General features: G+C 33.4%; 6 protein-coding genes across 18 annotated transcripts; 3 read left to right on the top strand and 3 right to left on the bottom strand.

Moving 5' to 3' along the window:
* Nucleotides 1–8,094: 8,094 nt before the first annotated feature.
* Nucleotides 8,095–11,752, top strand: LOC124821246 (reticulon-like protein B18). 2 transcript variants are annotated; one of them, XM_088092536.1, is made up of 8 exons: nt 8,095–8,851; nt 9,650–9,800; nt 9,893–9,967; nt 10,056–10,197; nt 10,298–10,367; nt 10,460–10,525; nt 10,603–10,725; nt 11,256–11,752. In XM_088092536.1, the coding sequence occupies exons 1-8, from the start codon at nt 8,362–8,364 to the stop codon at nt 11,426–11,428; spliced, it is 1,290 nt and encodes a 429-aa protein (XP_087948662.1). In that variant the 5' UTR covers nt 8,095–8,361; the 3' UTR covers nt 11,429–11,752. The 2 variants fall into 2 exon arrangements, with proteins under 2 accessions (XP_087948662.1, XP_047149064.2); XM_047293108.2 differs by having other exon boundaries at nt 8,100–8,851; nt 9,647–9,800; nt 11,256–11,751.
* Nucleotides 11,753–18,768: 7,016 nt separating this feature from the next.
* LOC124821247 (Tetratricopeptide repeat (TPR)-like superfamily protein) lies at nt 18,769–20,785 on the bottom strand. The gene has a single exon (XM_047293109.2). The coding sequence runs from the start codon at nt 20,396–20,398 to the stop codon at nt 18,992–18,994; it is 1,407 nt and encodes a 468-aa protein (XP_047149065.2). The 5' UTR covers nt 20,399–20,785; the 3' UTR covers nt 18,769–18,991.
* Nucleotides 20,786–20,909: 124 nt separating this feature from the next.
* Nucleotides 20,910–33,577, top strand: LOC148197047 (Peroxisomal membrane 22 kDa (Mpv17/PMP22) family protein). Of its 4 annotated transcripts, XM_088092235.1 has the most exons (7): nt 20,910–21,171; nt 22,273–22,428; nt 22,537–22,669; nt 22,761–22,812; nt 23,076–23,142; nt 25,210–25,370; nt 33,080–33,218. In XM_088092235.1, the coding sequence occupies exons 1-5, from the start codon at nt 20,935–20,937 to the stop codon at nt 23,125–23,127; spliced, it is 630 nt and encodes a 209-aa protein (XP_087948361.1). In that variant the 5' UTR covers nt 20,910–20,934; the 3' UTR covers nt 23,128–23,142; nt 25,210–25,370; nt 33,080–33,218. The 4 variants fall into 4 exon arrangements, with proteins under 4 accessions (XP_087948361.1, XP_087948360.1, XP_087948359.1 ...); XM_088092234.1 differs by lacking the exon at nt 25,210–25,370; XM_088092233.1 differs by lacking the exons at nt 23,076–23,142; nt 25,210–25,370 and adding an exon at nt 33,301–33,577 and having other exon boundaries at nt 20,911–21,171; nt 22,761–22,800.
* Nucleotides 33,578–34,544: 967 nt separating this feature from the next.
* LOC148197046 (mitochondrial metalloendopeptidase OMA1-like) lies at nt 34,545–37,932 on the top strand. Of its 4 annotated transcripts, none has more exons than XM_088092400.1 (4): nt 34,545–34,655; nt 35,488–36,410; nt 36,515–36,663; nt 37,503–37,932. In XM_088092400.1, exons 2-4 carry the CDS (start codon nt 35,508–35,510, stop codon nt 37,750–37,752), a joined length of 1,302 nt encoding a protein of 433 aa, XP_087948526.1. In that variant the 5' UTR covers nt 34,545–34,655; nt 35,488–35,507; the 3' UTR covers nt 37,753–37,932. The 4 variants fall into 4 exon arrangements, with proteins under 4 accessions (XP_087948526.1, XP_087948527.1, XP_087948524.1 ...); XM_088092399.1 differs by having other exon boundaries at nt 34,586–34,655; nt 35,243–36,410; XM_088092401.1 differs by having other exon boundaries at nt 34,554–36,410; nt 37,553–37,690.
* Nucleotides 37,933–38,650: 718 nt separating this feature from the next.
* LOC148197045 (protein NUCLEAR FUSION DEFECTIVE 6, mitochondrial-like) lies at nt 38,651–41,681 on the bottom strand. Of its 6 annotated transcripts, none has more exons than XM_088093735.1 (4): nt 41,468–41,681; nt 41,251–41,372; nt 40,366–40,417; nt 38,651–39,024 (listed from the first exon to the last, which is right to left on the bottom strand). In XM_088093735.1, the coding sequence occupies exons 1-3, from the start codon at nt 41,605–41,607 to the stop codon at nt 40,410–40,412; spliced, it is 270 nt and encodes an 89-aa protein (XP_087949861.1). In that variant the 5' UTR covers nt 41,608–41,681; the 3' UTR covers nt 38,651–39,024; nt 40,366–40,409. The 6 variants fall into 6 exon arrangements, with proteins under 6 accessions (XP_087949861.1, XP_087949859.1, XP_087949862.1 ...); XM_088093736.1 differs by lacking the exon at nt 38,651–39,024 and adding an exon at nt 39,101–39,569; XM_088093734.1 differs by lacking the exon at nt 38,651–39,024 and adding an exon at nt 39,874–40,115.
* Nucleotides 41,682–51,276: 9,595 nt separating this feature from the next.
* Nucleotides 51,277–59,840, bottom strand: RPN1A (26S proteasome regulatory subunit S2 1A). Its single transcript, XM_088092862.1, has 25 exons — nt 59,624–59,840; nt 59,415–59,515; nt 59,175–59,295; nt 59,022–59,081; nt 58,801–58,868; nt 58,631–58,673; nt 58,321–58,386; nt 58,152–58,190; nt 57,979–58,061; nt 56,088–56,202; nt 55,724–55,798; nt 55,352–55,507; nt 54,462–54,569; nt 54,244–54,348; nt 54,024–54,164; nt 53,829–53,933; nt 53,502–53,723; nt 53,201–53,314; nt 52,884–53,099; nt 52,661–52,720; nt 52,466–52,579; nt 52,301–52,386; nt 52,093–52,201; nt 51,821–51,999; nt 51,277–51,740 (listed from the first exon to the last, which is right to left on the bottom strand). The coding sequence occupies exons 1-25, from the start codon at nt 59,717–59,719 to the stop codon at nt 51,668–51,670; spliced, it is 2,655 nt and encodes an 884-aa protein (XP_087948988.1). The 5' UTR covers nt 59,720–59,840; the 3' UTR covers nt 51,277–51,667.
* Nucleotides 59,841–71,333: the final 11,493 nt, after the last annotated feature.

Raw genomic sequence — 71,333 nt, 5'->3', positions numbered from 1 at the left:
TCTTATAAATGAAGTATTAATAAATTGTTTATTTCAAACAAGATAAACAAAAATACACTTCAATGAATGAGGTTGTTGAACAAAGTGATGTTTTTTTTTCTACAATGATGATCTTCTAAAGGCGAATTTAGAAGAATTAGAGCACATACTTAAAAAGTATGACATTTTAAGTTACATTACTAAGTAAATTAAATAAATGTATAGTTGGTAGATTGAGAAACAATTACGTTACGATATTTTCTTGGATGAAAATTGATGAAAATTTTCTAGTATTGATAAGTATTTAAGAAAGACAAACTTTGAAGAAGGATAGTCTCAAGGTGAAAATTGATGAAGTGATTACATGTATCTTTGCATAATTTCTTTATGATTTTATGATTTTTGTTTTCTATCTTTTATGATTTTTTTTAGATTAAAATTTTCTAGTATTGATAAGTATTTAAGAAAGACAAACATTAAAGAAGAATAATCTAAAGGTGAAAATTGATGAAGTGATTACATGTATCTTTGCATAATTTCTTTATGTTTTTATGATTTGTGTTTTCTATCTTTTATGATTTTTTTTAGATTATCATTTGTCTTAAGTTGTGATGTTGATTATCATTTTATCGTGTTTTTTTTTTCTAATTCATTGGATTCAACATTCTTATCAATCAATGAGAATAATTTCTATTTCATATCTTTGTTTTTTATTCTATTATTTTTACTAAAGCCGGAAAGGGAGAAAAAATATACTAAAGCCTAAAAGGGAGAAAAAAAATATATGGTTCTTTGTGCATATCACACTATACAAAAACTATAAACTATATGGTGTTTTTGAAATGTTGGTTATCATAAAAAAATTAAAAAAAAATGAGAAAATGAGATATTGTTGATCGAGATAATAAAAATTCTGAAAAAAATCAATTTAACCTAATGTATTTTTATGATGAGCATAAATGTATCGAGTATGAATCATGAATTAATGATTAAGCTAGAGTTTGCATCACATTCATCATGAGCATCGGTTCAAACTTAAACATATTTTAAAAAAGTTTTTACAACAAATTATTTTATTATAACTTAACATAATCAATTATCATAAGTTATATAATTTATTATCTTTCAAACTGTTTGAAAAAACCATATGTGAGATTAATATATTATCTATGAAATAATCAATTAAGCTTGGATTTATGAAATCTATTAATAGTAAAATAATCAACTAACTGAAGATATAATTAATCATCTCATAACTCACATTAAATTGATTAAATGATGAAATAATTAATTAATTTGTTTAAGTTTTTTTCTAGTTATACATGTAATCAATTATGTTTAAATATAATCAATTAAGTTTTCTCATCAATGGTTTTCTATGAACTTTTTACAGTACTTTCTTTAGTTTATCAATTGATTTTTTTTTTAAAACGTTCTACTATATTAAAAAAGTTCGTAAAACCTAATAAACATTTATTTTACATCTGTTGTGAAAGTTTTTCATTTCAAGTCATTTTTTGCATTGTTGCTTAGTTCGTTGTGATCTTAATTTCTTGGATCTATGTTACTTTGAGTGATTTCTTTTCAAAAAATTTATGAAGATTTATATTTTTTGTATTGTGTAATAATTATATGCATTAGGTGATATCTCTTTATAGTGTTCAAGAGATTTAAATCATATTTTATGTTATTATAGGTTATATGAAAGTAGTCTATATTAGATTGAAGATATTGAAGTGGTTGTAACTAGATATAGAATTAGTAGATTTAAAGTAACTTGTAAATATCTTTGGATTCTTCTTATTCTCGTCTCTTTTTTACATCTTGATATATTTCTTTGTTTTGATTAATTCGAATTTTTTAACTTAGTAGATTCTATCAAAGTTTTTGAGGTTTATTAATAATATAAGAATTTTTAAAAAATACTAATTCATCCTCATTTTTAGTGATATACAATCTAATTTTTTTGTTTTTTTAATACAGCTAGTGAGCCTTAAGCTATGGAATATTGTTCTCAACTTCAAAATGTTACGTTGTCTAAGATCTTACATTTGTCATATTTATTACCTTTCTTTGAATAAATAACTCGTCAAATGAACTCCACATAATTATTTGACAAGGAGTCCATCAATTGTTCAATTCCTTCAAAGGTTCTTTAACGTGTTGTTGAATACCAAATAAATCATCTAATCTTGTAGATTTAAGTTTATTGGTCACAAACTCAGCCTTTGATAACTTATATACTTCATGTTCATAGGTGGTTATGGATTCATTGAGTAGGCCACTAAAAGCTCACTTTTGCCAATGTTCTTAAGAACCTTTTACATTGTACATTGTCTCAACCACCACTTATGAACATTTGAACTCAAAAGGTTTTGAAATGGTAAACTTGAAGTAGAAGCTTATAACGAGAACACTTACTTTATTTACTGATAACTCTATCTCTCTCTAGTTCTGGTTATTCTACACTATTATATATTTGTATTCAAAAGTCCCATGTTTAAAGGGAAGTACCCTTCCTTTATAGGAGACTGATATCCCCTTTCTCTACAATTGCAAAGCAGGGAGTGGTGTTAGTGGGACAAGTGCGCAATGTCACCTTCTATTTGGCTCCCCTATGACTTTTATGGCTGAGTATCATAATCGACTTACAAAACAACACCTCACCATATTACTAGCATGTAGGGTGGTATGTCTCCTTTATATATATATAAACCCATAAATGTTATATAAATGATGATTTGTTGGGTTTATGGAGGAGGAGATTCACTATCAATGAGACCAACCCAACCACACAAGGGATTGACATCACTCTTTACCCAAAACCTTAGGACAATAGGTTAATGAATCTTCAACCTTATATGATGTTCTGCTTTCTCATTTATACTCAATGTGGGACTTAGACTCACACTTGGAGTTCTAACAATCTCCCCTTCAAGGGTGAATCCCTTCCACATTGGTACACTCCCCCTCCAATAGAAGCATTTGAATATCCATTTTTGTACCGTTGTTCATTTTAACAGGACACACTTCGCCACGGGACCATTGTACTCATCTAAGCCTAACCTGGCTTTGATACAACATCAATGAGACTTGAGCCTAACCACATAACACCACTCTTTACCCAAAACCTTAAGACAATATGTTAATGGATCTTCAACCTTATATGATGCTCTATTTTCTCATTTCTATCCAATTATGTTGCTTAAGATCTTACATTTGTCATATTCAGAACCTTTCTTTGAATAAATAACTAGTCAAATGAAATTCCACATAGTTATTATTTTACAAGGAATCCATAAATATCCCTTTGTTCAATTTTAAAATTTTTACTATGTTTCTACAAAATTGACTAAATATTCCTTGAAAGGTTTTTTGACGTATTGTTGGATACCAAATAGATCATTTAATCTTAGAGGTTTAAGTTTATTAGTCACATGTCATTGATAACTTATATAACTCCTCTTCAGAGGTGGTTATGGATCCATTGAGCACTAGTACAAGATCGAGCACTAGTAAAAGAAAAATTATATAGATTCAACTTTTTCAATAATCTACATCTAGTTAAATCATTTTAACTTTAAAAATTGGTTATACTATCTTTGGTAAAATTTTGATTACAGCCACACTTCACATCACATGTAGTACATGAAATCGTTCAAGATATGAATACACTTCTTGAAAACTTAAAAAGAAAGATATAAGCTAAAACACAAACTTATTTTTAAAAAAATCACCAAACGTAGGTAGAAAAAGATCATAAAAAAGTTTGAAAGAGATCACTTCAAATGACCAACATTCCGAAATAATAAAGCACCATAGAATATTGTAACATCCCAAAAATATAGCATAATACTATATCATAGATTAATCACATATAACAATATGATAGATCAGTTCTCCAAGAGTTAGTAAAGTATTTAACAGTATAGTTATCCAAAAATAACCATAAAACTAAAACACTTTACAGAGTACCATAAGTTTGATACAAAACATAGACATAAATCGAACGGTTATACAACACCCTGTATAAACCGATCGGTTTACAAAAGATAAGCTAAGCCTATTGACCGAACGGTCCAATCTAAAACTATATACAACTAATGACCGAGCGGTCCTAACTTAAGCAGTAGGATCCTCGCCTTCCAACGCTTGCTCCACCGAACACTCATCGTCTTCTGCTCACATCCATAGGATGATCATTGCAAAAGAAAAGGTAACCGAACGGACAATACGAGACAAAACAAGAAAGTAGGGTAAGCTAATGTAATTTAATTATAAATACATCTATACATTTCATGCAAGTTCAAACCGTACGAAACCGAACGCTACATCATGCAAACACCGAATACAAACAATCATATACAAACCTAACACCACAAATCATGCATAGATCGAACACCTGACTTGACCATCCGGATCGTATGAATATGTAGCTACAGTCACCCTTGCACTTGTGGTAGTGTAACAGCTGACACCAATCAAGCTACTATCCAAGGTTAATCCCATAATACCTACCTCGGCACCCTAAGGTGGTAGGGCCTCCTGCTATTCTCACAAATGAAATATCTCTCTCTATGTGAGAATGATACTCATAGAATTTCAGGATGAACGCCAGCTTAGCAATATCCATATTCATACTTTACAATTCCATAACCATCCATGAGATATTCCTCCTTAGAATTCTCTTCCACAGTTTTGAAAGTATAATTCTCATAAATTAACATAAATAATCATTCATCAGTTATATTTTCACTCATCAGACAAAGAGACCCTGTGAACGTTGGAGACCGGACACCTTCACACTACCCAAAAGATAGGATCAAGCGTTCCCTAACAGATACAATTAAAGAAATTGCCTAACGTAATTACTGGCTTATCACTAGAGAAAAACCGACCACTAGGAGCTTAGCCCAACGTTAAGAGTTTAAAACGAATGCTTAAAAACTTAAACAGAATGCGTATAACTCAGACCGAGCGCTAGTATGAGACCGAGCACTACCAAGAACGAGCGCTAGTGCAAGACCGATCACTACCAAGAATGAGCGCTAGTACAAGACCGAGCACTATCGAGAACGAGCGCTAACACTAGCATTACTGCCAGTATAAGACCGAGCGCTTAACAAGAAACCATCCACACACCTAACGCCGAACGGTCAGGAATGGGTAAGACTAAAGAGACCAAACCCAGTTACTGACCGAGTACCTGAACATGCCCAAGCGGTCAATCAGCATATGACCGAGCGGGCTGATCGCTATGACTACCGAATACTAGTGTATGACCGAACGCTATAATCCAATCGAATATTACTAAAACCGAACATTAAACGTAGTACGACTAAGAACGAACGTTAATACCAACTCGAAGACTACCGAGATCGAAAACGAATACTTTTAAAACTGAACGTAAATATTAAACCGAACAACACTAAGTTATCACTACTAAACCCGATTACATGACCTAACCGAGCGTTCAACAACACGCGCTCTGTTTTCTACATAATTCTACAGAACTTCTTAACCAGTTTCACAGGTCTCGGCAACACACAGAAATCAAGCCAATATCAAATTATTCACACATGCACACGTTCAACCAATCATTTCAAACATAAACAAACATAATTAAATTACTAGCTTCCCTTACCTCGAATAAACCAGACACTTCCTATGCTTCCACAATGTTGACTAACCAACAAGCAACTTTTAAGGCAATCTACTAATTTCTGATCGGTGAAAAGGAACCGACCAGAGGATCAAAGGCAGAAAACAGATTCAGAGAAGTAGATGATGAACACATGCAAGCTGAACAGTGCTTGCATGTATCAGAAAAATGTAGAAACTTCAAAGAACGAATGAGTTTAACTTACCAACTCCAAACAACAACTTGATTGGTGAAAAGAGAAACTCTTGCCACCAGGGAAAAACTCAAGCGCAGCCTGGTTGATGATCAGAAGAAGAAAAATGTGAGAATTTGTAGAGAGAAGGAGGGAAATTTTAGAGAGAAGGAGGAGAAATAAAACTCAGAAATTTGGAGAGAAGAAATGCATGCAGAAGGTGGCTCAAAGTTTTGAAAAGTTTACTTATATACTACCATAAAAAACCGTTCGGCTCAATCAGCCATACACCTAGATTCCACTTTTATCTGAATTTAATGGTCCTGACAAGTAAAAACTATCATCAATCAATGTGCCTTCGAAAACAAACTTTTCACATAGAATTGGTAACAATTTCTTTGAAAGATTATTAGAGTTTTTCACGAAACTAGATAGTGTATATAATGTTGTAAAAAGATATAAGAATAATACTTTTAGAATACACTAAGAACAAATTTGTAGAAAACTCATTTTATATTGATTTAATAGATTATTTATAAAGATAATTGTTTATTCTTTATTATTTTCGAAAACGAAACCTAAAAAAGACAATTGATTACTCGAAGAGTTAATCCATTAAATGTAAATTTTGTGTTTTCACTAAGTTCTAGATCATTGATTATTATTTGTTATTGAGTTCGAAAATGCAACAAGAATCATCTAATTGATTGTTTGGGTGATAACTTTTTTTCTTGAAACAAGTTCTATTTAATAAATTATTATCAAAGACATATTTAATTATTTTGTTCTTAAATCCTTTTCATAAAGATTTTCAAAACTATAGTTGAGTTTAAAGGAAAGGTAATTGATGAGCATGATGCATAGTCTAATGTAAACTTATTAGAATACATGAATCACATTCAATCCCTTATGAAAACAATAACATACAGGATAACAATGAATTTGTTTTATCATGAAAACAAAACATCTAAGCAACGAAGCCTTTAATCTTTCTTTCCCTTGTCAACATCATTCTTTGCCTTGCTTCGTCAATTTCTTTTTATATTTTTTCTTAAGCCCTTCTTGTTTATCAAATCTACGTATAGCTTCCTCATTTTGTGTATAGCTTCAAAGACATGTTAGTATTAGTAATTTAAACAAAATTAAAATCAAGTTTAATTAAAAATATATAGTATCAATACATAGTTATTATACAAGATAACTTTCATTTTTATAGGAATATGGGATATTTATCCAAAATACATTTTTATAGGAATATGGGATATTTATCCAAAATACATTTTTATATTAAAGAAAACATGAGAACATTAGCCAGATCAACATTTTCATAACGCAACCCAAATTTTTTACTTATTTATATATAGATTTTTATTGAAAATAAAACGGACAGAAGTTGACAAAGAAATCCACGAAATAAAATGTAAATAATAATAATAATAACTAGTTTCCCAAAAATAAATAAATTTAAACTATAAAAAAGAAAGCTTCAACTCAACAATTATTTATGAAGAATTTTGATGTAAAATCTTTTAAGAGAAAAAAAAGCAAAAGATGAATTAAACTTTTCTAAAAATTAAAATTAGTTTATGGGGATTACCGTACAACACCGTTGGTACTTACTTAGCTTGTGTATAGAAATATTCCATCTAATTATCCTTTCCCTAACGTATCGGATATCTACGAAAAAAAAAACGAACAAATATTTTTATTCACAGAAAATTATAAAAATTCACAAATATTTCCTATTTATTTTTTTAGTTTGAATGGAACTATTTAAAAAAAAATCCTTATAAAATAAAACCCATTAAAAAATTAATTTTGAAATGTAACTATAATAAAATTACCTGATAAAATATTAATATAAAATAAATTTAATTAAAAAATTAAATAAATTAGACTATTAATTATAAATTTTAAAAATTATTTTAAATCTAACTAAATTACATATATTTGAAACAATTAATATTACTATAATACATAACACTCATATATGTGTCTATTAAAATACTCTTTTCTTACTTGTATCCATTAGAGAAAAAAAAAGAAGCTATTTCCTACATATTACAAGTTTTAGGAGGATTTTTTTTTTCCCAAATAATTGTCTGAATCTGCCTTAAAAGCTGCAATAAAGCAACTATTGGTAAGAACTTGGAAGAAGTACTCTGAAACATTTGCATCATTCAATTTTTGTAGTTTAATAATAAAGGAAACTCACTCACTCACTAACTCACTCACTCTCAAGAGGATCTCATCATCACTTTTTCAAGTCACACACTCCACTAAGAATCAAGTTCCAACGTTACCATAACCCACACACTCACGTTTTTGACTTTTGGCTCTTTTCTAACATTAACCGTTGAGCCTAACGGTCCCACCACACTACAACCGCACCGCCACATTTCAAAAACGTTACGGCTATAAACGCCGTCTTTTCCCAACGGCTCCAAGCACCACTCTACTACATTTACCATTTACACTTCACTCGTTAAACCATTCAATACTCACTTCTCTCAAATTCAAATTCACATTCAAATTCACATTCACGTTCATGGATTGTTTTTCTTCCCCTTATCACCACCACCACCACCACCACAACCACCGCTCTCGAACCAAGTCATCGTCGCGTTCGGTTCGCAGAGACGAGAACTCGGTTCCGGTCGAGCCTCTTCGAATTTCCATCGACTGTGTTCAGTCACCGCCGGCCACCACGGCCAATCCTTCGTCGCGGTCTCCGCTGTCTCTCCTCCGATCTCCGACGAGCTCTCTTCCGCTCAGGGAGCTTCTCCTTCTTTCCCCTTCTTCCGCGCGGAGATCCAAAGCGCGGTTCGACGATGAGGCGCCGGAGGCCGCAGGAATGCGGCGCCGGTGCAAGAACATGGCGGCGTCGCCTAGGAGCTCGAGGCGGTGGAGGCGCGAGGAGAAGGAGGGAGGTCCGGTGGAGGAGGCTGTGAAACAGAAGAAGAGGAGGCACAGCGGGAGACACAGGAAGGAGAGGCTTAGCTTGGTTCCTTTTCAACCACCTTCAACTTCATCTCTAAGTATGAATAAATGCAGTGTTCTTAATTATTAGGTTTTAAGGTTATAAATGTTAGTTAGGAATGCTCATAAATTCTATTTAGCTTATTTAGGTGATTAATCTGACAAATGTTTGATAGTAAAATCTACCTTGTGGTCACACATTCTATTAATGAGTAAGATAACAATATCAACTTTCATTAGATGTGTAAATATGTCCAATACAGATATTTTGTTTAATTTATGTAATTTTTCTTTTACTTCAGACTAATCATAGGTCAACTTAAAAAAGTAGTTGATATAATTATGATTGAATAATTATGGAAATGTTAAGTTTCATAAACTAAATTCCCTTTTATCTTTTGTTATTTAACATTTTGGATGAGGAGATAGATAGTGCTGCAGTAAAAGGCAGGAAATATTTCTGGCTCTAGTAGTTCATAAAGTAAATTCTAATTGTAACAAGTTTTGTAAATCTAATTAAATTTTTTATATTTTATTTCAGTAAATTCGGAGGGTAGTTTTATGAGATATGTATTTTTTTTTCCTGTAATTGGATGTTCTTTATGAGGAATGAGTTATTTAACTGAATTTTATGATTCTTTGAGACCTGAACAGATTTTTGCATTTTTGAAGGTAACATATACAGACACACGAAGCTAAATTTTTTGTTACAAAATTTGGTGGTTTGCTAGATTTGTGTAACAATTTAACTGAGTTTAACTCTTGTTTGTTGCTTTGTTTATTTGATTTCATTTAATGTTATCATGAAACATAGTATAAATGCATTGATGCGTTTACTTTGGTTTGATGTTTAGAAGCTGATGAAGAGAATGGGGCTGATCTAGATCGTGTTGGGGCGTTGATCACTGATTTGATTATGTGGAGAGATGTTTCGAAATCGACCCTTTGGTTTGGTTTCGGGTGTCTTTGTTTCTTGTCTTCTTGCTTCACTAAAGGAATCAACGTTAGGTCTGCAGCTTCTCTCTCTCTGAGTGCTTCTTCTCTTTTTGTGTGTCTCTCTAGTAGAAGAGTCTGACACGTTCCCGTGCTTCCCATTTCAGCATTTTCTCGGCCATATCGCGATTGGCAATTCTCTTGTTGGGTGTTTCCTTCTTCTCAAACTCAGTTTTCCAAAGGTAACACAAGTTTAGGTTAGCAATTCTCTTGTTTTTCTTTTGAATTTGGATGTACGTACTTAAGGAATTTGTGTGTGAATGTGTTCAGAAACCAGATTGAGAAAAGGAGTTTTGCCAAGCTGAAAGAAGATGACATTTTACATCTTGCAAAATTGATTCTTCCTGCATTAAATTTTGCATTTTCAAAGACTAGAGAGCTGTTTTCAGGAGAACCGTCCATGACCCTGAGAGTAATCTCTTAAACCAGAATCTTGGTTTCCTTATTATTTGCAAAATTTCTTTTTGAGCGTTAGTTTTTCATCAGATTGTATTTTAACTCTTTTGTTGCAGGTAGCTCCTTTCCTTCTACTTGGAGCGGAGTATGGTCATCTTATTACAATGTGGAGGCTCTGTGCCATTGGTGAGAACATCATGAACTCTATCCTATTCCGCATTATATTTGTGTTCTACTAATGCATATCTTACTAACTTGCTGTATACATACATGAGCAGGATTTTTTGTCAGCTTCAGTGTACCAAAGCTTTATTCTTGTTATTCGACTCAGATAAACCAGCGAGGTATAATTCCAGCTTCTTATTGACAACATTTTAGGTTGATCCAGATTTGGATTTTACACTAAGGTTTTGCTATGCAGTTGAGTGCTTGAAATTGCGATTGTTGGACACATGGAGTGTTTGTACTCACAAGAAGAAAGTGCTCGCTTCGGTGCTTGTTACCTTCTGGAATCTATCTACAATAAAGACTCGAATCTGCACAGGTAACTCTCCAGTAAGCTACTTGTTGATGTAATTTTAACTTATTAGATTTGTCTGACATGAGTTCACTGACTTTTGCAAAATGATGTCTTGCCGGAAATGTCTGGCAATTGACTTTTTAGGCATCAACAATCTCCAAAATTGTAACGCCTAATGCTAATCTCATCTAACTTGGAATATAAAAAAAGTGTTTACTGAATACAGACTTTTTCTCCTTACATATTTACAAATCCAGTTTGTCTATTGAGATTTTGGGTTTTACTCTGTTATGCCTTTAAAATATACTAATCTTAATACATTAAAAAAAAATAATATAATTTAAAACATTAAAATCAGTGTACATAAGTTTATATTAAAAGCACAATAGAAAAAACACAAAAAAAACTTGGTAAAAATCCAAATTCCATATTTACTTAGTGGAAAGTGACCTTAAAAGATTATTTCTATCTCAAAGTCTGGTGATGTAAAGTGACATGTACATATGGCAACATTGTACTGAGAGTTGATTCTTATGACGTAATTTTCTTTGCAGCATTTATATTGCTTGTAATACTCAGATATTTCCGGCAAAATATCATGGAAAATGTAGAAGCTGATGAAGTGGCAGAGAAGAAACAGCATCAGGCATTGGTGGTGGTGGCAGAGCCTGAGCAAGAGGAATCGCGGCATGCACTGGTGGTTGCTGAACAAAAGCACCAATGCTAGAAAGTTTCTTCATCCAGCCATTTCTTTGCAGTTTAAAATTAACAGTAAAAACGTGCTTTCAAAATCAGCCAATCGAAAGCCATTAATTGTCCTAGTCAGCCTGTTCAATAAATCACGTATCCATTCATATTTTTACACTTAGCACGAATGTATCCTGCACCGATAGACGGGGCATGTCTTTGTAGCTAGGTGAAAAATAATTAATGTACTTTTATTCCAGTAAATGACTCAAGTCAGTGCAGAAATGTATTAAATATTAACATTAATAATTCGGTGAAAAATAATTAATGTAATTTTATTGCAATAAATTACTCAAGTCAGTGCACAAATGTATTAAATATTAACATTAATAATTCATGTGCAAGTAAATCTGGCTGACGTCTCATGAATGTATAACGCAGCTGAGTTATTCAACATTGGGAAGTTTCATATTTGCTGCATTAAACATTCCATTTCTGATGACAGTAATCTTTTACTTCCAAAGGAGCAATCAAAACACTGTCAAGATCTTGCCACCTATCCGCAAAATATAGATCCGAATAAGATCAATAGGAATATAGTATAATATGAGATATGTACTAATAAATTATGTGTGAACTCATATATCTCTATTCAAAACAAACTAATGTTGTTTTTGTCTTCCATATATAACTCTTATTCCGTTTTTCCTTTATGAGAAATAAATTTTTCGATATGTTTTATGGAAAAGCGAAAACCTAGTACATTGAATTGAAATATTCTCTCAAAACTGCTAGGCTAGATATCTTTTCTGATATGATATTTGTGCGTTATGTATTTCAATATGTATATTATTGTTTATATTTTGTTCCATTATATAGAATGTTAATGCAAATATTTAGTTATTAATGTTGAGTGGTGGATATAATTTTACTATATTTATATTATATGTGATGTTATAAAATATATACATAATAATTTTATTATATTTATATTATTAAGGTTTAATTGTTTAGTTTACCCTTATTTTCATTGTTGTGTCCTTAGTTATATTAAAAACGAAAATATTCTTTTCTCTTTAGGTCAAAGAGAAAGAAAGAGTTGAGTCTGCTTTGCGCTATAAAATTAACGGAATAAATTTAATTATATACATTACACAAAATATGAATGACACTTTTTTAAACTTATTATTAATTAGGGGGTTAAATATGTTTTTAGTCCCTAAACTATTGACCGTTTCTGGTTTTCGTCCCTCTTCCAAAGTAAGGTACAATTTAGTCCTCAATCTTTAAAAAACGTTCGTTTTAGTCGAAAAAACGAACGTTTTGAGGACTAAAACGAGGACTAAAAACAAAATTTTGAGGACTAAAACGAACGTTTTTCTAAAGAATGAGGACCAAATTGTACCTTACTTTGAAAGAGGGACGAAAACCAGAAACGGCCAATAGTTTAGGGACTAAAAACATATTTAACCCTTAATTAGGATAGAATATTATATTATATTTCTTAAATTTCACACAAGAAAATGAACATAATATAATAGTTTTGTTTTATACTAGTTTAATTAAATACGAATTTAGTTCAAAGACAAGTTTTATGTCACTAGATTTATTAACTACGTGATATTCTTAAACTAAAAAGTGATAAGTATAAGATATAGAAGGGAATTTTTTTTTTGCCTATTTTGGTTGGATGAACATTAATTATACTATAATAAAATTATAACCACCAATTATTATTAAGTCTGCCACTCCAGATGTTGATCTTTATGAAAAATGGAATTGGTCAAAAATTCTATCTCTATAACATTCATAAAGACCAACATGTCTACTCATATATGAGGTTGTGTTGATGACAATGTAAGAAATTTACAAAATGTTATTGATGAATAATTTACCACATCTGATAAATCTCTTGTCGTCACTTATAATACAATTTTCACCTTTAAAATAAGAATAAGTGGTCTATTAATAAATTATTGGCCATATGGATTCAAGAAAAGGAAAGATTGTCAATGGAATAAGGTAAAATGGTAAATTTGATCACTTCTCTTAAGAATAAGAATCATGTTAATTAGAAGAGAAACAATTCTACTAAATTGATTATAAAGAAAGAGTAAGTGTTTCTTTTACAAAAAGAAGTAACACATGAAGGATTGTCCAGAGTTTAAGAATTGGCTAGAAAATAAATTCATTAACTTTTGTTTGTTATGAATCTAATATGACTAATATTAATCATAACACATGATAGATTGATTCTGAATCTACAATCCATGTTTGTAATACTATACAAGATATGCAAATCCTAAGGAAACCGGTGGAAAATGAGTAATGCATCTATTTAAGAAGCAAGATGAGCTCACATGTGGAGGCCATCAGAGATGAAAATAAGTTTTAATAATTCGTTTTATTTTATGTTCCTTGTTTTAGTAAGAACTTAATTTTCATTTTACACTTTCACTTTTAGGTTTGTATTTAATTTCATGGATTTTGGTTTTACTTTATTGAACAAATAAAAGTTTATTGGCTTTAGTGAACTAAGAAATGGTCTTTACCATGTTAATTTACAAAACAATGTTACTTCTAACTCTACGCATTTTTTCAGTAGGTTAAAACTGTGTTTTGAAAGAGAATTCTTCTATGTTGTGGCATCGAAGATTGAAAATTATTTCTATTAAGAGAATTAAACAATTAGTAAATGATGGAGTACTTAATACTTTATATTTTGTTGATTTTTTTTAGACTTTGGTAGATTAAATTAAGGGTAAGCCAACTAAGAAGTCCAAAAAAGATATTGAAAGGAGTTCAAACATATTAGAAAATATTCATACAAATAATTTGAGATACTTCATCACCTTTATATAGATGATTGCTAGTGATATATGTATATTTACTTTGTTCTAAGAATGAAACTTTAGATGACTTTAAAGTTTTTAAGGCTTCAATATATATTGTAGAAATCAAATTAAGATTGTGAGATTAGATAGTGGTGGAGAATATCATGATAGACACTCAGAATGGATAGACATTTAATCTATTTGCAAAATTTCTTTAAGCAAAGTTGTGTGAGACGTTTGTGTTAGGTGTGGGTGAGTGGAGATCTTGTGGTTGAGTGTGGACACTTTAGAGGCATGTGAGTGTGGAGAAGCCAACATGAGAAGAAAAAAAAAGCTAAGAATTGGTATTAATTAGCTAAGGGAGATGGTGACCAACCATGAATTAAAGATTTGTTTGAAACCTTTATAAAAAATCGTGGTACATTCTTAAGAAAATGTTGCAAGGATTACACAAGTATTGAAAGGTTAATCTCTTCTATGTCAGCCATGAGTATCGGAAACTAGATTGAGGCTCAACCTCCGGTTTATCAAGATTGTTAAGATTCATCTTCCATGATTCTTGACAGAACCCATTTGCAATTTCCATCTTTTTTTTATGGAACCAATTTCAGGGACTGGCATGCTAAAGCTTGACAATTTTTTGAACTGGAAGGTACACTAAGTCACCATAGAGCTCGGTTGTTATTGTTGTTTATGAAAGGTAAAACTTTTTGTGTGGAAATGTTACTATATCAAGACATGTTACTTCCAACGCAAATCGTAGATACATATCTTACAAGATGTGGGCCAAGTTTGATAATGGAGCCTCTAATGATCATGTGGCTAAATTGACATGTTTAAAATAGGAAAGTTCTTTAGTTGAATACTTAGAAAAGTTTGATAAACTTTTGGATAAAGTAATGTAAGTGGAGATATAATTTTAAGTTTTTTTTATTTCAAATTTAAAATTAGAACTTGAAAAACTTTTCCACTTACATGGACCTACTTCAATACAAGAGATTGTTTTGTTGGCAACATTGCAGGAGGAGGTGTTAGAAGAATTGACAAAGAAAATCAAAGGAACATCTAACAGTAATTTTAAGGACCACTTCCAAACTTTTTCCTTCTTGGTCAACATCAACTCGGTACAACAAAACTCCACCCATGTGTACACCCCAACCAAATTCAATACCTAATACTCAAAAACCTATGTTGGGGTCTAATTACAAGTCTTTTGAGTCTGGTTTAGTTTCTAAGATGTGTGATTCCACTTGTAAAAGTGTTGAGGCTTGTGACAATATTATACAATTTATAGGCCTTGGATTCTTCAATTAGTTCAAGGAAAAGACGCTTTACACCTTGCCTTCTAGTTTGGTTCGATTTTGGTATGGTATGTGTGCATATGCCAAACAACCAAAAATTTTGAAATAGTAAATAACTAGTTTGGTGCCACTCTAAACATTTTCAGGAGTCCTTTTAAAGTCACTAGATGGGCTCCTGCTAAGCAAACGATTGCTCCTTGCAACCTCTTCTAGCCAAAATGTTTTTGGTAGACAAGATTTCTTCAATAGGCTTCTCACAATGTTGAGTAGCGTGTTTTGTTCTTCCTATTGCTAACTCCATTCTATTGAGAAGTATAAAGGGCAGTAAGTTGTCTTGATTCCACTTTATTCACAAAATTTTATGAATTTAGCCCTCCTCAGTCAGATTGAAGCATCTTAATGGAGTTGTTTTTCTGTCAGTATCTTGAACAGTTTGCGTGCTTCAAATGCTTCTGATTAATTTTGCAGATAATAACACCCAGTATTTACACTAAAATCATCAATAAATGTTATAAATATTATTTAGCTCCACTAGATGTAGGAGTAATTGGTCCATAAAGGTTTGTGTGAACCAAGCTTTTCCCTTTGGAAATGCATCTCTATATTGTTTACTACGAATGCATTCTTCACAAACTCCTGAAGGCAATTCAAATTTAGGAAGTCCTCTAATCATTGTTGAAGTTGTTGTAAGCCTCCAAAGTCTAGATGACCATATCAGTTATGCCAAAGACATGCCATGTTGCTTGCTTTGGCTACTGAGCAATTCAACTTTAAATTTTGCAAGTAAACAGGAAAGTCTTGTTACCGGTCAGTTTTATTGTAGAATTAGTTCCAACTTAACATCTTTGATTCGACACACTATTTTTCCATCACAATTTCACAGCCATTCTCTTCTAATTAACCAACGCTCAACTAGTTTTCAAATCAAGCACATACAGAACATTTAAAGTGGTTTTACCTAACATAATTTTTGTTTGAACACTGACTTTATCTCTTCCTCCAACTTCGTATGATCAACAAACTTCATGGTGTCAATAAAAGATTCATCAAGCTCAATGAAAGCTTTCTTGTCCCCAAACATGTGATTACTGCAACCCATGTCTAAATACCATTAGTTATGGTATTTTTTTCTCCAAATTGATACACCATTAACAAAGAGATTCAACTTCTTTCTCTTCTTGATCAAGATAATTAGATCACTCTACCTTCATATACTCTGACTTGTAGAGACTAAATTTATGACATAACAAAACACTCAATATGTACTTTTCTTTTCCCTATGTTGTTTGTCCCTTGTTGCTTACATGATCATTTACTCTAGTTTTCATTAGCTTCTCTGCTTCATTTTTCTTTCAACGTACCCTTACTTTTATACAATGTATATGGATTTGACGAAACTTGTAAAGCCTACATTTGAGCCTGCAACGCTTGCTCTTCATTCTCCTACCTTTTTAATCTTGTGCTCATGAATCATCATCTCATCCAAATTATAAGACTCCTTTATGGTTGCAAGAACAAAATTGATTTTGTTAAGGATCCCAACACCCTCTCAATGATAGTGATATCTTCAATTTTATCACCATTAAGTTTGACTTGTTTGCAATCACCATCTTCTTGTTTCATCTGCAATGTATCAAGTTCAGCCTTGAGACTTTGTATTTGTTGCCTCTTGGTTTTAGCTTTCCCTTGGTACTACTTCAACGATCCCAAATCTTCTTTGATGTCTACTTGTGCAAGAAAGTCTCAAGCATAGCTCTGTCACTGTTGGAGATCCCACACCAATTAGAGATAAGACATGTTTGTAGTATATAAGTGAGTGCAAACCTCACCTTACAAGTTGATTTTGTAAGGTTGAGTTAGGCTTAAAATCCACTTCTTAACATGGTATCAGAGTCATGGGTTAAAGCGTATCCTAGCTAGACTTTTCATTTGTTTAGCTTATTGTGCCAATCGCTATGGGGATATTTATTGTTTGTTGGGCATATTATTCCACCCGCTATCAGACCACCCATTAATATTTAATCATGCTCGAGATGTAAAGTCAGTTTAGAATATATACCTCAGCATGAGATGGGTGTGTTAGAAGTGCCACATTGATTAGAGATAAGGTCAATTTATAGTATACATATGGATGTAAATCTCACCTTATAAGTCGGTTTTGTAGATCCATAAGTTTGAGCCTATCCTAGCGAGATTTGTCATTTCTTGGGTCTATCGTGCTACTTGCTATTGGGTTGTTGTCAGACCACCCATTAACGTGTCTAGTCCCACGCTCGAGATGTATATACCTCAGCGTGAAAGGATGTGTTGGAGACCTCACATCGACTAGAGATAAGGCAAGTTTATAGTATATAAGTGGGTGCAAACCTCACCTTACAAGTTGGTTTTGTGGGCTTGAGTTAGACTTAAAGTCTACTTAACATGGTACCAAAGTTGAGTTAAAGCCTATCCTAGCGAAATTTGTTAGTCATTGGGCATATTATTTCACCCGCTATCAAACCAATATCGGATCATCCATTAATGTCTAATCCCACACTCGAGTGTATATACCTTGGCATGGGGGGGGGGTGTTTGAAGTCCCATATCAACTAGAGATAAGGCTAATTTAGACTATATAAGTGGGAGCAAACCTCACCTTACAAGCCGATTTTGTGGGATTGAGTTAGACTTAAAGTCCACTTCTTAACAAGGTATCAGAGTCATGGTCTAGAGTCTATCTTAACGAAATTTGTTGTTTGATTGGCCTATTGTGCCACCCGCTATCAAGAAATTTGTTGTTTGTTGGGCATTTCATTTCACCCATTATCGGTCCACCCATAATGTGTAGTACATTAACTAATTATAAAGTCAGTTTAGAATATATAAATGGATGCAAACTTCACTTTACAAGTCCGTTTGTGAAGTTGAGTTAGACTTAAAAGTCCACTTCTTAACATGATATGAAAGTCATGAGTTTGGAAGAGGTAATTTTTAGCTTTTAAATCCTTTGGCTTCAAGTTTTTTGCTTCAATCTCTTGTGCACCAGTTGCACCCGCAGTTAGCTCAGTAATCCCTAACTTAACAACAACTGACATGAGGAAGATCTCCATCAACATATCTCAATAATCAAAATGATGCCCACCAAAGCAAGGAATTGAAGGCTGCACATAATTGTCATCTGTGACCACTTGAATGTGTTTTGAAAAGGACCTTTCGGAACGTGGCTCTAGATCCACAGTAAACTAAAGGGAAATGAATATGGAAAATAGAAGATAATGTATTTCTTATTAGATAAATAAAATATATATTGACTTTAAATAGTCTCCAATTAAACTACAACTCGTAAAAACATGCTGCCCGGATATGCACAGTTACAGCTCCAAAACTACTAAACTGGTTCCTAAAGATTAGGTAGACTAAAAGTAACCTATTAGAAAAGAAGGGAAACAAAAAAGAATAACTGAAAGAGGACAGAGAACAGAAATATAATTATGTCAAATGAACCATACTGTATGCTGGAATTTTCTGAATTCCAGCCTCCATTATTTCCCTCCTTAGATCAGCAGCATGATCCCATCTTTCCTTCTCCGCATTCATGCTCGACAATAGCACATATTGCCCACCCTGTTGTCTCTGCAATTTAAGCATTTTTTTTCCTATTTCTTCGCCTAGTTCTATAGCTCCATGAATCCTGCATGCACCCAAAAAGGCTCCCAAAACAGATACATCAGGCTTAAAAGGCATATTTCTTATGATCTCAGCTGCTTCTTCGACATGCCCTGCTCTACCCAAGAGATCAACCACACATCCATAGTGCTTCATTATTGGTTCTATTCCAAAGTCCTGCCACATTGATCGAAATAACTCCAATCCTTCCCTGACAAAATTTCCACGAGCACATGCTGTAAGAACAGCAACAAGAGTAATGCTACTTGGTTTCAACCCATGAAGCTTCATCTTCTCAAACATGTCCAGAGCCTCCTTCTCTCTACCATTGCAAGCCAACGAAGAAATCATTGCATTCCAAGTGCATACCTTTCTGACAACCATTACTCTGAAAACCTTCTCAGCATTACTCAAGCACCCCATCTTCCCATAAAGATTTATCAACGAAGTTTCCACATTTACTCCTAACTTGGCCTCATTCACCACTACATATCCATGAATTTGCTTTCCACAATCAAGAGCCACTTTACCGTCTAAATTGGCACAAGAAGAGAGCACACTAGCACAAGTAGCCTCGTTAGGCTTCACCAAACCAAGCACCACATCCTCATGACTCATCATCTTCCCGAAAAAACGAATTGAGGCACCAAAATTCCCATTCAAAGCAAAACCATTCACAACAGTTGTCCATGAGAAAACATCCCTTTGGGGCATGCGTTCAAAGAATTCCACAGCAGCCTCCATGTGCCCATTTATGGAAAAAGCATTGAGCATTGCATTGCACGCAACAATGCAAAACCTAGGAAATTCTTCAAACACCCTGTGTGCATGAGGAAGGAGGTGGTTTCTTGCATAAAGGGAAAGGAGAGCGGTGAGAATGAAGGGATCAGACAAAAGGCCACGCTTGACAGTTTGAGAGTGAAGGGTAGTGCCCAAAGGAAGAGGGGAAGATTTGAGAAGAGGAGGGAAAGTGTGACTGTTGGGTGGAGCTTGGTTTGCAAGCATATGAGTGAAAAGAAAAACCTTGCGTTTGTGTATAAGATAGGCACTGATGAGGGCGTTGTAGAGGAGAGTAGGCATCCATCGATCACTTAGTGATGATGATGGAGCATTTGAATGATGAAGAAGGTGGCCATTGGTGATTATAAGGGAATGAATTTGCTTCATTTGATTCGGAAGTTTCTTGCACCTTTGTGTTAGTTGCAACAAAAAACCACCTGAGTAACTCATAACACTAACTCTGACAAAAGTTGGAGACCTAATAAGAGAATTGGAGAAACAGTGTTGCCATCGGTCTTCAATGGCGTTTTGAAATCAAACAAATTCTAGAATTTTACTTTGGAAAGGTTACAACGTGAAATTCTTAGAGAATAAAACAATTGGCTATCATGCTCATGACCCAACTGAGAAATAGGAGAAAAGATTGTTGCTTTAGGCCTTCGATGGCGTTCTGAAATCAGATGCAAAAGTTTGAAACTATAACTCAATTCAACACCGTCATCTAAATAATTATATAATCCAATCCAATTTTACTGAAACCACTTTCTAATATCATTTGAGTTTCATGCATTTTGCCCAGAAGTGAAGAGAGTGTATTTATTGCACTAGGTCTTTTTAAACAGGAAAACGTAATTTTTATTTAATTTGTAAAAGAAAAAAAATGTTGAACTTGAAACGGTGCGTTTTGTGTTTGTTTGGTCCCATCCCAAGTTGGAGTTTTGCTATAAAAGCGAAAAAATCTCGAGTTTGGAGGGTAAAATTGGAGAATGGACGCTATTGGAAGTGGGTGTTGGGGGCTGTGGAAGTGGAATCCGCTACCGCAGTCTCGACGGCGTCGTGTACGTCGCAATTCCGGTTCGGCGGGTGCAACCGGCGGAGGTGGTTACCGGTTTCCGGTTAAGCAAGCGCTGACCGCGGCCTCCCTCGCCCTCACCGGCGACACAATCGCTCAGCTTAGCAGCCGTTGGAAGAAAGCTAAGGAGGGTGGTGACAATATATCTCAGGTGAGCACAAAGATTGTGACTTAGAATATTGTTAATTCAATGAAGAGAAAACAAAATGGTGGTAAAAGGTGTGAACATGTATGACATTTTCTTGTAAAGGACGAGTGGTTTTACGTGAAATTAGTACCATGCGTTACTTCTTTGAATTTTAGAAGAATTCGTACCTTTTCGGAATGTTGTTTATGTAAATTTAGAATGTTTGAAGGTTTCTGACAGATTTCTTTTAGTGTTACTGCTTGGTCATTTGGATGAACTTATTAACAAGTGGAGAACTGTTTATATGTTTTTCTAGTCACAATTGGTTACTGTTTTATCTGCTATATCTACAGATTCTATATGTGTATTAAATAGATACATGTAGATACATATCCAATACATATCAAACATAGAGATGTGGGTTTTTTTTTTTTAAACGTTTATAATATGTCAGATACATATCTAAATGCATATGAATTTATAAAACATGATAATTGTATGATTGCAAATATGAAAATCGAAATTAAGATCATGCTTCTAGAGCATCACTATGAACGATAAAATTTATTAATCACTATCATCATATATTCTTCCTATTATTGCCTACAAATAAAAATAGTATCAATTTCGTTTCTTTCTTGAGATTGTCCACAACAAGGACAATTTTCATTAGGGACAATGATTCCACGTTTTTATTATATGCATGCTTCTATGTTTCATATTACTTTATTAGATTTCCATAACCTTTTTAAAGGCTTGGATAATTTATAGATACATATTTATCATGTATTAAAAAATACATATTGAATATGGATATGTGAAGTAAATTAATGCATTGGTGTTTCAAAGGTCAGAAACCATGTGCAATGTCTTTTGATCGTGTTGAGATGGTGGATGAGAGCTGCTATTTTTTTCTTCTTAGCAATTGTTAGATATATTGTGTTAGATATAGAGTTTTATGTTAATTAGGGAAACATAGACTCTTACTATTGTTTGATATTGGTAGATATTGTTTTTAAGAGAGATTAATCTTATACTTAGTTTTATTATATTCAATAGCAATAATAGTGCTCAGTAAAGATACTTAGAGGGTTTGTTATTATTAACCGAAAAGGACTGTTATAGGATGAACTATGGAGCCACCTTTCAGACCATGATTGGCTACGAGCCCTTCGAATGACTTCATATGGACTCCTTTTGTATGGTCCTGGTTCTTATGCCTGGTACCAGTGTCTTGACCACTTTCTCCCCAAACCAACGGTACAGAACCTAATGTTAAAGGTACTATGCTTCATTTATAATTATATTTGATCTAATTTACGGGAGCTAGCTGGAATTAAGGATAGATGATACCTTCTATTTTCTCTGTTTCTTCCTCACTTCTGGCAGGTTTTACTAAACCAGATTGTGTTAGGTCCATGTGTCATTGCTGTTGTTTTTGCATGGAACAATTTATGGCAACGGAGGCTCTCTGAGCTTCCAGAAAAATACAGAAGAGATGCTCTTCCAACGTTACTTTATGGTAAATATTGTTGTCTAATTATTATGTATCACAACTTGATCATGCATACTTCACATAGGTTGATGCTAGCATTTGTATCTTGTCTTTGCAGGTTTTAGATTTTGGATCCCTGTCAGTGTATTAAATTTCTGGTGCGCATCTTCATATCCTTCGGTTTAATCTTCTATTTATGTTTATTATTTTCCCTTTTCTATTGAATTAGTTTGAATTTGGAAATTCCAAATACAAATGCAAAGAGGCAAAAAGGTTCTCTTAACAACTTCCCATAAAAAATGCTCTATTACAAATGAGAAAGGCATTTTCATCTGAACGGAACCATAAAATCTTAAGCTGAGCAATTTGAACAAATTCATTCTTATGACATATTTGCAGAATGAGTATTTTTTTTCCTATTAAATATTCCTACCAGTGCTGGGAGGAGATTGATACTTCTTTTACACCATTTTATTGCTACCTAATCACAATTTATACAGGTATGTACTGTTATTCTAAACCCCTTAGTAGAAATAGGAATTGCTACCAAGGGAACTTGAAAGTTGTAACAATTATTAACTCCTTGACAAGTGTATCAAATTGTAGAAATAGTAAAATTTGAAAGTTTAAGTATGGTTCCCCATGAGATTGACATTGTTTAGCATCAAACCTAAAATTATACCACTTGATTAGGATAAAAATTCACTAGCGTTATATTCATGAACTCAACTCAATTCACGTTTTCTAACCAATATATCTCTAACATAACTCCAACACTCACATAACAAGCTCACTTGTCCTAATTCCTTAGAGACAAATTCTAAACCTTGATGCAAAAATACTTATTTCCGAGTTCTTTTTTTCACAAGATTTGCATAAAGGGTTGATGTTTAGAATGACCAAGAGATATAAAATTATGTTTAGAATCATATACCTAAGTTGTTCAATCATTGGGGTCAAGTTCTAAAAGCATTTTCCAATGTTTAGATCTAGCCTAAGGCATAGATAACCAAACCACACAACACAGCACATCAAGACATAATACAAGAGTCATGTAAGAGATTTATATTGCAAAAGAAAAACTGCACGTAGAAGAAATTCATTACATGCAATCCCAATGAAAGCACGAATTAACTACTCTAGACATTTGGAGTACAAAACTTAGCCAAGAGAATGATAAGCTTGAAGTGGGAATTCCTTCCAGTGTTTTTCCTCACATAGAAGCTCTCCAAGGGCCTCTGGTTTGTTCTCCCTCCAAAAGTCCCTTCAACATGTTCAGTTTTCACTTTTTAATACACTTTCAAAAGTAGACTTTCATTGTGCGAGCATGGCCTCTCACTAGATGAGAAGTAGTTTTTTAAACAGGGCAAACTTTTGAATCTCACTCAGTGAGTACTGCTGGCCCAACAAGTTCAACATTCTTCTCGTTGGGCGAGGCTTCTGGTTGTTGGGCGAAAAGGTCTCAAATTGACTTCAAGCTTTCATATCCCTACAAAAATTGATGAGAAAAATAGTAATCACTTCTATACCCAAAAAAAAATTGTTTAAACCGTAAATTTCAGCATCAAATGAATAAAGTTCATAGCATAAAAAAAATCACGAGATTCAATTCATATGATAAAACAAGTTATTGTCACACTTATAAATAATTAAATTAGTTTATGTTGAATTTATCTAACATAATGAACAATGTGTCAAACAGGTAGTATAGTACCATAATAAGATTTGCAAGCTACTTTTATGTCTTGCATATGAAGTCTCTTCCTGGGCTTTAGTGAATGCCAACGTTGTAAAAGAACTACACAGTTTTTAATTGAGAAGTAGTGAATTGATCATCAGTCAAGCCATTCAACGATCACATAACCAGTGAAAAACAGTGGTGGAGAACTAGTTTGAACTGATTTTTCTTCTCTTTTTTCTTATTTGTTGCAAACTCAAAAGAGACTTCTTTTACAAAATAAAAGTTCAATACCAAATTACATTTTCTTTGGAAATATATATTTAATTAATTATCACTGGTACAACCATGGTTTCATGGTCAGATTAATGAAATGTGAACTAGTTTGTAGTAGTACCCTCACCAATTCAAGGACTAAGATGCTTAAACCTTGTTGAACACTGATAGTCTACCCTCCATCTGCAACTAGTTCTTATTATCAAGGTGGCGTTTTCTTTTCAATTGATCAATGACATGCCAGTTCTTTTCTTTAGGCCTTCAATTTGTTTATATTATGTATGTAAGTAGAATACAACAAAGCCAAACATTGTTTTTGTTTCAAGTGGCAGAGTTTTGGACACATAACCAACATTCAAATGACACTAGTTTGATATTCCTCACTGGATCTTTATTGGAAAAATTAGATTTGTTCATTTGTTGCCTTGTACACTCAGACTCATACGGCTTAAACACATAAGGCTACTTCCATATGCATAGACACATAAAGGACACATATTATAAAAATATTCAATTTCTTATTTAATGTTGAAAAAAGGATTCAGCTTAATGAGTAATTTAAAAATATTAAAATATAGTGTCTAAAGTTTTTTCTTGTGAGGGTCATTACCAGATTCCAAGGAAATTGATGAGAAGGTGCAAGAGCAGTTGGAGGAACAACTAGAAATGAAGGAAGATTCTTCAACACGAGAAGAGATAGTAGTTGCAGAGTATTTGGACAAAGTTGTCACCTTATTCCACACCTATGCAGATACTCTATAAAATTCCTTTGAAGTAAATTCTCCACCATTATCAGTGTACAAGCAACGAATGTTACATCCAAATTCCTTCTCAGTCATTTCTTTAAACTCTTTGAATTTTATAGAAACTTCTAATTTTTCTTTCATGAAATCCACCCACCCTCACATATCTTGAGGAATCATCGATAAATGTGATCATATATTGATTTTTGCTAATTGAAGGTTGTTTCACAGGTCCAAAAACATTTGAATGTACTAACTCCAATGGTGTCATTGCCCTATATATTGACACTTCATAAGGAAGCTCGTGCGTGAGCCTTGTCATATTGACATCCTGGAAATAATATTGTCTTGTATCTATAAATGTGGTAAACCCGTTAACATTGTTTTCTTCATCACTGCCTTCAACATATTATATATCACGTGTCCAAGTCTCTCATACCATATCTCTCATTCTTTCTCATCTTGTCACATATGCCTCTTGTACAGAAATCACGAAAACAGACTCAAGTCGCCTTCCCTATATCAATGGTTGACCAGGCGACATCAAACTTTGATAAACTTTTACATCTCTAGGCCCTAACACTGATGTTAGTTGCGAGACTGACAACAAATTCTTTTTCATCCTATGTTGATAGGATTTAATATGATAGGTTATAATGGGTATTAGGTATGCAGGAGAGAGAAAACAGTTGAAGAATTAATTGTTCAGTTTAGGAATTAATTGTTGTTGGGTAGTTAGAAGTGGGCTGCCTTTATAAGAAGGCAAGGGAGGGTCTGGTAGAGGAGGAGTTTTTGATATCAATTGTATAGACAGGAACCTTGATCCTGTGGAGGGGGATTATGCTCCCAGTTACTGGTTGTACATGACATTGGTTGATGTGAATACATATTTTCATTCTTTTCTTACCATTTGGGTGCTATTGAGTGAGTGTGTGCTGTGAGACAGTTAGGTTTCATACCCAGAAACCTAACATATGTACATGGTAGACTTTGTCCACTTTTCCCTGATGTTGTGCAAAGCGAGGAACAATAGTTGTCTTGTCAATATGAGCAATAGGCAACCTAGAGTTGTTGGCTCTCACCACCACATGCTCTCCCTTGTACTCTGCCTTATTTACGAGTTTCTCCTCATCTCCTGTCATTTGGTTAGAGCAACCAGAATCAACAATCCAATCACTAGCATAATTAATTGCTTTATGACTCATTGTAATTAATGCCACCTCCTCTATTGGTTCTTGCATGCATGATGCTGTCATTTCCTCACCATTGTCCAGTTGAAACTCTTCATTATCTATAAGTCTTTGTCAGACTTTGATTCTTCCACAGCAAATGATGCTTGGAAATCTCATTCTTCACCACTCTTGTGGAGTGTAATGACATTACCTTATACTTTCTTAGCTCGACATTCTTGTGCAAAGTGACCTTGCTTGCCACACTTGCAACATCGATCATCTTGGCAGCGATATCTCTTTTCTACTCTATCATCTCTACATCGGAGTTGTCTTGCTTCCCCTCGTTGTGGACCTCCTCCTTGTTGACCTCTATGCCAACCTTGTCTGCTCCTTGAGCTTTCTCTTTATTATTGAATTTGGTCATTGTATTGACTTCTTTGAGCATTTTATTTTTGGTAAAGAGTGTCTTATCCTCCTCATTTATACACTTTTGTTTGTCTAAAGCTTTTCGGTTAGCCACAATATTCTCTAGCTCCGTCAAAGTAGGCTCATTTGACCATCCTCGAGTAGCTATAACAATTCCATGGTATTTAGGATTCAAACCATGAATAATAATTCTTCTTTTTCTTGCATCATTAATTACACTCTTCTAATCTAGCTTTCTAGTTTCATTGCAAATAGACTTTATTGAAATATTGATTAATTGTCGTGCCACCTTGTTGAACTGACATGAGTTCATTCTCCAATAATTGCAATTTTGCATCACTCTTCCTTGCAAATAAAGATTCAAAAGTATCCCAAGCCTCTTTCGGAGTTTTGAGGTCTTTGAATCGTTGTAAGAACTCATCTTCTGCGGTGATGGAAAATACATACATAGCTTTTCCAACTTTTATCTTCCATTTCTTTTTCTCTCCTTTGTCAGTTGGTGCGATTGTTTCGACACCACCAACAACATTCCATAAGTGTTGTCCATGCGTATAGTATTTTATACTCATGCTCCAAGTATCATAATTGTCGTTGTTCAACTTTTCCATTAAGGTAGTTGAAGATGCAATATTTGTCATGGTCCCAAACTAACAAATACAGACACCGTAATATACCAAATGTTGAATATCAAATAATGGAAGAGAGAGAATTTTGGTGTCTAGCACCTTAAATATTTCTTCTTATATTTTATATATGTGATTGTTACATAACAGGCTAAAGGTATTTATAATAATTAAACTTTCTGAAAGTATTATAACTAAATATAATTTTACCATAAACAAATATACATAATAAACAAACAAAACATTGTTTCTCCTTAAATGAAGGTAAACGAGAGAAATAATCATTGTTATTCTTAACAAGAACCTGTGCTTCATAGGTTGTATATGTTATTTTGCTCCTCTGAATGGCAGTTGCAGTTCCTAGACTGTTTTGCACGTTGAAGTCGTAGGACCTTACTCAGATAACATCAGGGTTTTCAGTTTTTAGTTACTAACAGTTTAACAGGAAAGCTATATAAGTATACCTTTCATCTTGCTTTCCATTCTCATGTAGAAATTCTCCAATCCATAGTGCAAACTTGTTTTACTTAATGTAAATAGGTTTAATACATCATTTTTGGTCCCTACTTTTAGGGGTTTGGTTCAAAGTAATCTTACCTTTTAAAGAAGTTCAGTAAGATCTCATATTTTGTTAAAAAATGTTCAATCCGGTCCTTTCCGCTCACGTCGTTAAAAACATAACGGTGCAAATGTCACCGTGGCATATCATAAGCACTGTGACACACGTTAATAGGTGGACTTAAATGATTTTTTAATTTAAACAAAAAAAGTCTCTGCCACGTCATCATCACCATCTCCAGACAAACCCTGTTAAATATAGTGAAGAAGATTAGGAGAAATCCCCCTTATGTGTTTAGCATACACATAGGGTAGTTTATTTATAATGTAAGATAAGGGTTAAACCCTAAATACAGAATGGGCTAAGCCCAATTAACAGAAACACACAACTTAACATCTAACACTCCCCCTCAAGCTGGAGCATATAAATCATATGTTCCAAGCTTGTTACAAAGATAGTCAATTCTAGGTCCTCGTAAGGACTTGGTGAATATGTCTGCCAACTGGTTGCTTGAGTTAACGAACTCAGTCTTGATATCTCCGGATATGATTTTTTCTCTAATAAAATGACAATCAACTTCAATGTGCTTGGTTCTCTCATGGAAGACAGGGTTAGAGCTAATATGAAGAGCAGCTTGATTATCACATATAAGTGTCATGTGAGTGGCATCTCCAAATTTCAATTCATTAAGTAATTGTTTAAGCCACACAAGCTCGCAAGTAGCAGATGCCATAGCTCTATATTCTGCTTCTGCGCTGGACCTTGCCACAACACTTTGCTTCTTACTTTTCCAAGATATCAGGTTGCCACCAATAGAGACACAATATCCAGAAGTAGACCTCCTATCAGAAGGGGAACCAGCCCAATCAGCATCTGAATAGCAAACGATTTTTGTATCGTTGTTAGGGCCATATAGCAAACCTTTTCCAGGTGATCTTTTAATATACTTCAGTATGCGAACAACTGCATCCCAATGGTCTTCACATGGGGAGTTTAGAAATTGACTCACCACACTAACTGCGAAGGAAATGTCAGGACGCGTAACAGTAAGATAGTTTAATTTACCAACTAATTTTCTGTACCGTTCAGGATCTGAGAAAGGCTCTCCCTGATTTGGTAAGAGTTTGATGTTAGGGTCCATAGGTGTCTCAACAGATTTACAGTTCATTAACCCTGTTTCCTCCAAGATGTCTAACGCGTACTTCCTTTGAGATATGACAATACCATCATTGGATTGTGCTACTTCAATACCCAAAAAGTACCGGAGTTTGCCAAGATCTTTGGTTTGAAAATGATGACAAAGGTGTTGTTTCATCTGAGATATGCCGAGATAGTCACTTCCTGTGAGAACAATATCATCAACATACACTATTAAGTAAATACATCCAGCACTTGAGTGGCGATAGAACACTGAATGATCCGCTTCACTGCGAGACATACCAAATTGTTGAACAACAAAGCTGAATTTACCAAACCAGGCCCGAGGAGATTGTTTTAGGCCATATAAGGATTTGCGAAGACGACATACCAATCCAGATGACTCCCCCTGAGCAACAAAGCCAGGCGGTTGCTCCATATAAATTTCTTCATGCAAATCACCATTTAGGAAAGCATTTTTGACATCAAGTTGGTAAAGAGGCCATTGTCGAAGAGCGGCCATGGCAATGAATAGGCGAACAGAGGTCATTTTGGCCACTGGAGAAAAAGTATCACCATAATCCAAACCAAAAATCTGTGTGTAGCCTTTGGCAACCAGTCGAGCTTTCAGACGATCAATTGTGCCATCAGGGCCAACCTTGATAGCATACACCCACCTGCAACCAACAACAGACTTTCCAGATGGTAATTGGACAAGCTCCCAAGTTCCACTTTTCTGTAAAGCACTTAATTCATCCAGCATAGCTTGACGCCAGCCAGGATGACTTAAGGCATCACCCACAGATTTAGGAATTGACACAGAAGAAATGGATGAGAGACAAGTGTAAAAAGATGGAGATAATTTGTGGTAACTAAGAACAGTATAATGGGGGGAAGGGTTACGGGTAGAGCGTATACCTTTACGGAGGGCAATAGGCAAGTCAGACTCATTTGCTGGAGCCGGAGGAGACACAGGAGGCGGCACTGGAAGTGAGTCATGAGGGAGACAATTGCGGCGACGATAAACCTGAAGGGGTGGTGGTGAAGGACGATCCTGTGGTGAATGAGAGTCTAAAGAAGGAGACAAAATGTGTGGAGCATCACCAGGAGGATCACAGATAAGAGGAATATCAACAGTAATAGGGAGAGGTACAGAACTAGAAGATAAATGTGTAAAGTAAAAAGAAGATTCATCAAAAGTGACATCAGTAGAGATAAAATGACGATTGAGGGAAGGGGAAAAACACTTATAGCCTTTTTGTGACCGTGGAAATCCTAAGAAGACACATTTGTGAGACCTAGGAGATAACTTATCAAGACCAGGACTAAAATCATGAACAAAACATGTAGACCCAAAAACTCCAAGAGGTAATGGATGTAGAGGGTCTTGAGGAAATAATATAGAATGAGGGATTTTGTTTGCTAGGACGGAAGATGGCATGCGGTTGATAAGATAACATGCCGTGAGAACAGCATCACCCCAAAAACGTGAGGGTACTTGACCATGAATGAGAAGGGTACGAGTTGTTTCAATAAGGTGTCTATTCTTGCGCTCAGCCACCCCATTTTGTTGAGGGGTATAAGCACATGAGGTTTGGTGAAGAATGCCATGAGAAGCCATAAAATGTTTAAACTGTTGAGAAAGGTATTCACGGCCATTATCACTACGTAAAGTGCGAATAGAAACCCCAAACTGAGTTTTTATTTCATTGAAAAAAGTTTGAAAAATAGAAAACAACTCAGAACGATTCTTCATGAGAAACAACCAAGTACATCTGGAATAGTCATCAATGAAGGTAACAAAATACTGAAATCCTAAAGTTGACTTAACACGACTAGGTCCCCAAATATCAGAATGAACCAATGAAAAGGGGGATGACGCTCGTTGTGAAACACTACGAGGAAAGGAACTACGAGTATGTTTACCTAACTGACAAGACTCACACGACAAACTTGATAATTTGGACAGACTCGGAACAAGTTGCTGCAGTTTGGCAAGACTGGGATGACCTAACTGAGCATGAAGAAGGAATGGTGACTCCATGATTACGCCAGCATGTGGAGAAGGGCTGAGATGATATAGGCCATGAGACTCACATCCTGTGCCAATCATGTGTTTCGAACTCCGGTCCTGCAACCAAACAGAATCTTTGGTAAATGAAATAACACAATTAAGGGAACGAGTTAGACGACTTACGGACAATAAGTTAAAAGGAGACCCAGGGACATAAAGTACATTATCAATGGATATGGACGGAAAAATATGAACAGTACCAATACCATGAGATGAGACTCGAGACCCATCAGCCATCGTTACCGAAGGTAAATTAACCGGACATGACAAGGAAGAAAACAAGGACTTGTTACCAGTGATATGATCGGTGGCACCTGAGTCAAGGACCCAAGATCCGAGAGAGTGAGTCAGACCGACAAAAGGAGTACCTGTGCGTGTAACAGAAGCAGATGTAGTTGAACTAGAGTGCTGACGGTCCTCATACCATCTGAGAAATTCCTGAAAGAGTAAAGGGTTATTCATGGTATTTGATGAAGTAGGATGGTCTGCAGACGGTGATCGGGGAGGTGGATCAGAATTAGCCATTGCTATAGGTCGAAGAGGACGTCCATGAAGTGCATAACATCTATCAATTTTGTGGCCTAGCTTGCCACAGTGGTCACATTTTGGACGTCCTTTACCTGGTTGGCGAGACCGACTCCGATCATCAAGGTGGACAGCCATGGAGAGGGAGAAACCCTAAAAATTCAAAATGCTCCGATTGACGCAACGACCACAGATCCAGAAAGAGGGCGAGGAGGCGATCACGGCGGTGCTGATCGGCGGCAGAAAGCTCCGGCGACGCGCCGGCACGCGCGGCGGCAGCGGCGGCAGCGGCGACTTTTGCGGCGGCGCGTGGAGGCGCGTGAGAGGTCCGTTCGCCGCGATCTTCGTACGACGGTGGTCGCCCGGCCGAGACGCTTCCGATGGTGTGGTCACCGGTCGATTCTGGAACTCCGGCGGCGGCGACGGCGGCGGCGGCGGCGACGGTGGCGACGGCAGCGGCGGCGATTGCGACAACAGCGGCAGTGATGGGTGCCGGAGACCGTGGAGTTGACTGGAACTATTCCTGTGCTCTAGATACCATGTTAAATATAGTGAAGAAGATTAGGAGAAATCCCCCTTATGTGTTTAGCATACACATAGGGTAGTTTATTTATAATGTAAGATAAGGGTTAAACCCTAAATACAGAATGGGCTAAGCCCAATTAACAGAAACACACAACTTAACATCTAACAAACCCTAATTTCTCTCCAAGAAACCCTAGCCGCACCATCCAGCGAGGATGGCGCGTGATGTGTTGGAGAGGACGGCTGCCGGCGAGGATGGCAGTGACAGCGCTGGATGGTGCGGCGGCTAGGGTTTCTTGGAGAGAAATTAGGGTGTGTCTGGAGATGGTGATGATGACATGACATTTGTACCGTTATGTTTTTAACGGCGTGAGCGGAAAGGACCGGATTGAATATTTTTTAACAAAATATGGAGTTTTACTGAACTTTTTTAAAAGGTAGGATTACTTTGAACCAAACCCCAAATGATGTATTAAACCATGTAAATAACATTTAACTCTCCACCTTTTAAATCCCTTGATGAGGGATTTATTCTAGAGGGGCCTGTGCTCATGTCAGTATAACGGTGATGAACTTCACTATTTTGAGCATACTTTCCCTAGTTTTCAAATGTCAGTAATCATCTAGTTATTTATGGTTTGAATTGTTTACATAGCCAGTCTTACATAGTTGGCTATTTTTGTGGTGTATGTATAATAGGGTGGTGCCTCTTCAAACTCGAGTGGCTTTCATGTCAATGGGTTCAATCTTCTGGAATTTCTACTTGTCATCAACAATGACCAAGTAAAATGCATTGTTTACCAGCAAGTTGCTTTGTTTGCAATTTTTACATTGTGAGGTATGTTGTGAATACTTTATTTTTGTTCACCTTTTATAAGTTGGATGCTAACAGCTATTACATCAACCCTTGTCTTTTGTAGTTTAATCAGAATCTGATAGTGTTGGGTGAGGAAAATTGTGGAGGATGAGTTATGACTTGGAAGTTGGATGTTACCATTGCTGCCATATGCATGAAAAAAATAGTTACATTTTTTCTTTTTTGTTGACAATTGTAAACTTTAACTTTCACATGAAAAGTTATACGGTAGGGTGTTAGCTTTCAAGAAGGAATGCTATTAATTTTGGATAATTTGTGTTCGTTATTATGGATGACTGTTGAATCTGATTATCATAAAAGGTGAGAACAATGTTCGCTCACTATATGCAATTAATTAATTGTAACTAAATCTAATTAATTATTATTATTAAAGTTTATAATCCTTTGTAAAAATTACCAGTTTACTTTCTACACTCTCAGATGATTTTCGGATTGCATTTCTGTAAATTTTCTCCACAGAAATTCACACAGATGTAGTAACATATCTTTAATTATTTCTCATGTGGAAATTAAATTATATTTCTTTAAATTATTGAAACACTCATTCACTAGTTAGCAAATAAAGAGAGTAGTTATATATTTTTAATTAGTTTTTCTAACCAGGAAACTTATACAATTTTAATTTTTGAAACAATCATTCACTTGTTAGCAAATAAAGAGATACTACACATATTTTTTATTCATCAAATGAGTTTAATCGGTATGAATATTTGTAGGATCAATTTGAATTCTGAAATCAATATATAATTGTTAGTCTCCTAAGCTAAGACAATATATTCGTTGACGAATTAAAAAAAAACAAACAAAACATTTGAAATACATATAAACAAAAATAATCAATGAAAACAATTTAGCATTTTCTTATATAACATAATTGAGGTAATATAGTAATTTAATATCATTAAAATTTAAAATATATATTCATACAATTTGATAATAAATTTAAATAACATTAGCAAATATAATATATATAAAAATTATCACTGAAATAATGTAAAAATATACAATAGATACCAAAATTGTCATTAAAATGGTGTTAATAAATGAAATTTGATACTAAAGTTTATAATTATTACTACTAGTTCAATTATTCATTACTTTAGCATTTGAAGTAATATAAAAAAATTATTATTATCATAAAGAATCCTGAAATTATAAAATATTCATAAAATTTAATTTGAGTACGTACCGTTAAAATCAGGAGTTGTTAAAATAAATTTAGTTATTATAATTAAATTTTAAAGTATGATGTTATGAATTAAAAAACAATAAATTTAGTAAGAAAAAGTTATCGTGTGGTAAGGTGTCTACGTCCTTAGCTAGTGAAGTGAAGTGAAGATCAATTTCCCAATTCAATCCATCGCTGCTCCCTTCCACTCACCGCTGCTGATCAACACCGTACTTCTCTACCCATTGCACTTTCTTCATTCTTAATCGATAATCATCTTCAAACTTTACCTATTTTTTTCTTCTTTAACCTCATTTTCTTGAATATATTAGGTAAAAAAAAATTGGCTTTTGAAGAAGTTGGGGATATTTTTTATGTTAGACCCTGCACAAAATGAATCAACTTTTGGTTTCTTGGAAGAAAACATTAATAAATAAGTTTCTACCGTTTGATTTGGTTATACCACTCTCATGATTTTAAATTGCGGTTGTGGTCTTGCTGGATTCTTGATCTTGCGGGAAGATTGTGGATGATGGACCTGGGGTTGTGAACCACAGTTGAAAACCATGAATACCCATTAAAAAAAGTTGCTAATTTGTCGAATCTTTGGTCCTTTACGTGTTGTAACTCAATTGCTGTGTAAGACTAGAGGCATAAAGACAGCAGCTTTCTAACTGTATTATAACTTAATTGTAATTAGAGGATGATTTATTATTAGACCACTGTTTTTCCAAAATATTGTAATTGGTTAGAAATTTAGAGGAATGGTGTAAGTTGAGTTGTTTTTTTATCGACTTGGAGTAATTCATGATTTTAGGTAGTACGTTACCATGGAGCTCTTCATATGTAGTGTAGTTTTGCTTCCATGGTTGTAGTTCCGAAACACTAAACAGGCCACGTGTGTTTCAGTATTCTCTTTTTAGATTCTTTGATTTCTTAAAAGTACCGTGTACTCAGGTATTTTTGAATCTTATGTGTTTTGCCACTCTCATTCATGTTCAGACCTTGAATTTTGAATTTCTCTAAAACTTCAAATCTCCCTCACCCCTTTTTCTGGTTTAGATTTGGTTCTTTTCTAAATCATGGGATACTACAGAAGGGGAGCTCTTGATCACCTTCGCATCTTGGCTTCGAGATTTATGTGTCAAAATCCAACTTTTCGGCATAGTTTTACGAGTTGCAAATCTTGGTATTTAGATTCAGGTTCAAAAGGGGCTATCTTTAATGGGTTCTCTTCGTGGTGTTCGATTTCTCAGAGACTGGGGGCACAAGGTGTTGTTGGAGTTAATGGTAACTTTCACAATCTCTTTCCTTTGGGGGCTAAGAGATTTTACTATATTGATCAATATAATGTGCAACATTTCAAGCCAAGGGGACTAAGGCATTGGTTTAAGAATTTTAGACATGTTTGTGTTGTGATGGTTGGTTCAGGGGTTTTAATCACTGTTTATTTTGGGAACTTGGAAACGGTTCCTTGTACCAACCGAACCCATTTGGTTCTGTTGTCAAAAGCATTTGAGAGGAGGCTTGGGGAAAACGAGTTTGAACAAATTAAAGTCACTTTTAAGGGGAAGATATTGCCTCCAATAAATCCTCAAAGTGTGAGAGTGACAATGATAGCTAGGGAAATAGTTGATGCATTACAGAGAGGATTGAGGAAGGATAATGCATCAGAGCATACTATGCTGGTTGAAGGAGATGGAAGGGAGACATGGAGTGCATTGGTTGGGAGTGAAGAGAAGGTTGAAAGGAGTTGGCACCAGAGGGATAAGATTCTTGATGAGAAAAATTGCTGGAAATATGATCAGCAAAGACGGTCAAAAGCTACTACCTCACATTTGGATGGATTGAATTGGGAAATTTTGATCGTAAATGAGCCTGTTGTTAATGCCCTCTGCTTACCTGGTGGGAAGATAGTTTTGTTCTCTGGTTTGTTTGAGCATTTTCAAAGTGATGCAGAGATAGCAACTATTATTGGGCACGAGGTATTATACTTGTGCTTGGTTTAAGCTTACACAGTACAACTTACTAATTTGTTATTTGCACATATGATATGCAAACATTTTATACAGATTTTGGTTTTAATTAGGTTGGGCATGCTGTTGCAAGACACAGTGCAGAGGGGATTACAAAGAAGCTGTCGTTTGGTATTCTACAATTGATACTTTATCAGCTTGTCATACCTGATATTGTCAACATAGTGTCATCCGTTTTCTTCCACCTACCTTTCTCCAGGCGGTATGCTTTGTTCATTGTCCCTTTCTAACCAATTTATTTTCTGTGTGGTTTTTTTATTTATGTTAAGTGCAGAGCAATGCTGTTGCTGCTTTATTTTCCTTCCAATAAATTGTTTTGCTGGACTAAACAGAACTAAGAGTTTATAACAATTTCACTGTTGAACTTTATACTTCATTTTTTTCTTACATGTTAAACATAGTTTGAGCTTCTGATAGCAATTAATTTTCTATAAATCGATTTAGATTCTATTACATTACAGGAGAATAGAGTAAAGAAAAACAGAATCAATTCAAGCTTACTATTACTTTTAGTGTAACTTAAATAAATATTGTATACTGATGTAATCTTTTGTACCATGGTGAGATGAATCAACTGATATAGATACAAGTTGAATGGCACTGTTGATGTTAGTTGCTGTTGCATAACTACAATCAATAATTTTCCTTTCCAATGAGACTCCTAATCACAAGAGTAAAAGAACATACGATTGATTTCTGGAACAACCTCATGGTATTGGTAAAAGTAACTCTAAATCTAGTTGATTGGTATGACTCCAACTAGTCCAGACATTTCTGAAAAAAAAAATACCATTCACCATTGATATAATCAATGCATAAGAATCATGTGAATGAAGGACTTTTTACACGATTCTTCAATGCATTAATTTCATGCTTATAGGATTCCCATCGTGGTAAAGCTTTTAAGATTACTGTCATTATAAGAACCATTTGTGGTGCAATGCTTGTTATCTAGGGATCAATAGAGCAAATATATTTCTAATGCTGGTGTTCTTGGACTACAAATTTTGTAATATACCTAATTTATTCACTTTTTTTTAGGATGGAAATAGAAGCTGATTACATTGGGTTGCTGCTAATTGCATCAGCAGGCTATGATCCCCGGGTGGCACCTGGAGTGTATGAAAAGTTGGGAAAAATTGCTGGTGATTCTACGCGTATGGATTATCTCTCTTCCCACCCTTCTGGTATACAAAGAGCAGAATTGCTGGCACAAGCTAAGATAATGGAAGAAGCATTTAGCATATATAGAGATGTAAGAGAAGGACGTAGGGTTGAAGCTTTTCTTTAGGATTGTGCCTGCATCTGTTTGTTAGAATACTGTTTTTTTTCTTGTGCCACTGTTGAAATATAACGTTTTGCTCCTATGTGTATCAAATTTCCTAAGATTTGTAAATAGTGTGTGGCTAAATATCTATTATTGTATTATAATTTAGAAAAAGATTCCCAATTGACACGACATAGTTTTATTTTTCCTCGTTTGAATACTATTATTCTATCCACTGAAAAAAATCAACCCAACTATCTCTCAATCACTTATTTCTTTCAATTTATTTCTTTTATCCTTATTTCTAAATTAACTTTTATGATTTTTTTTTTTAAGTTTCACAGTTAAAAATAAAGTTATAATACCATTTAAATTGTTCGTTGCAAATTTAATATATAGTTTATAAATTCAAAGCTATTTTATATAAATATTAATCGTAATAGGATTTAATATATTTTAAAATGAGTATCATTAACACTTTTAATTGTATCAAGAATATTTATATTGTTCAATATAGAAGTTGAAATACAATTTAATGTTAAGAAAAAGAAATACCTCGCACATGTCATACCTATGACTTAGTATTAATGTTAAAATATTTTTGTTGAAAAAATAAATCTTAGAAGTTGTAATTAGAGGATAGGACTCGTTTGTAAAAGATTGCAATTTTTACTTACCCTTACCTAAAACAAGCTCAAGTTCCGCCGTTTTTTTAGAAAATTGCCAAGCAATCGCGATATTTTAGCAATGAAATACAGAGGAATTTATGAGCAATTTATGAACTAAATTTAAGGCTGCAAACATGCAAAGTAAACAACGGCATATATCATTTACTCTATTATCATTGCAAATATTTTTTGTGCACTGCCACGAATGCAGTTTGCAAAATAGAGTTGAACAATTTATTGACTATACCAATCAATTATGATTTCGACAACAGTTCAATTTTAAATACTCCAATTTTGTGAGAGGATACATATTAATCTGGTTTGTTGAAACATACTACCCGTAATTAAAATTTGTAGGCCAGCACAACAGAAAAGCGAAAGATTAACAAACATGAAACATGTACCAATCAAATACGATGTAAATTATGCTAATCGGGTAACTTAGCAGACTTCAGAGTTTAAACTTCCGTAAGAAACATACTCTAATCTTGTGGAGATACTAAAACCTTTAGGAGATAAATGAACACTATTGAGGCAACTGGTGGCAAATCCCTTCAAATATGGAAGGCAATGAAAGTGACATGCATGATTCTGCATGGCAGGTTTGCTTTTAGGGGAATTCACAGACCTATACAAGCAAAACAATGAATCAGAATTTAATGAGGGGGAGCAGGGGGATTTGACAGAAACCTAGAATTTGAGAGTTCAGGTATTCAGAGTTCAAATTACATTAAATTTTGAAGCAAAAAAAAAAACAACTTTGGTAGCCACTACAACGTTTCGAATATCATGAACCCTTTTTATACAGAAAGATAACAGTCTAGAGATAAACAAGTTTCCACGTCAACGTGAACATTCTAATTAATATGGACAAACAAAAGCAAACTTCATTGGTACTTTGCAGTGCATTTCGATTATTTGCCTTTCGGTACTAGTGCTCATATGGATGAAAAATAGTAAGCTGAATGATTTTTATCATCTTAAATAGGAAGGAAATTAAGTACATGTGGTCTAGGTTTTAAAGTTCCCTTTTGGGAATCAACTTGCTTCTACAATGGCCAAGTCAAATTTCCAAATGTTTTCGGCGACACGTTTCATGCATTGCAGATTTTTATGCAAAAAGCTTGCTTCAATCTTCTTAATCCGAATGATATCAAACATCATCATTGCAATCTGATTAAACAAGAAAGATCAGTATATTACACCTTAATTCCCGATGGTCCCTACAATGCATGACCACAACAGGCTAGAAAATTAGGGAGCAAAAATGAAATATTGTAATTATGGCTATTTATTATACAAAATTCAGCAGAACTATCACGTAAGACAGATATACAGAATACTCCCAAGTGTGCAGTTAATTAGTAATTGTAGAAGGCATATAATAAAATCATTTCTAAAATAGTCTTTATCTCTATCTTTTCATCAACAATTTATCGCACATTGATTATTTTCATAAGAACAAAGACGCACAAGATGCTCGAAATGGTTCATCTATATAAAGAGAACAAAAACCTCCAGTGTAAACAAAATAATGTTCCGCAACATGACACACAGACGCACAAAAATGTGCTCAAAATAATGTTAAATAGTTAGTTATAGATGCCTAGAATTTATTACTGGTAAAAACAAAATCTTGTTTCAAGCTGAACATCAAATCATAGAAAGTCCCGGCAATCCCATCTACGCCTCTTGATCTTCAAGTAGTCTGCTTTTGGCCTACAACCAAAAGGAGTAGGTATGGCTTCACTAAATGGTTTAGTTAAATGGGTGCGGGCAAACAAATGATGCAGGGAAGAAACCAATCCACTAATCTTACATACAAGATTAGTAGTTATAGAAACACATGGTCAAGCATCAGACAGACAAAATGCCCGGTGTCAATGAATATGGAGATATTAGATTACGCATGTATCTTGCACGATTTGTCAAATATTAAATCTCGTACAAGAATTGATAGAAAACATACCCGAAAATTAATTGTAGAAAGAACATCATGGAATCCTAGAGATGCTAGCTACCTAATTCAGAAGAAAAATCCAATTGTCAGGAAATCACAATGAATGCAAACTAGTTAACCTAAACAGACGGAGCACTTAGCCCAAATTTTCCCTAGCTCCCTCTAATATTTTTTACCAAAGAAAAAATGTACACATCTTCTGAATTCCTTTAAAATTAATTATCTGATCCACATTGAATATACCAACCAGTTTGAAAAGTAGTAAGATTATTTGGGATTTGGCTCTTATAAGATAGAAAAACAAAAGGTTCATAATTCAAAACGTTTAGTGCATTACTGACTTATATTCAGTTCTTCCATAACTAATTCCAATTCCACGTTTCAAGCTAAAGCATGTAAACACGAAGTGATGGAATCAGAATCAATTCGGGTAGTTATGGAAACACAAACTTGAATCTGTTAAGCATGTAAACATAATATTAACAGATGATTTTCTCATTAATGACCTAAGATCTGATGCTCTTTAAAGTGAACTTAGACGAAATAGTTCGGAGTTATGTCCGTTGACTATACAGAAACACCAACCACCAGGATTATCCATTCAAACTGTCTTTTCGGGATAATAAAAGGCACATACGCATGTACAGCAACAAAATTCAAGTACCAACCGCTACATCCCGGAAGTAATCCATAATTCTTATAACCCACAACTACCAAATTTTCCAGTTTCTTTTAAAGTGCACCTCCCACGGAAAGGACTCCAATTCAAAAGGATAACCCGTTGTGAATCATTTATACTATGTATGGAGTCAACAATGTTACTAAGTCAAAGGCGTTCGAAATTTCATTCGAATACATTGAACATTTTAAAAGTGTTAGTGCAACTGACGATACCTTCGGGAATCCAAGCGGACGTGCGGCTTGAAATTGAAAGCATGGAATTCATGAGCGCAGAAGCAGTGGCCGTGTGGTACGGCATCATCGATACCACACATGAACTCAACTCCACAGGCAACCTTATCGCACAAACGCAACACAGTGGTATTAGCTACTAACACAGTAACAACACAAAGAAGCTTCCATGAAATGCATTGAAGGTGTTCGTTATTACCTGAGAGTGGATTGCGAGAGAGGTCTATTGGACGCTATGCGATACGGAGAACGAGCCGTTTTGGCTTCCGAGGCGACGCGAAACGCCGAACGACCGGCGGAGCATGATCGAAATATTGATCTGGCGGCGGCGGATGACATTTTCGTGATCGGAATCGTTTGATATCGGCGAAGGGTTTGGAAGTCTAAAACCCTATCTCTTGAATGACTGACACTGTACCTGTCAGACCGTCATTAGGCTCGACCCAAAACATGCACGGCCCGACAAAATAAAATATTTTCCTCTTGCACCCTCATAATTTCTATATGCAACATCGTAATTTTTAGAATAACCATTTTATCTAATAAATTTTACTTTTAGTTGATTTGAGATTTTTAACCGCATTAATTTAAAAAACAATTCTGTACAAATAAAAATCAGTATTCTGCATAAATTAATTTTTTTATAAACACAAGTAAACAAAATTAAATAAGACAATAAGAGCAAACTTGTAAAAATTAATTTAAAACAATAATTTTAGTTTAAAATACTTTTATTTCCTTAATTATTTATGCTTTATTTATCTGCAGAGAGAATATGGTATGTTTAGTGTGTAAGGACTGAGAAGAGTTAGTCTTGAGAGTGAGCAGATAATGGGACTGAAAGTATAATAATAAAATAAGTTAATATATATATACTGGATTTAAAGTTCTTTCATTATCTCAGAAACTTGCATCGGTCTTCAAAGCCACTCTCTTCCTTGTCCTCTCTTCTTTGTCTTCTCTCTTCCATTTCTCCTCACTGAGTTGTTGGATTTCTGATCAGGAGGTGCCTAGACGTCCACGGCGTAGAGAGCTCCATAACTAACCGATCAGTTTCTTCGTTATAGCTGGGTAAGTTGTTTTTCCTTTTCTCCGCATGTTCTTGAGCTGGATCATGTGATTTCTACTCGTTGCATGTAACTAGTAGTGTTATTCCTATACTTTTTGTCAAACTCTAGCTCTAAGAGTTGTTGCTATCATCAATTTGGTGGTTTGTAGATTTTGGTTGAGCTCATTGCTGTGTGAGGTATTGTTGGGGCTTTCCGGTGAGCTGTGTTGTGTGACCTTTTAGGTAACGGGAGCTAGAATATTTCTTTAAATTGGTTACAGGAGGTGTATGTATACTGAATTCTGAATTGGTGTACTATTTGGAGTTGTATTTTACGTTTTTGAGTAAATTGTGTGGTATGTGTTGAAATGTGAAATCTATGAACTGTGTTGTGATGTTATGAACTGAGTGGATGAGTTTAATTTACTGTAATTGATTAAGTTGGGAGTGATTAAGGGTGTGAAATCTGTTACAGTATTGTTTAGATAGAAAACATGATGAATTGGTAGTGTTTTCAGTTATTTTGGAGGAAGTGAGATAGTGAATTTGAGAGTTAGGAGTCTAGGGCTCTTGTAGTCTGTTGAGACAGTATAAGGAGGTTAGTTGTGACTATTTAAAGTCATCAAACTGGTCAAAAATAGGTGCAAAGTAGTAGAATTGGATTTAGGTCCCTAAGTTGTGGAAATCGGTGTTTTAGAGTTGAATTTGAGTCTTAATCACTCTAGATTTGTAGTAAGGAGGGTTGAGATCATCTAGATAAGTTTAAATAAGTATAAAACACGAATTAAGAGTGTTAGAAGTTGGGGAAAATGACTAGAAATGGTAAAGGGTGTGTGAGTTGCATAATTCTACAGAATTTGCGTTCTGCAGATTATGCAGACTCGCTGAGCGAATTGTTTCGTACAACGAGTCACCCTGGCGAGATGCTCTCTGTCAGGGCATTCACACAGCGAATTGGTGCGCTATGCGAATGGCTAGAGAGGGTTGCTCTCTGTTTGGTGATTCGCATAGCGAATCTGAGCGCTGTGCGACTGGTGGTTGCCTGGGAAAATGCTAGTTTAATTGGAATAGCAAATTTGGGGCGCTATGCAAGGGTTTAGGGTCTCATAATGTGTAGCAGAATTTTCAGTTTAGCTGAGCGCACAAACTTGGTGCGCTGAGCGAATGTACTTTAGCTGAGCGCACAGGCTTGGTGCGCTGAGCGAATGTAAGTGAGTAAAACCCACTGTTTCTGTTATTCGCACAGCGAGTTTGGTGCGCTGAGCGACTTGCCGAGAACCTATTTTTATTCTTTTTATTCCATTTTTCTGATAACCTTGAGCTATGTTTTTATTAATAGAATGGTGTAAAAGTATCTATGATATTGTATGATCAGTGAGGTTATATGTTTGGATTCAATGTGATAATATTATGGTATTTGGTTGTTCATGTCTTGAGTTAAGTTTTAAAGTGACAGTGTGGTTGATGTTGAAAGGGGAAAATATGGTTATTGGACGTAATTCCATGATCTCAAGGAGAGGATTTATGGTGGTGCCCTCAATATGTTTAGAATTATTTAATTGACCCGTCATAACTCGGCAATCATTCTAAGTTCGGACGAGTCAAGTTTAAAGTGTAACAAGTTATGATGTGTGATCCAGTTTACTTGATATAAGCATGTATGTTGTGTGTTATTGTAATAGTATGATTTCTTGTATATCTAGCCCACCCTTGCTTCTGTGTTTGTCTTCTTGTGTATTGTTTTCTCTTTTGCGATGATCACCTTAATGGTGGGAGCTTAGGGATGCAATCTTTTCAGTTGGCTAAATGGGAAGTTAGATGAGAAGTTTGAAGTGTAGGTTGTTTGGTCCTTCAGGTGAAGAATTTTATTCTTTGCAAATCTATAGTTTGTTGTATCATTATATATGTAATGTTCATTTTAGTAGTTTCATATTACTAAATTGGAATGTTACGTAGTGAAGAGAAAATGGTAATGGAAAGAAAGAAAAAGATGTCGACCACAGGATTCCTATAAAACAATGAATTAAATAAAATTTTAAAATATTAAACGTTAGATTTCATCACTTATCTAGTCATGTTGTCTTTTTTTTTATTTAACTTAGTTAAAGAAAATAAATCTAGCACCATTCACATCAATAAGTTTAGTATAAACAACAATGATCAAATGTTTATTACATTTTTTTAGTTTATTAGAGTTAAGGTTGTGTTCATATTTTATATTTTATGAGATAAGACTTCTTTTGTATGGAAAACTACAAATATAATACATTTAATTTTTATCCTTTTTTATTTTTTTTAGTTTTACCCTCTTAATTATTATATTTTAAATTTAAATAATTATTCATGATAAAAAATTATTTTTTCAATTTTAACTTTTAGTAACTATATTTTAGTAATTACTTTTTCAAATTTAAATAATTACGCTTAATATTACTTATAATATTTTTTATTTCAAAAACTAAAATATATATTATGTATAATTATATATTTATAATTATATACATGTTTTATTTTTCTAATTTCATTCTTTTAATTATTATTTTTAAAATTTAAATAATTTATACATTCTTAAAGAATACTTACACATAAGCATGACAATAAATATCAGTGAAATTATTTAAATTTGAATTACAAAAAATTATATTTTTTTTATTTAATAAAAACTTGTAACTAAGTGAGTCAGTGGGTCAATCTGTTTAACTCACCAATCTATGTTGGGTCAGACTGAGTTCGAATTTTTGAGTTGAGTTGGCTCACTAAATGGCCAACATGTAGTGGGTCAGGCCGGGTTAGGCAGGATGGCTCGTTTTGAGATCACAAAATATTATATAATATAAATACACTTTTGTTTCAACAGTGAATTATCATATGTTTTTGGGTTTGATGATTTTATTATTATTTTAAAAAAAACATTAATAGATTAAGAGAGAGAAAATATGTGTATAATTAATATTAATTTCGATTTCTAAAAGATGTAAAAATTTTAAACACATGTAATAAATAAATCATTCAATTAAAGATTAAAAAGTAAAAATAAGGTAAGTATTTATGTAAAACCCCATAAACTAATATTTTAGAAGTGATGATAGTTTAAAAATAGTGAGACTCGATTATTTTAATATTAAATAATTTTGTTATAAACCAATTTCATTATTTTAAAACACATCATCTCTCTAGAAACTACTTTTTTTTAGAGTTCTCTACCTTCTCTCTAAATGTTCTTGCTCCTAAGTCATCTATTTGATGATCAGGAGACGCCTAGACCATCACCGTCTCAAGACCTACAAATCCAACCGATCAATTTCTCTTTTAGAGCAAGTAAGTTTCTACTTATTTCTTACATCTTTGCTTCGGTCAATGATTATGCATAAAAACTATTATGTATGTATCGTTTAACTCTCTTTTCTTGTTCATGGTGAATTTAGAGTTCTAAGAACTCTGTCTGTTTCCAATTTGGTACCTCGTAGGTTCGTTTAGAAATTTCTTGCTTTTGTGGGTTAAGTTGTTATGTTGAGGTAAGAGAAGCTAGACCTTGTCTTAGTTATGTTTATAGTGTAAATTTATAAATTTTAGACGTTTTAGTAAAAATTGGTGTGTTTCGGTAAATTTGACGTATGTTAAATTGGTGTTTTGATCATATGGTGTTGTTGTAATTGTTATGAGGATGTGTTTGTTGTTGTATACTGTTTTAATTATGTGTGATGAGGATATTTTATGGTTTGAAACATAATTCAAGTGGTTGTGAGAGTATTGGTCAAGTTACTTAGACTTTAAGCTTAAAAGAAGGGGGTTTGGGTAGTGAAATTTAGAAATAGGTATGGGGATGCTATGAGATCTGTTTTGGTACTATCATGAGGTAATTTAGAACTTATTAGAAGGGATTATATGGTTAAAAACTGTGTGAAATAAAAAGCGTAGTTTATAGGGGTTGTTTTCAAGTGTTTTTGGTGTACAAAAAAAGGGGTTGAGTAATGAAATGATGAGGTAAGTAGTTTGCACTGTTTTGGAAGGTTAGAGGTATGTTATCACACTTATTAGGACTTCTTTAGGTGCTTAAACTAGTAAAATCTATTATGAAATGGAAAATGGCTTCATATGTTGAGATTTTCGCTTAATTTAGAGGTTCTAAGGGGTGAAAATGAGAAGTAGGATAGTTGGGAGTATTCCGTAGTTTTGGAGTGCACTAGCAAGTGCAATTGGACTTGTTTATGTAGGTTGCAAACTGGTTTGATGGTTTAAAAGAGTAGAAATGAAATTATGTATCTTGTAGAAGTGAAAAATGGGTTTTCAAGTGTCAATTTGAGTTACAACAGGATTCTCTAAGTTTTCTAAAGTTCTGGAGGGTCCTAAGGGTCTTTAGAAGTTGAGGGTAGGGTCTCCAAAGTTCAATTCGAAGTGGTTTAGTTGTTGTCATACCGCTGGGCGACACTAGACTACACTGCAACATTTTTTGGGAGTTTTCAAGGTTTTGGATGTTTGTTTTGGACGTTCTTTAGGTTGTTTTGTGGGGTTTTAGACCCTTCTAGAGCTATTGGTGAGGGTTTTAGAGTTGTTTTCCTTACCTAAATATGAGTATCAAGATGCCATGAATAAATTGTGTTATTGGGTGATTTTTGATGACTTGTATGGTTGTTTCTATTTCTTTAATGTATGATCAGTAGTATCATGTATTGGTGTACTATGTGAATGTGAAGTGATATCAATAGTTTCAAAGTTATGAAGGTTAGTTCCAAGGTGGAACTTCTTGTTGGGAATCCAAGTGCGAGTACAAGTCACACATTGGATAGAAATGAGAAAGTAGAACAGTATTTAAAGGTGAAAGACTCATTAACCCATTACCTTAAGGTTTTAGGTAAAGAGTGGTGTTGATCCCTTATATACTTGGCTCATATGTGATTGGTGTTTGTGTAACCCACATGGAACCTCCTCCTTGGTAGACCCAACACTTCTTAGTGTGGTTTCAAGTGTGTTAGAATGAATGCAAGTAGCTCAGTCTTGGGGGTTATCCTGAAACTCTAATGGTCTTTCATTCTCAAGTAGAGAAGATTGACACATGTGGTGAGAGTAGCAGGATTTCTTAGTCTTGGGTGCTTTTAGTATGATCGAAGGCGTGGAATAGACTAACCTTGTGAGTATGGTAGGGTGAAACCCATTGGCAATGGCTTTGCAAAGCAATAGACACTAGTGCAAAAACAGCGTATAATGTCACGCGTTCAACGTCCAACCATTGAATACCCAACGTTAAAAATGACCGATGGCATTTTTGTAAGTAAATGTAATTATTAGATGTCGTTTAAAATTGTAATTCAACGTCAATTTGTTATATTGGGTAAATTTTGCAAAAATGTTTGGAGCGAAGGCGAAAATGTATTTACGTATGACGTCGAATTTCCTAAAAGTAGACGTCAAAAGGATATAAAACGTCGAATGCCCTAGCGTTAGACATTAAAAGGTTAGTGAATTCAATAAAAATTTGAGCAGGAGATTGAAAATTCGTTCACTTTATCTTAACGCACGATACCCTCTTCTCTGCTCAAACTTTTCTGGAACGAAATTTGACGACCATCACATGTAATCTTTCTTTCATTTGGTACAAATGCATGTTAATTAACTACTTTATGTATGATTTTCGTTTGTGTTGATCGATTATTTTCGTGTTCTTGCCCTTCATAGGTGCATTTTGCTTTCTCTCTCACTGATGGTAACACTTTATTTCGATGAACCCACCTTTTGAAGGTTAGTTTTCGTTTTCATTTTGAAGAACTTATTTGTTGAAATTATTTGTTAGTTTTTTTTGTTGAACTTGTTTGTTGTTGTTGTTTGGTTGAACCTGTTTGTTGTTGTTGTTGTTTGATTGAACTTGTTTGTTGTTTGTTATTGTTATTTGTTATTGTTGTTTGTTGTCGATACTACACTACACGTACATAGTTCACGCTTTATAAAATAACAAAAACTGAAATTTGTTGTTTTTCTACTTTTCAGGTCTCGTAGAGTTGTAAAAAATGATCGCAATTAATTTTAAAAACAAAAAAAAATTGATTAGCGTCGAATATTGACAAAATTTGACGTTAATTTGCTTTACTGTGAACGTCGAATTGTTCTATGTTCGACGTCAATTTAACGTCTTCCGATATGACGTCGACCTCGAATTCGAATTGTTCTATTTACGGTGTTTTTGTACTAGTGAGAGGCTACCATAAGTGCACAACCTGTCATAGCTGGACAATCATTCTAAGTCTGGACAATCCATTCATAATAGTCTATTGCATAAAGTGTTTGGGTATTCTGTTGTAATATGTTTGCTTTATGTATAATATTTAAATAGGTATAGGTATATATATATATATATATATATATATATATATATATATATATATATATCATTAATTGTTTTGAATCTAGCTTACCCTTACTTGTGTGTTGTTTGTCTTTATGTATGTTTTTTTTTTGCGATGATCACCTTAATGGTGTGAGTTTAGGGAGACATTCTTTACAGTTGCTCCAATGAGATGTGAGAATGAAACAGTTGAGACGTCAGATAATTCTACAAGTGTAGACTTTGTCTTTCATAAATTTGTTTTTTTAGTAGTATTTTGGTATAAAAAATTAGAGGTTACAATTTCAACCATAATTACATTAAAAAAAACATGTTAGAAACAATTTATTGTTTTATTGTTTAATACATTAAATAAATAAAATGATTTTAAAAATATCGAAAAAAATATTATATTTTTCATTCAATTTACCCAGATAATTATCAATGACAAAAAAAATTATTTGCCAACATGTCACCCATCACCTATCAAACAACTTACATAAATTATTATTAAAAAAAAAACAATGTGCAAAATTATCAATGCTAATAGAAATTAAAAGGTACATTTTTTAACAGAAAGAGATTAAGAAAGAAAGTTATAAGTGATGTAATGGAAAAAGGAAATGAAAAATAGAACGAGATTAGGAATATAAAAATGATTAAGAAAAGTGAAAATAAAAATGAAATAGAAGAAAAAGAATATGTTTGGAAACATTATCAAATGTGCGTTTAGACAATAAAACCCCCTACAGAAATAGAATAATGAAACAGAAGTTCAACTCATTGAAAACGCATTCGGGAACAAAATATCAGTCAGTGTCATTTTAGAAAATATTTATTTTAAATGCAACATCAATAAATAGTCAATATATTTGTTTACATCTCAAGTTTTTTATTTCACAAAATATTTATTTTGAATACAACATCAATAAATAGTCAATATATGTGTTTTCATCTCAAGTTTTTTTATTCACAGCTGGTACCATAAATGTAAGGAAACACACTAATTTATCTCAAACTTAATAGTTAAACTCTACTGTAATTCATACTGTAAAGGAGGTTAGGCAAAAGATGATAAAATGCTTAATACCTCTCATTTTATTACTTTTTCAATTTGAAAAAATAATAAGAATGAAAAAAGAGTTTTGTTGTAAATATAAATATTTTTAATTTATTAAATTATTATGTAGAAACATTTTAATAATAAGATTAATATAGATTTTGTAAGAGTTTTAATAAACTTACTATGTAAAACGTTGAAATTTTTGACTGATTAAAAAAATTTAATTTTCTTTGATTGATTAAATATATTTTTAAAGTATATAAAATAATTATTTAATTTTGTTGTGAAAAAAATTTATATAGACTTGAATCAAAACTAAACAAAACATCAATTTAAGAGTTTAAAATAATGAATGATTTATGAATTTTTTTTATTACATGTAGTTTATTTTTTGTTTTTTTAATGTATAAACTTATATTTTATCAATTATTTATTTTTCTTGAATTATCAATATATATAGTTATTGTAAAAAAAACTTTAGTGAATTTTATTAAAATTAATTCAATATTGTCACATATGCTTCTTATGTGTTTGAGAATTTATTACAAATATATTACGTATTACTTTAATAAATGATATAAAAGAATTTTTTAAAAATTAATAAAATTAATAAATATTATAATTAATAACGATTATATTTAATAACATAATAATAAGTATGATATAAAAATATTTCTTTAAATATAATAAACTTACATTATGTTATTTTATATAATAAAATATATAATTTTAAATGTGTAAATGATAAATTAATAATGTTGAATATTTCATTAATATTTATATTCAAGTTATGATTTATATATAGTAATAACAAAAAAAGAGTTTTTAAATATGAAATGAATTTTTAAAATATTATAATAATATATTTAAAATATAATAACTAAAAATATAAGTTAAAATAACTATATTAGGAAAAAAATAATATATGTATATATAAATATATATATATATATATATATATATATATATATATTACATAATGGAAAAATCATTAATTTTTATATTAATTATACTAAAAGTTTGTAATTTTTTAATAGATTATTAATTTCAAATATCACTATTAAACTTTTCGTATTATACTAATATATATTAGTTACAAGTTAAGCTTTTACTTACAAAATCTATGAAAGAAAGTAAAAAAATCCAACTAAGTTAGCATTTGGAGACTAACTCCACGAAAATCTTGTCCCAATCACTTTTAGATAGGATTTTTGGAACTAGGACTTTAAAATATTCCTGAATTGAATGAGAGAAAAATATAACCTATTTTAAATTTGTTCAGAAACACTTGTATTTGTATTGAGTGCATGTTTTTATAATTTCTATGTAGTGAAAATCTCTCTCCAACCACCTAACCTGTTTTCACCAAATTCGAGCAATGAGGAAACTCTTCCAACATTGAATTATATTTATTGCAAATGCAAATTAGCGACGCTGTCATGCAGAGACAATAGCATTACCATTGCATTATACCTGAATAGATAGATATCTAAAACAGAAAATTAATGATTGAAACTTTCATATACAATGAGCCTACACTTATGAGTTTCACTGTTTAAAGTACAAAACAATACCATTAAGTCAAGTAGCAAAGCAGAGACAATAGCATTACCATTGCATTATACCTGTCCAAAAACATTCATCGGCATAAGACGTTATGAATTTTTTTCAGGCGTCAATTACACAAGGATGACCAACAATATTAAAAAAAGTTTACAAATAAAAATATCTCAGCACCACTAGACTTCGGCTTTCAAATCAGTCGACACAACCAGATTGCTCGTATAAGAATATGCTCAATAATAAATGGAAAATAAAGTGTCGTGTGCTAAGATTCTCTGAATCATTTTATCCAAACGAAGGAATGATTTTAAGCAATTTCTTCTACATTTAGACAGTGTCATACATTGCAACTAACTACTTGGACACTTAAAAAGAAAAAAAAAACATCACCGCTGTGGATCTGCACCCATCATTCTTCCCTATAATCTGGATTCTCCTTCAAAATTACAAAACCTTCAAGAATTGGCGATAGGGGAAGGTATCTGAAGAAAAAATAAATGTTAGTATTAGAGAGAACATAAGCGTAGCGTGTTTAAAAATTTGAAGGCATAAGGTGCATTACTTTTCTGTTGCCAGCTCTGCCCTGTCCCCAGCAGCCAGGAGAACAGGGGTAGAGTGGGTCTGAAAGCCAGTAATTGTTTTAGGACGACCGGCTTGTCCAACAACATCTACTGCTTGGCCAACACGAACTGGCACTGATAAAGGCTTCAAGTTCTCATCCACAGTCAGCAACATCCTTGGCTGTTGCAACAAATTACAGAACGTGACTGAGAATAGCTTAAAATGGCAAAAGGAAGAGTCTGACTGGAAAGAGAAAACGACACTAAAACAAACCTGCATTGCCAAAACGAGGAAGTACAGAACATAGTGATATTTCCCCAACACAATAGCTTTCATATCTAGGCATGCATGTAACATGGTAATTAGTCCGGCAAGTGCTGTCCTGTAAAAATGATACAGAATGTTGATTAGAAAATGTTATAATAAAGTTGTATAAGTCATTCTGAAGAAACCAACAGTCAGAAAGAATATGTTTACTTACGGTGATAGTAGGAAACGATCAGAATGATATGGATTAAGTGTTAATAAACCCTTTCCCAAATGCACAAGACCTTGGGCAATCCGCACCTGTAAGTAAAAGAAAAAGGGTGACCATATATAAACAGTGGAAATAGAAAATAAGGAGGGAAACTTAGAGAAAGCTTACACAAAATAGAAGGCTAGTATCCTTGTAGTAATAACTTGAAAGATTTCGAAGCATGCCAGCAATTCGGGCATTGTTCGTTCCAGCACCTATTAGACCCAAGGAAATTACTGCCGCCTAAAGCATATAAATTGTTTTAGCTACAAATAAGCAATGGTATTTATAGACTCAAATGTTCAAAGAGACTTGACATCTCACCATAGCTACTTCTGAATCCGTATCATGGCTCAGTCTACTTAAGGTATCCATAACATTGACCTGTAATGTTTCAGTAAAAATTTAGCAAAAGTTATCGAAAGTGACGTTTCACACCCATACAATTATATAATAGTTTGAACTACAAGTCATGTTTTTCAGAGCACGGCTAATTTGTTTCACTTTCACACTGTTAAAAGTTAACGTTGCAAAGTGCACTTTTTACCTTTGGATTTGATATGCAAAGTAGACCAAGTGCCAGAGGAACTGCTCTACGAATATTCTGCTCTCCATACTGTAGAAGATGTTCTAATGATCGAATTGCCATCTCAAGTCCCAGTTCTTCGGCCATGGCTACCATAGCAATTCCAAGCACTGCAGGACCTTGGTGAGTTTCACCTTTATCAAGATGTTGTGAACAATGACCTAAGAGATTCTGGACCTACAAGAACCAGAAAATACAAACATAAAAACATGTATACACAATTATGAACATATAAAGGTACCGCAGAAGTTGTTTTTAAAAACTTCATAACATTTTACCTTGAGGACATTTCCAGTTCCAGCATAGGCACATGACAGAAGCGTCATATCACAATACTTTCTAATTTTCTCATTAAAAGTCTTTGAAACTTCGGCAGTTGCCTCAACACTGTCCTGCAGTAACAAAAAAGCACAAATGAAGAGTGAGTATTATACCTTAACAACTTTGACCTCACCCAATAACAGAACCCGCTTAATATCAATTGTTATTCAGAAACTAAGAAATAAGATTATTCAGGTTATAAGAAAATAAACTCCAATTCAAGAAATAAAGACAAGAGACTGCCGACCAACAGATTACCTGCTTCCCAAGATATAGAAGACCAAGGCCAAGAGGTAAGAGTCGGGTAAGGGGCTCTCCTAACTCTGACTCACTCCTGTCCATTAGTGTGTATATAATTGCTTGGGCAATTTCCTCATTGCAAGAACCCACAAAGATCAAGCCCAGAGAAATAGCAGTGAAAGCAAGCACATCAAGTGATGCTTTAGAATCATTCAGTACACCTGTCAATTTCTCACGTAACTGAAATAAGCAAAAACAAATTAAAAACTTACACATTTGCATATAGAGTGTATCTCAAAAAATATTATTACAAGATTTTCCAAAATATAGAGAAAAACATATCACCTGCTCATTCTGGGAACCAGCATATGCAATACCCAAACCCATTATAGCACCAATCCTGATTGATGTGTCTTCTTTATCTGTATAATCACCAAGAAGTGCCATTGCCTGAAAAGGAATCAAATTAGATCTAAAATATAAATTAAGTTAAGTGGAATACTGTCATATGCAGAAATCATAAGGATAAAAGAAACTCACAGGATCACAGTCGTTCTTGATACTACAATTGACAATTCCGACTCCCAATAATGCACCAGCAATGACATGATTATCATTACTATGGAAGTACTTGTCAAGTTGAGCAAGTCCAGAGTCAACGTCCCACAGCAAAATCATACCCTGACACAATACACTAGTGTTGTAAACGAAATTTACAAGATCCAAACCCATAAAAGTGACTCCATAAGAAAACGCATACCAGACTAGCTGCAGCACTAGTCTTCCCATGCTCCTTATTTTTGAAAAGCCAATTTCCAGAAGAAGCACTACTTGAAGAATCTGAAGGAACAGTCATTAATTTATCCTGCACAATGAGAATGGGAAGTGAGGGAAATAGAATATTGAAGAATAGAAGACATCATTAACCCAAATCACAAATAGAACATATAGAATATTAAAATATAAAAAATAGTATACCTGACCAAAGCCAGCATTTACAAATGCATTAACAAAAGTTGCAGCAAGGTTCTGTCTAGCTGAATCAACACTTGCACCAGCACTAGCCCGGCCATCAAGTAAGTGTGCCTAGGAGAAATCAATCAGAGTGAATCATAAGTTGACAGCTAACCAACACAATGGCACACTTGAGATAGAAACTAGCACATCTAGAACCTTTTGTTTCTGGTACATGGACTAGAAAACTATCAGAGATGTCTCTGTTAGTACAAAAACGATTTCAACGAAAAGAAGTCCAGTATAAGAATAATATTTTTTTTTCTGAATGAAATACAATTAAGTATCAGAAGAGGCAGATGCTACTTTAGCCAGAAAGCAACCACACAAAAAAATAACCCAAATCATTTTTGACACATCATTGATGATCAATATATAAATTATTTCAGTTAATAGTCTAAACTCTTTTAAAGTACATTTCCAAATTTGACTGGCAAAAACCAGCACATCAAAAACAATTGGTCCATTAATAAATTAGTAAGAAAATCTCATGTGTTATATATTAGTGGAAAATGATTAAATAAACTATGTACAAAAGCACTACATATAAATCTGAAAGGGCAATTCAGTAGCAAGGAAACATTTCAATTACTCAATATATATGAAACCAGAATTCACTGATACAAAATACACATAACTATCGACAAAATTTCCTCGATACGACAAGCAACCGTAACAAAAGCTTCAAAAACTAATGTATATTAAAAAGGACCATGCCTTACTATTTCATGAATTTGAACCAAAATTTAGCAGGTAAAAATAAGATATCATAGCATTAGATGTAAATTTATACATGCACAGGATGTTATATCTGGTACAGAATTCCTTATAGCAGAATATCACCAAAATTACACCTTGTATATATCCTCAGGGGACTTGGGCTCTGTAACTTCAATATCACGAGCAAGGGTGAGATATCCTTCACTTAACTTAGAATTGTTGATGATATCCTGAAACATTTCTCTGTCATCATCTGCAGCCATCTCCTCATCAAGCTCAAAAGTAATTCCCTGCAGATAAATAATAATCAACAATAAATATTTCACATGACGATCAAAAAGGAGCCCCCAAAAGAATTTGATAGCGGAATATATGACCTTTTAGAGTTGACAAACAAGTTATGCCAAATAACATCACTGTTATAAAACTTACGGGTCACAGCTGCCTCACAAAGAAAAATGAACCAAGATAATTTCACAAAGTAATAAACAGAATGCAGGACTTACATGACGTGCAAGCATGTAACAGAATTGCTTCTTTCGCAGCACATCATTACAAGAGATGAAAACGTCCCTCACATGCTGTCACAGCACTGCAACTAATTAGTTTCAAACCACAGTAATAGATACAAAACATAAATATTTCCTGACTCATACACACACACACACACTATGAGAATTGAATGCAAACTCCAGTGTTAAACGAGACACTGTTAAGAATTTCATATCTACCTGCAACTAATTAGTTTCAAACCACAGTAATAGATACAAAAGATAAATATTTCCTGACTCATACACACACACACACTATGAGAATTGAATGCAAACTCCAGTGTTAAACGAGACACTGTTAAGAATTTCATATCTACACCTGCATGTTATCCATGAACAATGCAATTTGGAGTGCATTTGGATATTCTTCAAATTGTTTATAAATTGAATAAGCAATGTCCAAAACTAGCATATCGTCTGGCCCTGGGAGGTATCTGCAAAATTACATACAAATAAAAGAATATCAATCTACAGGATAACATGTTTGTCAGAAAAAGAGGGTTAATTTACCCCAGACAACATATAAAAGGAAAAGGCAAAACAACATCACATTTATATGCACAATGCTAAGTCAAAATAGAGTCCTCCTCCAAAAATCTTTATATTACAAGCCAGAATACACCCATAAACCTCTGCATTATTATAAAATAAAACATCACTCTCAAATTTCAACAACAAACTTAAAAGCTTCGGAACCTATGTAACTATAAAAAAAATAATTGTCAGTAAAACCAGACTCCCAATCCACAGTATCCTCAGCACAACTGTAGTAAGAGATCCAAATAAACTTAAGCAAACAGCAGTTCTCATTCCCAAAGTATGGGAACACTCAATCACTTATAGAAGAGACCAGGATGATAAATTAAGACTGTTTAGTTAATAAAGAATTTAGGCATAGGAATTTAGAAATGAATATAGAGATATCATAGAAATAGAAAACGAAATGAAAAAGCATAAATCGCAAAACAAAAAATACAATCAAACCATAAAAGATACAAACGTTCATATGCCATGAGAAATCAAACCAAATGAAAAATAATTGTCAGTAAAACCAGACTCCCAATCCACAGTATCCTCAGCACAGCTGTAGTAAGAGATCCAACTACAACTAAAGCAAACAGCAGTTCTCATTCCCAAAGTATGGGAACACTCAATCACTTATAGAAGAGACCAGGATGATAAACTAAGACTGTTTAGTTAATAAAGAATTTAGGCATAGGAATTTAGAAATGAATATAGAGACATCATAGAAATAGAAAACCAAATGAAAAAGCATAAATTGAAAAACAAAAATACAATCAAACCATAAAAGATACAAACGTACATATGCCATGATAAATTCTTACTCCCTCCAGTTCTTATTATAAGACCTTCTAGAAACTCTATATGGTCCTTTTCGTAAGGCACTTTATACTTCCAATGATACATTTAACTTTTTATTACTTATTCATCCTTATTAAATGTTTTAGGTATGTATTTTTGGGTTTGTCTGCAACGATGAGAGCTTATAATTCACGTACTTTCCAATGAAATATTACTTGGACCATTTTCAATTCCTAAAGATTGTGCCATTTTCTGCTTAAACTTCCATTCATTTATAGGTGGTCACTCAACTAACTATCCAGTTCTCGTTCATGTAAGCTTTGATAAGCTATTTTCTCACAAAACATTCTCATTCACATATCATTCCACTCTTGCTTTGAAAAATCTGATTACAGAATTAGAATTTCCAATCTAGTGGGAGAAGTTATAAAGAGAACTTATCAATTCCTGATTAACAATCTCAATGTCTATTCAGATGATTTTGGTTCTGTAAAAAACAAAAAATCTCAATGTCTCAATGCCTTAGTAAAAATATCGGAATAAACATATGGTTGATCGTTAGGCTTCCCATGCACGACTCTCTTACGCTATAAAATCTCTGTACATCACCCAGTGTTCCAAGCAAAATGTGCAATTATTATGAAAATTAATGTTTTTTAATTCATATACAAAACTTAAACGTTGATTATTAAGGGTGAAATAGGCAAGCCAGTACTATTTAAAAAAAAATCTATCAAAATTAACTAACTTGCCTATTTTTTTACCCCGTAATTTGGTTAATGGTGCCTTATAATAATGACAGGAGGGAGTGTTTTTCTCTATAATAACTTGCCTATTATGAACTCAATTGAATTTTCTCTATATAAACCAAGCCCTGTTTGCATTACCTTGCTGAACTGGTGAGATATAGGCAAGTTCTTTTAAAATTTGTTTTGTCAACATGTGCACTCAACATGCCAAGGTCTTCAACCTAACATTAAAATGCAATACAAAAAGAGATTTAGTTTACGGGAAAAAGTAGCTAAGCTAGGCAACAGCCTAAAAGGATCAGGCATAATACCTCCATCAAAAGATCCACAGCTTCAGGTTCAGCATTATGCTGCAGGAAATTTAAAATTAATTAAAATAAACAAATAAATAAACAATATTCTTCCATTAACATATCTAATTGTATCTATATTCCATAGAGTCTACAATTTTTTGAATAAAATGAATGCATCACACTGTACCTTCATGTGAAAAGCAACTATTTGTTGCACGAGTTCCATGAGATCATCTATAGGAGTCTCTTCACTCTGTAAAAGCATTTCATATCAAACAGAAACAGAAAACAATTAGATAAATTTTAATAGTTCACACCAGTCATCTTAAACACAGATCATGGGGAGCCAAGGGATGATAAACTACTTCATTGTACAAACATCTAGACTACGGTTGACGGCATATAAAGTAAATTATTAAATGAAATAGAGAAGGTGATTCATGCTAACTCATTGGACTAATTTAAATATCAAAATTTAAAGTAGCCAAATATTCAACCTGCCGTTTGGCATATTCTTGTGCAATCTCTCCGGCCAGATTCCTGATAAAAATACATAAATAGTAAGATTAATGATAACTCCTCAGTCAGACTTCAATCACTAGAATTGTAACTTTTCTAGTAATTATCTTCGATAATGATAACAAAAAGTCCCAAACATTATTCTCACCTAACATACTCATGGCCCCAGGAACCAATATCGCCCTCTGAACCTAGTAATCTATACTTGAGGCTTTCCTGACAGAGCCATAGGAAATAATCAATACAAAAACCGATTTATAAAGGCCCAAAAAGGCATCTAAATGAAAGGACACCACCATGCTGGAACACAACCAAACCAAGACAATCACGAAATATATTTTCAATTCCTAACAAAGCAAACTAACTTACTCGTTCTCCTTCGGCAGACATTGTGAGCGCCAAAACCGACAATATATCTGCAAGGTACTTCTGCATTGAGGAACGACAACTAGGTTAACCAACACTACAAAAACCATACTACTACTATCCCGTACTAAGGTAGCACCATATCCATAACAGTACCTTCAAATCAGACTCCGCCATAGTTTCATAATACGTCTTAAGAGTTCCATAATGCGGGCGAAGAAACTTCAAGGGTTTAGGAACGGAAGTCATAGAGCTCGTGGAAGTTCGAATTTCTTGCCTACAACAAAACCACGCATTTGAATTCTAAATACGCAATCAATTCTTCTTAATAAAAAAAAAGGTAAAAATCCCCTTCCAAATAAAAATTTGTTCTTTAGAGCATATTACTAGGTTTACCTCATGCTCTCGAGTGCAACCTTTTGCAATCCCGGGTCGGCATCTTGAACCCTCTCCACGTAAAGGTCTAGCTGCTGCTTCAACGCCAAATCCTCGTCGGACTGCACAAATTGCCACATCGATTTTCATTTCTAACTTACAAGAAATAGCCTAACAGGCATGAGAGTTAAGAAAGTAGTGGAATTTTGATGCATGGCTTTTGAACTTACTAGATCTTCGTTCTCGACCTTCTTCTTTGAAACGGCGTCGTCTTTGGCCGCACTGGTGCTGGCGCTGGTGCCGGCGCGGTTAGGATCGGGCGCCATCGAAGAAATTGGAAACCCTAAAAATGACTGAGGAAGGAAAGGGGGTTGAACTTCGACGGAAAAGAGATGAAAATCTCGCGTGCGGAGTGTTGTGGTGCCACAAAATTAAGGAAAGTAGCACTTTGGAGCATATAACAATCGAAGGTTTCTTGCTGCCGAGGATTTTGTCATATTAATGGGCCTTCACCCATTCCGCAAAGGCCCAGCAAGAAACTCATCGATTTCTTAAAAAATTCGACACAGTGTAATTCATTATTTTTTATTATTTTATTAGTATTATTTTCTAATAATAAAGAAAATACCAAAGAAAATTTTTGAGGGGAAACGTAATTAGCATAAATTTGGGGTTGGTTAATGTTGTAAATAAGTGCATAATGCATATTAAATTATGGATCATTCATTAGCACAAGGATTTTTTCTCAAAGTAATTTAACAATATTTAATTGGATTATGTTATTTTAAATTTAAGGTTTAATACCTATTTTGGTCCCTCGGTTTATAGGGTGTGTTCAAAGTTGTCCTTCCTTTTTTTAAAAGTTCACAACCGTCCTATATTTTGCAAAAACGGTTCACGTTAGTCCTTTTTCCTTACGGCGTTAAAAAAATTAACGGCAGAGTTGTCTACGTGGCGAAACCTGAATGAGCTGTACAATTTCTTATTACGTGGCATTGCTTTGCATTTCCCGTACTCTTCTGCAGCTTCCTCCTTCTCCTCCTCTGAAAACCTCTATCTAGTGGAAAAACTTTCTCTCTCCACTTCCTCAAACTCCACCATTTCTTCCTACCTTTGCGCCTTCACCCTGCACCTCACCTCGTCGGAACAAAACTGTCTTTTAAAAGGAAATTATTTACTTAATTTTCAAATTTAGTTAAGAGGTATTAGGAGACAAACATGTGAAAGAGAAGAGGCACAAGGAAGGGTTGAGGGAGGAGAGAGACATAAACGCAGGCAGAGCTGCAATTGCAGAGTGGAAGCGGTCCTCCCCGACTTTCCTTTTTTGTTAATCTGATATAGTTTCAGTTCATCTCAATGGCACACAATTAAAGCGAGGTTGAGATTGAATTTAAATTTGGAAAAGGGAACTTGTGTCACTGTATATTTTCAGATCTTGTAATATTGTATTTCCTCAGATCTTGTGCCACTGTATATTTCCAGATCTTGTAATACTCTTCTCTTTCTCGTATAGGAGTAAAGATTGTATTGATTGAAATTGTTTTGATGCTCTCACCAACATGGCTACCTACACCACACTCATCTACCACGCCCTGGGTGCGATGGGAGTGAACGTGAACGAGTGGGTGGTGATCATGCGGAAGGGCAGGGAGATGGGGCACAGTGTAGTAGTGGAGAGAGCGGAGGCGCACGGGGAGGCGGCGATGTTGGTTTACGGCAAGGGTGATACATTGGGATTGGAAGATAGTGAGGTTTTTTATCCCAGTAAAACAAAATTGAGTAAACAAATAAAAATCGGTTAAATTATTTCTGAACTGAAGCTACATATAAAGCTTAAAAAACGAAGTTCATTTCTCTTATCTCAGAACCTCAACGTTGAACACAGAAAGGGGAAAAGGGGATTAGGGTTTGGGAAGCAGCATGCGATTGAAGAAGATGAAGAAGTGTGATAAAGCTTTTGAGTGAAAAGGGGACTGCCATGTGCCAGTGTCTTATTGGCTGAGCTTGCCAACTAATTGGACAGGTTATTTAGTTTTTGCCAGGAGAGCATCTGCCGTTAGTTTTTTAACGCTGTAAGCAAAAAAGATCCACTTAAACTGTTTTTGCAAAATATAGGACGGTTGTAAAACTTTTGAAAAAAGGAGGACAACTTTGAACACACCCTACAAACCGAGGAACCAAAATAGGTATTAAACCTAATTTTAATCAGACAATTAGCATGGTTTACTTAGATAAGTAATTATATTATTTTATATAATTATGGTTATACTACTTTTTTTATTATAATTTATTTAATTTAATTTATGTAATATCTTTATTTGAGTAATTTGCAAAGTGTTTTATTGTAGTCAACTCATTACAACAAGAAGTATTTTCTACTCTTTTCTTTTGTTTATAGTGAATCAAGTTATTATTGGTTAATCCTCTCAACCAGGACTTAGAATTTTTTTTTTACACTAAGTAACTCTCAACTTTTGTGAGTATTTTTTTATTGCGCAAGAAAACTATATCAACTTGATTTACAAATGTGATCACTTATCAAGAAAAACGAATTTTGTTAAAGGATCATTTATAAATATATGATCTAATATTTATTTTTCATTTTTATGAATTTGGCATGTAATCTTTGTTGTGTAAAGTGTTGATGATTTTCTTTTTATTTTGAGTTTATTGCATAAGACTATACATCTCCTTCTATTGCCACGATGGTTCGAGCTTGTGTTTTTTTTAAGGCTTAAATGCTTACTTCGTCCACATGTTCAGAGGTGAATTTCTGTTTAGTACTCGGTTTTAAAAATGAAGACATTGGGTCCCTATGTTATGAAAATTGTATGAATAAGATCTTGTTCGTTAAGTTGACAGCAACGACGTTAACTTCATGCTTATGTGACATACTTTTTCTCTTCTCTCCTCTACTGCCCAGTTTTTTCTCTCTCCTGTTTAGTTTTTTCTCTGTTATAGTTGGAAGAATAAGTACGAAGGAGTGACATAGGGAAAAATGAAAAAAAAAAAGGAATTAAACTTCATCTACTTTTACAATGCAAATATTCACACACGTATAGACTATAAATCTATGGGTAGCATCTGAATTCCTAGCTTTGTTATATTCAACATCATTGGTTGTCCAATCAAAACACGAGAAGAAAGGTGACACTAAGCAAAGTGCTACATGAAAACTCATATTACATTGTAAGAAAGAAAATACAACAGTTGTCCAAGGCTACAGAAAACTTACCGAGCTTTCAATTAAGCTTCCCTCTCTTCTATGTCAGCAAGTTCTTATCAAAGTGACTCTACTTCAGCAGTTGTTAGCACTACCTACAAAACAAACTTATCTAGGTAAGATGTAACAAAACATTCACCAAAGACAAAAGGCGTTCTTTACAAAAGATCCTCAATGCAAACCTTTTCCTGAGCACCATTACCGGAGCGCCATGACAGCCTCGGAAGAGTAAACAATTTGAACATGGAAACTATCCTTAATGTTCTTCAAGTCAACAGATGTTAGTGAGACCTAAAGCAAGCTATGTCGGGTGGTTAAATTGAAATGCAATCAAACACTCCTAATGAATTTCTGATTATTGGTTGTTTTCCCCTTTTCCACCAAGATGAACCAAAGAGATTTAGTAGTTCCAGGTTTTGTCATAGAAGGCGTTCCATTCTAAAGAGATTCTACACCAGGTGTAGGAAATCGATAATGATTAAGGATGACCTTTGCTTCGCAAGGAACATCATCCATTAAAGAGACCTGCAAGAAGTGGAGATAAATCCATATCAGAGGAAAAGTGGAAAACAATTATGATAGCTGCAAAATGTGAATTATCCTGATACACGAACAACGCCAAATTAGATATAAATTAAATCTCTGCTTACATCACCATTTGCACCATTTTTCATTACCAAGACAAATATTAAAAGCCCGTTTTGCCTCGATTCCTTTTTCTTAAACCATGTGAGCATAGCACGTCGGCCGACACTAGAATAATACAAGGAGGGTTCCGAACATAAATAAACACATAAATTAAACGGGAAATGTAACATCCCAATTATATAGGAATTATATAATATAAGACGTCATCAAGTATAATACGATAAAGCAGTTAGGACAAGTGATTAGGGCAATAAAATTACATTTATCCTTCCAAAAGAGCTAGGAAATTAAAACTTGAATTACAAAAGAGTAGAGTATTTCAAAAGAATAAAAGTAGGTAAATCTATAAGCTCCTAGGCTACTCAACAGCATTGGCACCCTCCAGCTCCTACTCCACAGATGCCTCATCTCCCTCTGCTCACATCCAAGTGGATGATCATCGCAAAAGAAAACACAGACAAAGAAGGCACAAACACAAATAAGCAAGGGTGAGCTAGTTATATAAAAATCATACAACCCATATCAATTTAACATTTATATAAGCATGTAACAATCAAGTATTTCAAGCATGCAAGGATCATAACACAATACAAACTAGGACCGAATGCATTATCCTGATACCAATGACCGACCACATGATTTGACCATCCGGACTAGTATGAAATGTCAAGTTCCAGGGGTTTGTGCACCCGGGTGATGTAGTAACTGGAAAACCATCAGTTGCCACCCGAGGTTAGTCCGTTATAACTCACCCAAGAACCTATGGGCTAGGACCTCCTGCTATTCTCACCACATGACTCATCACTCTCTACTTGAGCATGGATGATCATTAGAATGTCAGGATAAACCCCATAAGGACACTCCGCCCATTCATACGGTCAATCACAACAACCACAGGGCACCACCATGTCACCTCCCTTGAGGATCATGGAATTACGTCCATCAACCATACTTATAACCAACCATGACCCATATGAAACCATATACATATAACTTTCACTTTTACATTGCATACAAACATATACATAACCTCAACAATATACATTAACTCAATCATCACAAGTTATAAAAGTAATAGCTCCATAAATTTAATCTAAATTTCTCAATACCAGAATCTTTATAATTTATTTCAAATACCTAAACTCCTATACAATATATGTTATAATAATATTAAGTGACGTAATACCCTCCAAGCATTTATAAAACACCAAAAATTAATTTAATATTACGTATATATAATATGTATATATATAGCCACTGCATGCACCAATTTACATATATAATATAATATATAATATGTTACGTATATAATATGTTACATATATTTAATATATATACTATGTCACGCATATATATAACATATATATTAATATGTTACGTATATATACAATATATATATATATATATATATATATTTATATATTTATATATTTATATATTTATATATTTATATATTTATATATGATTCTTACTTTGGATTCCAAATACACAGACTGATTTTCTAAAATTATAATTTACTAGAAATTAACACATGATAACTTTATGCATCTACAATCAACTTGTTTTATTTTATTTTCATCCTAGTAGAGATCTTTCTTTACCTCAATTGGTCACCGGAGAGGACCCAGATGTCTGAACGCATCAAACTCACCTTCGACGCCAGCACATATGACTAGTCACAACTGACTGGACCAGGCCAGGGCTGCTCTATGATCAGAGATGTGCCAACTCAGGTTTTTAAGGTTCCTCTATCCTACCAACAAAGAAAGGCTCTCAATAATTAACAATTAATTTACTTAAATTATCTACCCTGTTCTCTTATGCTCTAAATCTAAAATGCCTAATTTTAATATTTTCACTTCCTCTCATAGCAACCTCAAACAGTACCTGTACATCTATTTAATACCCATATACATGCTATTACAGAACCCTTACTCCCGACCTTCCAACAAGATCAATTTCAGCCAACAACTCATTCAAAACAAATTAAATTCATCACATCACAACATGCACAATTTCACAGTTTCAATTATAACACCCAATACAATAAAAGTCATAAAACAGTTTCACAAGAGCACACCAGTTCAACATTCATATGCATATATTTTTATAAAATAATTCATACAAAAATAATTAGCTCGCCTTACATCAAACAATTCCAATTATAGCAATCAGTTCATTAAACATTCCACAAGCCATCAATCACAGTTTCATAATTTCAACACAAAACACCCAATATTTCTTAATCGTAACAGAAAATTCCAAACAACATGTCAATCAAATTATCATACATACAAAGCATATAATATTAAATCAAATAAGCATAACCAACTCCCCTTACCTTAAAGTTGAGCAGTCTAGCACACAACACAACATTCAACAGTATCCTACCCCGAGAAGAACTTAAGCAGTGCCCTACAACCATCACATTGGTGATGAGAACAACCCTTAGAGCTCAAACTTGACAGGAATTGGAAAGAGGACAACTCTAATTGCACAAAAGTAGTAGAACCATAAGCCCTAGATTTCGAAAATAACGGAGAAAAGAGGAAGCCACTTACCGGCTGAAGAACGTAAAACCAATCGGATGGTTTTGAAGCTCTCTACGAGACGGTCGCTAGGGTACCACCTAACAGAACATGCAATGGCTAAATCAGTGTGGAGGCTAGAGAGAAGGCAGAAAAGAATTTGGGAAAAGGGGTTTTAGAGAGAGAAAGGAGAATTGGCAAATGAACTTCAGCTTTTTCTTTTTAGGAGAGCCCCCTTACCAAGGTCATGAGCCCAAATTGCTAAAGGTCTGGCTGCCACAATTAAGGCCCAATAACCCTGGGTCCAAATTTTTAGGTCCTTACAGGAAAAAAATTGCTAAAACTTTAAGACATTTTCACCTCCAAGAATTTTTCACTAACATAAGCTAAGACTAGTAGAACAAAGTACCCGCTAAAATTAGCAGTCCCAGCAAGTAGCTGATAAACTGTTTAAAATGACGATGAAAGTTGTTTCATAAAGTTAACAATTAATAGCACTCTGCAAGCAATTTTCTCTCTTAAAAGCAAAATACCGATTTCCCCAAACTAAAATATATGGATTACGGTGCTCAACTAAAATAGAAATCTCAAAAATAAATAAATAAGTGAACCGAAAGCATGCGATAAACAGTGCGAATCGAAATCACAATGGGATGGCGAATCATAAAATGACAGGTTTAAAAAAAAGTTTTAGAGTTGTCACCATAGTTTATTACGCAAAAAATATGGAATACCATAAAATAAGACATGGTCTACTAAAAATGAATTTTGGGTCTAGGAGTTGGTTGAGTAGGGAAGGTATTAACACTCCACTTTGTACCTTTAATTAAATGTACGAAGTTGATGTGGTTTTTTAAAATGTTTAATTTTCCCAAAAAGTAACACTATAAAGAAACAAAAGTATTTTTTTTGGTTTTTTGGATCATACAATGATAAACCTTGCTTTTACATATTCTCATTTAAAACATAAATTAGGGTTACGTAGTTCTTTTTGAAAAAATATTTCAAAATGATTTGATTTTTTGGAAGGGAACCCGACAAAGACTGGTCTTGCTCCTATATATCTCCATTCACAATGAGAAATCAAGGATCACATAGTTCTCGAAAAATATTGTTTGTTTGAAAATGTTAGTGTTTTTAGTTTTTGAAGATTTTGTATTTGTTGGCATTCTTGTCATGGTTCTACCAAGCTTGTCAAGCTCACCTCGCCCAACACAACTTCCTCAGCCCTCACCGATCTTACTGAGCTTTGGTCGGCCTCACCAAGCTTGTCAATCTGCTGACTTTACCAACCACACCTCAGCCTGTCGAGCTCGTCAACATTACTAACCTCGTCGAACTTGTCGAGCTTGCTTTTCTGTTGTGGTTTTGTGACTGTTGTTTTTTGTAAGTGTGTGCATGAATGGATTGGGGGTCCATGTGCAATCTCGTACAGGTAGAAGATGAATATAATGGTGAAATGGGTCTTTGTAATGCATAGTGTTAAGTTTTGTTTTAGTTGTTGGGAACAACAATTCAATCATATTTATGCAAGGAATGAAGCTCATGATGAAAACAAAGAAACTTACCTTTAAGTTTTCCACTTTGCTTTCAAACGCTCCCTTCCCTTCCCCCTTTTTTTCCTTCTTCTTTTCTTTGTATGGAACTTTGTTGTATTATCTTGTACTGGTTATTATTCTGTGTGTGGGTTAATGTATGAATAAGTTCTCTAATGAAATGGATTGGTCCCTATTATGACTAGGGAGAAAATATTAATTTTGTGAAGTTTGAATTGTGTCCATTGGTTTTGTGGGTATTGAGTGTCATCATTGCTCACTTGCTTTTTTGTCTTGGATAATGAAAGTTGGTGAGAAGGGGAAGAGACAGGACAACATGTGTCACCATAGGAGTGAGAATACTTTATTTAGGTAGATTAGTAGTGAGATAGGCCATTAAATATGTATTGAACCTGACCCAGATGTGAAAAACTGAAGAATAATGATTACAAAAAAGATTGCAAAATAAATATATATATTACTTGTAGAAAGTTGAGCCAAACATATCATACTTAGTCTCATTTTTTTCGTTTGTTTTTTGAGCGCTTCCCCTTACACCTCCTTATTCTCATCCTACACCCCCATGATTACCTCAATACCCTTCAGCTTGCACTGCTCTGTAGCATTAATGGAAGTTAATGATGACATTAATGAATTCTCCCTTTTTCACTAACCAGTAATCAATTCAGGTATGTATACCTGCACCCCCCACATTTTGGAAACACATTACAATATACTCGTTTGCTACGTTTTTCTTTGTTTTTTTTTTGTCTCTGCTGGTGTTGCTTGTGGTCCATGTGCTGGTTGGTGGTTGGTGGTTGGTGGTTGGGGTGGTGGTTCCAATGTGCTAGTGGTTGTGGTCCCGACAGTGTTGGTGTTGTCTCCGATATGTGGTTTTGTGCGCTGGAAATCATAAGACTTCATTGGAAATAAGTTTTAAGTTAGAAACCTTAACTAAACTTTGAAGTTCGATTAAGACTTCGCCGCAGTTCGAACTGCGGTAGACCTGAACTAACTTTCGAACACCGGTTAACTTCGAAGTTCAGTTAAGGGTGGACGCATTTCGACATACACTTGTGTTTTAATATGTGTTTATCGTACTTCGACTTTCGATGATGTCTTTTTATATGTTTTATTTATTTAATACTCGTTGCTTTCCTTTTAAACTTATATACATATATATATATATATATATATATATATATATATTATATAATAAATCTGTTTTAAGTATTCTGTATTTAATTTATAAATCTATTTTTAATTATTTTAAAAACTTTAAATAATTACATAAGGGGTTTGCTATATAACCTCTTAAAGTGTACTAAATTTTAGTTGACGAAAAAATTTCTATTCATAAAAAAAGACATACTTTAAATATATGGATATTTTAATAGTTTTTTAAATTTAAAATAAAAAATCAAAAAAAATAAAAAATTATTCAAATACCCTTAACCTTAAAACTTATAATCCATATTATATGTGGGTATTTTTATCAACTAAAATTTAGTACATTTTAAGAAGTTATATAAGTTAGCAAAACCAATTACATAATAAACAATATGTAAATAAATAACAAATATAAAACATATTACAAATTCAAAATAAAAAAAGTTCAAAAATAAATAAATTACATAATATATAATATTTAAATACATACAAATAAATATATAATAAACTATTAATTTCAAACATATTCAAAATAAAAAATAAAATCATTAATTAATAAATAATTAATGAAATCAATAAAACCAATAATTAATAAAATAAAAAAATATATAAATAACATTATAAATCAAAATTTAAATAAAAAACAAAGAAAAAAGTTTGAACAACTTTGAATAATTAAATAATAAAAAATTCGTAAATAAATTTAATATACGACGCAAATTACAAATTTAACAAAAAAACTTAATTACATAGGGGCTTAATAGCTCATTTTATATAATGTCAATTCAGTCTCTCAGTCTCTCGTTTAAAAGTGTGTGAAATTGGTCCTCACTTAATAAATTTTGTGTTAATATCGTCTCTTCTGTTAAACGTGCAAATGACGTTAACTTTTTTTTTCTCATGCTCCTCATAATTCCTTTAAACACAATAGTTTTTTCTATTTGTTAAACACATTTTAAATTTAAAATCAAATTGTAATGTTTCAAAAAGTTTCATTTATTTCTTAAAATTTAAGAATTAAAAATATATTTAACTTTAAAAATAACAAAATAAAAGAAACAAATGACGGTAATATAATTAAAAACAAAAACAGGAAAAAAAGTTATTCCCCTTCACTTTTCCAGAATTGTTTCTACAATCACATTTTTCATTTTCCCACTAAATTATCCATTTCATTCTTAGCATCTCCACAACACCAACACAATCCAAACTCATTTTAGTAAATATCTCTTAAAATTTAAATAATTACTCTTAATATTACTTATAATATCTTTTTTATTTCAATAATTAAATTTATTTTATTAGCTATATAACTACAATTATATATACTTTTTTAATTTTATCATTTTAATTACTATTTTTAAAATATATATAATTTATAGATATTTAAAAAATACATACACAACTACATTATCGCAGCTTGTATTTATTCAATGAAGATTATAAATTATTTTTTTAAAAAAAAATTATGTTCAGCGTGACTCAGGAAAATATAGGCAAAAACATTCATAAAAATCATATATATAGTTTACCTTCAAATTTTAGCTTATAATTAATTTATGCTAAGGGGTAAGTAAAATTTAAGACTGTATTTGGCTGTAAAATATCTTCTTTTAAGAATATATTTACTTTAAAATTATAGAAAAATTAAAGTAGAAAGAATCAAAATAAAAACGTGTTTTATAAATTATAAACATAAAGTGTAATCATTTTTAAAATATGCCATACAAAACCAATTTCAAAGTATAACTTGAAATTTAACAAATTTTACAGCTACAAGAGATTTATTTTTTACTTTGATTAAAATGCACTAAAAATATAAATATCTCAGCGCATGTGTTGGTCAATTATAATTTATTATTTATTTTTTTATCTGATATTCATAAGTTTTATATTGTTTATGAGTTAAATATCAATCTATTTTATTCATATTATCATTTTTTATCCCCTTAATTAATTTGTTTTAAATGAATGATTAAATTACTATAAAATCATCAAATTTCAAAATCAACGATATTTTAGATGGAACTAATGTTTACAATGTAACTTAATGAGCACGTAATATTTTTTTAATCTAATTATAATATTTAAAGTCCACTTCGTGTTTTTATTTTTTAATTAATTTTTCTTTTATTTTGTTATTTTAAAGTTAAACATATTTTTAATTTTTAAATTTTAAGAAACAAATAAAATTTTATCAAACAACACAATTTGATTTTTAAATTTAAAATGTGTTTAACAAATAAAAAAAATTGTTGTATTAGGAGAGACTCAGAGGAGCATAAGATAAAGAAAGAAAAGTTAACGCTATTTGTGTGTATTTAATGAAAGAAATGAAGTTGATGCAAAATTTATTAAGTGATGATTAATTTTACATACTTTGGAGAGACTCAACCGGTAACAAAATAAGTTATTAAGCCTAATATATAATATTTAAATAAATACAAATAAATATATATCAATTTATTTCAAACATATTTTAGAAACTTAACAAATTAAAATTAAAATAACAAAAACAGAAAAAATAATTCTAGCGAATCTTGAAACACGGCAAGGGCTTTCATCTGAAATGTGGCACGAGAGAAGTGATGCTTTGGGTACAGGGTTTTGGTTTTAAATTTTGAAACACAATATTTGTTAAAGATGGGTGTGCACAGGTTTTTCGTAGGATACATTTTGAGAAAGTTATTAAGATAATTATGGGGTGCAGGGTGAGAATACGGAGGTGCAGGGAGAAAGCTCTTATTTTTTCATTCCTTTTCTATTATTTTTTTTTCATTTTTTTCTTTCTTTAAAAAGAGATTATCCACAGTTTTCATTAATTTTTTTTAATTAA

This window comes from Vigna umbellata, chromosome 6 (genome assembly GCF_029865625.1).
Source record: "Vigna umbellata cultivar VRB3 chromosome 6, Vumbellata_1.0, whole genome shotgun sequence".
Lineage (NCBI taxonomy): Eukaryota > Viridiplantae > Streptophyta > Magnoliopsida > Fabales > Fabaceae > Vigna > Vigna umbellata.
Note: the sequence above shows the minus strand (reverse complement) of the source record. Positions and strands in the feature narration are given on the sequence as shown.

Excerpts from the sequence above, each read along its gene's own strand:
- LOC148197046 (XM_088092400.1), top strand. The coding sequence starts at position 35,508 with ATGGGATACTACAGAAGGGGAGCTCTTGATCACCTTCGCATCTTGGCT. Across the intron at positions 36,411-36,514 it reads CAACTATTATTGGGCACGAG|GTTGGGCATGCTGTTGCAAG; the intron begins GTATTATACTTG and ends GGTTTTAATTAG. Across the intron at positions 36,664-37,502 it reads CACCTACCTTTCTCCAGGCG|GATGGAAATAGAAGCTGATT; the intron begins GTATGCTTTGTT and ends ACTTTTTTTTAG.
- LOC124821246 (XM_047293108.2), top strand. The coding sequence starts at position 8,362 with ATGGATTGTTTTTCTTCCCCTTATCACCACCACCACCACCACCACAAC. Across the intron at positions 10,198-10,297 it reads AACCGTCCATGACCCTGAGA|GTAGCTCCTTTCCTTCTACT; the intron begins GTAATCTCTTAA and ends CTTTTGTTGCAG. Across the intron at positions 10,726-11,255 it reads AAAGACTCGAATCTGCACAG|CATTTATATTGCTTGTAATA; the intron begins GTAACTCTCCAG and ends TTTTCTTTGCAG.
- RPN1A (XM_088092862.1), bottom strand. The coding sequence starts at position 59,719 with ATGGCGCCCGATCCTAACCGCGCCGGCACCAGCGCCAGCACCAGTGCG. Across the intron at positions 59,296-59,414 it reads GTTGCACTCGAGAGCATGAG|GCAAGAAATTCGAACTTCCA; the intron begins GTAAACCTAGTA and ends GTTTTGTTGTAG. Across the intron at positions 53,724-53,828 it reads CTGGTTCCCAGAATGAGCAG|TTACGTGAGAAATTGACAGG; the intron begins GTGATATGTTTT and ends TGCTTATTTCAG.
- LOC148197045 (XM_088093732.1), bottom strand. The coding sequence starts at position 41,607 with ATGTCATCCGCCGCCGCCAGATCAATATTTCGATCATGCTCCGCCGGT. Across the intron at positions 41,373-41,467 it reads CTCTCGCAATCCACTCTCAG|GTTGCCTGTGGAGTTGAGTT; the intron begins GTAATAACGAAC and ends TTGTGCGATAAG. Across the intron at positions 40,116-41,250 it reads GTCCGCTTGGATTCCCGAAG|GCCAAAAGCAGACTACTTGA; the intron begins GTATCGTCAGTT and ends TTTTGGTTGTAG.
- LOC124821247 (XM_047293109.2), bottom strand. The coding sequence starts at position 20,398 with ATGAGTTACTCAGGTGGTTTTTTGTTGCAACTAACACAAAGGTGCAAG.
- LOC148197047 (XM_088092233.1), top strand. The coding sequence starts at position 20,935 with ATGGACGCTATTGGAAGTGGGTGTTGGGGGCTGTGGAAGTGGAATCCG. Across the intron at positions 21,172-22,272 it reads GTGGTGACAATATATCTCAG|GATGAACTATGGAGCCACCT; the intron begins GTGAGCACAAAG and ends GGACTGTTATAG. Across the intron at positions 22,429-22,536 it reads TACAGAACCTAATGTTAAAG|GTTTTACTAAACCAGATTGT; the intron begins GTACTATGCTTC and ends CACTTCTGGCAG.